General features: G+C 42.7%; 2 protein-coding genes across 2 annotated transcripts in view; one reads left to right on the forward strand and one right to left on the reverse strand.

The window, feature by feature from the left end:
- C1QL4 (complement C1q like 4) overlaps positions 1-7,586 on the forward strand; it is a 33,472-nt gene extending 25,886 nt beyond the window's left edge. Inside the window, exon 2 of the mRNA XM_015822794.1 lies at positions 7,407-7,586. Coding sequence (XP_015678280.1) covers positions 7,407-7,586 — 180 coding nt within the window. The remainder of the gene's footprint in view (positions 1-7,406) is intronic.
- Positions 7,587-31,127: 23,541 nt separating this feature from the next.
- TROAP (trophinin associated protein) lies at positions 31,128-56,109 on the reverse strand. The gene is made up of 17 exons (XM_029285435.1): positions 55,935-56,109; positions 53,285-53,447; positions 51,464-51,621; positions 48,094-48,175; positions 47,801-47,889; positions 44,027-44,142; positions 43,065-43,108; positions 41,079-41,236; positions 40,879-41,013; positions 39,858-39,951; positions 39,647-39,759; positions 38,263-38,322; positions 37,221-37,295; positions 35,560-35,658; positions 34,573-34,888; positions 33,134-33,306; positions 31,128-31,327 (listed from the first exon to the last, which is right to left on the reverse strand). Exons 1-17 carry the CDS (start codon positions 56,106-56,108, stop codon positions 31,283-31,285), a joined length of 2,094 nt encoding a protein of 697 aa, XP_029141268.1. The 5' UTR covers position 56,109; the 3' UTR covers positions 31,128-31,282.
- Between the last annotated feature and the right edge of the window lie 12,141 nt (positions 56,110-68,250).

Below are 68,250 nucleotides of genomic sequence, written 5' to 3' on the forward strand. Positions count from 1 at the left end.
TGACTCTGAAGAGTATTATTCAGTTGTGATGCAGACAATCACAGATTGATACAAAACTGCTCCTGAGCATTTAAAACAGCGGTGTACAGTGGTGGGATTCAAATATGTGAACAACCGGTTCTCTGTGTGGATGCCACTTCCGGAAGTCCATTCTGGGCCTGGGCAACAAAAAATTAGCTACCGGTTCTGCCAAACTGGTGCGAACCAGCTGAATTCCACCACTGGCGGTACAGAAGTGTTCCTTGGATGAAGGATAGCATCGCTCAAAGCAACTGTTTTCCCTAACAGAAGCTGAAAGTGATGGGTCTATTATTCCAATCAGATGTCTATAATTCCTGTCATCTTGCATATAAAACAGGGGGAAATATATTTATCTATGAGCAACAAAAGAATAATTTGAAGATGAAATCATCCCAGCATTTGTAAATTTCTGTCATTTTTCAAAACATGAGTCATTCTACCTAACCTGAGCATTTTCACTCAAGCAAACCTTGCGATCCGTCTATTTATATATTTGTTTGTAAGGCAAGAACAATATTAACAACGGAGGTTCAGAAACAGCGAGTGAACTGCAAGAATAGGCATATTCATAGAAAACTCTTGTGATGGTCAGCTCTGGCTTCCTTACTAAATTTCAAGTGCAGAATATTCTGCGGTAGGAAAATATCTTACCATCCTGGGATTATTCATTATTCAGCTCCCTTAGATACGCCTCGACTCCCTGCAACTAAATTGCACATTCAGAAAGAGGTATTGTGGCCCCCTGGATACAACTCCAGGATTGCTTGCAAAACAGGCTTTTATTGTATAGTAACATGCTTCATTCATGGAATTTTTAAAAGGGAAGGAGAGGAAGTTGGACTGCACATCCCCTTATAACCCCTTGTGCTTTCCTCTAGTTCTTCCATTTTTTCTCCCTTCATAGAATATGTGCTAACAGAGGTTGGAAAAAGAATAATGTGTCATCCTTTTTTGACTGATAACACTAGAAGTTATTTATCCAGAAGCACCCAAGCATCCAATAGGATTAACTGGTAATTAATATCTCCCAGATTTGAACCACACACACAAATTCACACACACAAATTCACACACAAATTCACACACACAAATTCACACACAAATTCTGTTAAAGTGTGTTAAGTAGGACTTCCATTTTTTTCCATACCAGGCAGGAGCACAAATGCCAAAGTCTTACTCGAGGCAGAAGACGGAAGAATATTATTTGATTTGGCATCCCTCTACCCTCTTATTTACCCACTCACTCATATCTTAATCCAGTCCTGGGCTGTGATGGAGGACAACATAACAACACTAAAAACCTCCTAGAGAGGGTTCACAATACTGTACGTGCTCAGCCATAATGCAGTTTCTTTGGTTTCAATTCTGCATGTTGTGCCAACCCAATCAATCATGCTCTATTCAAGAAACCAAGTTTAACAAAATCACGACAGCGTAATCTGTAAACCCAGCCTTGTCATTTGAAGACAGTGATTAGATAGGAGCTATTTCACAAAACTGTCAGATATCTGATCTTTCATGGGATTTAACAGTAGAAGATAGAATTATTGCTCTGGCCTAATCCTTTTGTCTCGCTTACTTTGAGGACTCCTAAACAATTCAATTTTTATTCAAAGGAAAGCTTCCTGGCTGTTGCAAATGTTACGGTTTTGTTTTTTTTCCTTTGGGCATTCTCATCTGCATTCTATAATTTGTATTTTCTCTATAGCTCTCAGAATCTAGTGAGCTGATTCACAGAGTGAAGGCACTCAGCTCAAACACTTCTTCTCCTGAAGAAAATCTGCATTTGAGGAGGCAGCAGCCACTCTTGTAGCTACTCAATAAAAGTAGGGACACCTTCGGATTAGGCTCAGTTCCTGGTGACTACAAAGCCATGTCCAGATGGTTTTCATAACAACAAAATAGAAGTTTTTAGGAGCACCTATAGTCAACTAGTATAACAGGAGTACCAGAATGACAGAGTTGGAGGGGAGCTTGGAGATCTCCTAGTCCACGGGTCGGCAACCTGCAGCTCCAGAGCCGCATGTGGCTCTTTGAGCCTTCTACTGCGGCTCCCAGTCCTCCTCTGCCATTTGCAGAGAGAGAGACAGAGACAGAGAGAGGCACTTGCGCTTTCCTTCTCTCTCTCTCTCTCTCTCTCTCTCTCTCTCTCTCTCTCTCTCTCTCTCTCTCCCATCTTCTGCCTCACGCGGTTCTCCAACAAGCTGACAAACTTATTGGACAGGGCTCCTGCCTTTGCTGCGTCTCCGCAGGAAGCAGGAAGCAGCAGGAAGCAGCAGAAAGCAGCAGCTCTCTCTCTCACACACACACACACATACACACACAAACACACACTTTTACTTACTTAGTGGGGGAAGAGGACCGGCAGACCAAGGGCAGGAGAGAGCTAGCCCAATAAAAATGTGTGTCAGCTTGTCGGAGAACAGTGTGAAGCCAGCTTGCCAGGTGAGCAGAAGATCGGAGAGGGGGGGGAGAGAGAGAGGGAGGGAGAGAGAAAGACAGAGAGAGAGAGAGAGAACTCATGCACAGCAGCCTCTATTTCTTTTTAATTAAACTCTTCAATCAAGCCCCCCTTCCTGCGTGCGCGCACACTTGCGAGTTTTGCGGCTCCCAGTGTTTTCTTTTCTGTAGAAACAGGTCCAAGTGGCTCTTTGAGTGTTTAAGGTTGCCGGCCCCTGTCCTAGCCCAACCCCCTGCTCAGGCAGGAAAACCTATGTCAGGGGTGTCAAACTCGCAACGTCACGTGATGTGTCTTGACATATCACTTTTTTTCCATTGCCAGCAATGGGGTGGGCACGGTTTCGGCATGACACATCCGGCCCGTGGGCTGGCAGTTTGACACCGCTGCCCTATGCCATTTCAGACAAATGGTTGTCCAGTCTTTTCTTAAAAGCTTCCAGTGTTGGAGCATTCACAATTTCTGGAGGCAAATTGCTCCACTGATTAATTGTTCTGTCAGGAAATTTCTCCTTAGTTTTAGGTTGCTTCTCTCCTTGATTAGTTTCCACCCTTTGCTTCTTGTCCTGCCTTCAGGTGTTTTGGAGAATAGGTTGACTCTCTTTTCTTTGTGGCAACCCCTGAGATACTGGAACACTGCTATCATGTCATCTCCAGTCCTTGTTTTCATTAAACTAGACATACCCAATTCCAGCAACTATTCTTCAAATATTTTAGCCTCCAGTCCCTAATCATCTTTGTTGCTCTTCTCTGCACTCTTTCTAGAGTCTCAACATCTTTTTTACATTGTGGCATCCAAAACTGGAGGCAGTATTCCAAGTGTGGTCTTATCAAGGCATTATAAAGTGGTATCAGCACTTCATGTGATCTTGATTCTGTCCCTCTGTTAATGCAGCCTAGCACTGTGTTGGCTTTTTTGGCAGCTGCAGCACACTGCTGGCTCATATTTAAGTGATTGTCCACTAGGACTTCAAGATCCCTCTCACAATTATTAATTTTGAGTCAGGTACCCCCTATACTATACCTGGGTGTTTGGTTTTTTTCTTGCCTAAACAAGACATAACAATCAAGACATCATAAAATGTTATGTGGAAAGGGGAAAAAAGTGGCAAGGCACAAGCCAGCCTCAGGTATTCAACATCTTTACCAAATATGCCTTCTGGACAATCAGAATAAATCCCAGGAAGCTATTTTCACTTAGCAACACAAGAAAGTTTATCTTTTTATCAGCACCAAAGGAATTACCTGAACAGGCAGACAAGCTACTGCTCATAAATCAATGGGACTTATTTTTAAATGCACAGGCTCAGACATCTATTCACATTGCAATAGTTCATGTGTAAATCAGTTAATGGGCAGATATTCCAAAAATGATGCTGTCTGGAATGAAAGAGCTAGTTTGGTCTAGTGCAGGGGTAGGCAACCTTGGCTCTTTTATGACTCGTGGACTTCAACTCCCAGAATTCCTGAGCCAGCATGGCTCAGGCTTGGAAACCTCTCCCTTTCCCCTCAGCATGGCTGGCTCAGGAATTCTGGGAGTTGAAGTCCACGAGTCATAAAAGAGCCAAGGTTGCCTACCCCTGATGTAGTGGTTAAAGTACCAGGCTAAAAATTAGGAACGACTGAGTTTTTCCCACCTTAGCTATGAAAGCCAGCTGGGTAATCTTGGGCCAGTCCTTCTCTCTCAGCTCAACTCGCCTCACAGGGTTGTTATTGTGGGGAAAATAGGAGAAAGAAGGACCATTAGATATGTTCACTGTCTTGAGTTGTTTATGAAAATGATAAAAGTGGAATATAAATAAAAAAATTAAAAAAATGTCCCTTAGCACACAAAGGAAACTGCAGAAATTATACCTCTTAGAAACAGTGCCTTCATGCCTAGTTAGGATGTATAAGAGCAACTCTGGCCCCAGTTGTCCTCTGTGAGCTGCAGCTGCCATCCATTGTCAAGCTACACTTATTGAGTGCTCCTCAAAGATTAATCACTGTTTGGTATGCTCTGAGCCACATTTGTCACCTGGCTCTATGACAGTGGTTCTCAACCTTTTTAATGCCGCGACCCCAACCGGTCGTAAGTCGAGGACTAAACCGGTCGTAAGTCGAGGACTAAACCGGTCGTAAGTCGAGGACTAAACCGGTTGTAAGTCGAGGACTACCCAACCGGTCGTAAGTCGGGGACTTTCCCTGCCCGGGAGCACCGCGCATGCGTGGTTCCGCCCCCTGCGCCGGCAAAGGCATAGCTGGCAAGCGGCAGAGACGGAGCAGGCTGACCACCAGCTGGCCCAGCCCAAGGGAGGTAAGGCACCCGCCGGAAAAGGGGAAAAAAATGGCGGACAAAAAAAATGGCAGACAAAAAAAATGACAGACAAAAAAAATGGCGGACAGCCTTGCTTGGCGACCCCCGTGAAATGGTCGATCGACCCCAAATGGGGTCCCGACCCACAGGTTGAGAACCACTGCTCTATGATCACATTGCGCATGTGCAGAATTTGACATCTTCCTGAGCATTAATTCAGTTTTCAGGATCCAGAGTACAGGTAGTCCTTGACTTACAAGCACAGTTGAGCCCAAATTTTCCATTGTTAAGCGAGGTAGTTGTTTAACTGAATTGTGCCACTTTTTTTGCCACAGTTGCTAAGTGAATCACTGCAGTTGTTAAGTGAATCACATGGCTAAGGGAATGTGGATTCCCTCATTGACTTGGCTTGTCAGAAGCTGGCTGTAAAGGTCATATACGGTGATCACATGAACCCAGAACAGTGCAACGGTCATAAATACATGCCAGTTGCCAAGCGCCCGAATTTTCATCATGTGACCATAGGATGCTGCAGTAGTTGTAAGTGTGGAAACAGGTCATAAGTCACTTTTTTCCAGTGCTGTTGTAACTTTGAATGGTCACTAAATGAGCGGTTGTAAGTTGTAGCTGTGCCCAAGTAGTCCTTGGGTTTACAGCTTCCTGAGTTTACAGCTCCTATACAGAACAGAATAACGTGTCTTGTATAGGTAACCCTCTTTCTTTAGAGCAGTCTTCTCCAGATGGGGATGGGAGTTTCAGCTGCCAGAAGTGTCAAAAGCATTGGCTGTGCTGCTAGGGAAATCTGGGAATTCTAACTCCAACCTGTTTGGAGGGTCTCCATGTGGGATACTGTAGACTACTTGTTTGGGGCTCAGAGCCATCCTTTTTTTTTTTTTTTTTTTTTAGCCCTCAAGCAAAGCTGCAGCAAAAAAAGCAGGAAGGGCAGAAGTTGTCTGAGCAGATGCAAGAATAAGGAAAATGACCTTGATGAAAATATGCAGTATTGGTAACACTTAACTAGGCAACCATGTTGAAACAAAAACTTAAAACCTGAGAAACTAGATAACATTTAGAAGCAGCTTAGGAAAAGACCTCCCTACTTCACTGAGTATATATAAGAAGGGGGAAGAGGTACAGCACAATCAGACAATTCTGTCATTGTAGCCAATTAAAAGCAATTCTAGTTTTTCTATGTAGTTGGTTTCCTAATCTGGTTTACCTACTTGGGCTGACAGCAAGGCCAGGCATTTGATTCAATTTAAAAAGAACAGAATGAAATTTCTTCACAGTTTAAAAATTAGTTTGGTGGCAACATAGGGCAGGATTTGCTATACTGAAGGGTTTTTTTTTTTTGCGGGGGCAGCCACCTATGGTCTTGGAGACACTCCTGATAAAAATTATATTACGTTGGCTTCAGGATAAGGGTGCCGATCATTCTCAAAGAGTAGGTGCCTGATGTATATATTTTCACCATTCAAGATGAATATATATGTATATGTATGTGTATGTGTATGTATATGTATGTATATGTATACGTGTGTATAAGCATAAATGTATATATACGTGTGTGTGTATGTATATGTATATGTATATGTTCAAAATTTGTGGCTGGCAAAGAGTTAATGGGAGACTAGTATAATATTTTATATATATATATATATATATATATATATATATATATATATATATATATATATATATATATATATATATATATATATATATATATATATATAATCAGAACAGACTGATTTATATTTGGTTGACCAGGTGCCTCACCCAACAGATAAGATATATATGTATGTGTATGTGTATGTGTATGTGTATGTGTATGTGTATGTGTATGTGTGTGTGTGTGTATAAAACAAAAGAAAATTGGGGATCAAACTAAATGCAAGTGAAGGACTACTTATATTAAATAAATTTACCCTGTACATCTTCTTTTGATGAACAGCCTTACAGGTTTTCATATCCACTTCAAAACGTATTGATATATGCATTCATATCTGAGCACAATGATACCAACATGGAAAAAAAACCCATATGTTGTGAGTCACAGTGCAAACTCTACCCTTTCACACAACAGAGCTTGCATCATAAGACCACATACAAGTAGTCCTTGACTTATAACCGCTCATTTAGTGATTGTTCAAAGTTACAAAGGCACGGAAAAAAAGTGACTTATGACCATTTTTCATAATTAAGGACCTGTGCAGCATTGCCATGGTCATGTGATCAAAATTTGGGCATGCATTTAAGATAGTTGCAGTGTCATGTGATCACCTTTTGTGACCGTCTGACAGGCAAAGTCAATGGGGAAGCCAGATTCCCTTAACATCTGTGTTACTAACTTAAAAGTTGCAGTGATTCACTTAACAACTGTGGCAAGAAAGGTTGTAAAATGGAGCAAAACTCACTTAACAGCTGTCTTGTTTAGCAACCGAAATTTTGAAAAACTCAATTGTGGTCCTGAATAGAGGACTGACTCCCTGTACACATTTTGTCACTTGCCTTTTGTCATTCATCCCACCTCACCTGGGGAGGTAAGACTGGAGATTCTATCTACTTGTTGGATTCTGTTTGTTTGTGAAAGCAGAAGAGGCAGAACCTCTGTTGTTGTTTCTTTAACTAGGTCCGTGCCAGCGCGATTGCGCAAGATGCTGACCAGAACTATGACTACGCCAGCAACAGTGTGATCCTGCACCTGGATGTAGGCGATGAAGTCTTCATCAAGCTCGACGGCGGGAAGGTTCATGGTGGAAACACCAACAAGTACAGCACATTCTCCGGATTCATCATCTACCCAGACTGAGCTTTCCTTGCTCCAGTTTTTCCCTCCCTGTTTTCCCTCCCCAAATCCTTTCCCTGTGAGTCAGCTTTTATTCTTCTTGCCTTTACCATCTCTGTGGATTCCCAGAGGCTCCTTCTGTAAGCTCTGGTCAATCGAGGATGAATCAGAAAAACTTGGAGACACGGTGATTCTACCCTCCCCATCCGGTCCCTCCCATGGAAGGAGGGTGGGTGATAAGGGACTTTCTCTGCATGGGGAAAATCAGGGAGGGGGTGGAAACAGGGTAAACTATTATTATATTATGGTTGGTGGCCCAATCAACCAGAGGTTTAGATTGGATTTGTCATTTTTATTTTTATTTTTATATTATTATTATTATTTATTATTATTATTATTATTATTATTATTATTATTATTATTATTATTATTATTATTATTATTATTATTATTCGCACAGTCAGCCAGATGTTCAGACTGGACCTGACATTTTTGTCTACCTATCAAGTCCTTACCAAGGACCTGGGATAAGCAGATGTGGATGTTTGAATCGATGGTATTACAGATATCGTCCCAGGATGGAAGCAGTTCCTAGTAAGGCCACCTTTTGCAATTGACTAATGGCGAATTTGTCAATGCCAATGGTGTTCAAGGGGTGCTCAAGTTGTTTTGGGATTGCACCTAAGGCACCTATAATTATTATTATTATCATCATCATCATCATCATTAGACCTTGGTCAATAAAAGGAGTGTCCCTAAGAGAGTTAACTTTTAATTTTGGAACTTGGGTACTTTGGGGTGAAAAACACCTAATTAAATAAGGATGGAACCAAACCCCTGGCAAATTCTACAAAATTGATTCTCTCTGCATATATACAGTACTCCTTCCCGAAATAAAAGAAGGGGGAGTTTTATCAGCACTCTGTTTCATCTTTCCCCAAATAGAAGTTATTGCATTGATGCCCTTTCTTTCCTCCAAGAAGCTCAGGATAACTTATAACCTTACAAGTATCCTATGAGAGATTTCAGTTTCAGAGTGGCCGGTTTAAGATCACCCAGCCAGCGTTGTGGCTAAATGGGAATTTAATTTGGGTGTCTTAACTGAGAGCAGTATCATTTCATGGAGCTACGCTGGCTCTAGATGCTACAGATATTTTCAATCTTCAATCCTGCCTTCTTTAAAATTATATTGATTAGAGTGAGCTGCTTTTTTTGTGTGTGAAGGGGTTACATTTCTACAAGAATAATCTGTTGCAGAGTTGCATTGAAAGCCAATGGTGGGCAGGGCTGAAGAAATGACGGGCAGGGCCAAAGCTAAAAATGTATGGGACCATCCACCTCTCTTTATCCAACACCCCAATAATATTTTTTGTCTGACCCTTCCCCTTTCTGTCTCACACATACGTACTGTCCTCCTCACCCATCCCACCTACATGTTCAAGTGCTGGTGAAGAGACGCATAATCCTCATTAAGGATCTCAGCTGATGACTAGCAAAAATAGACCATGATTTTCCAGGTAGAATAGCCAATGTGAAGTTATTTGCGGGATGGAGCACTTCAAGCAAGTTTTAGTTTCTGCAGTCCTATTGTCCACAGAAATGTGTGTTGGCCTCCATAGAATCTGAAATATATCTGCATGAGAAAACATTCAGATAAAACTATGCATATGAGGCCGACATTTTCCAAAAGGAGATTGTTCTGTTGAAAGCAATGGGAAAAAATCCTTTTCCATTCATCAACCCTGCCTCCTACCTTGCTTTTCAACAGACATTAGACAGTTCAACCTCAATTCCTATCTAGCTTTGTACACTTATTCACGGATTGTGGAGGCAGCTGCTCCAGGGGACAATCTTTGCATGAAGATATATAAATAATTTGAAAATAGACTTTAGACGTCAAAAAGTTGGAGTCTGTTCCACTTTCCCCATAGTCCTTTTGAACTCAGAAATGAAACTTATACTATCCTGAATCACAGATCTTCACATCAAATGATGACTCTACTACAGAACAAGAGCAGCAAATGATCTCTTTGGCTGCCCTCCTGGAATCAGCCAAAGGGCTGATGGATGGTTTTTGTCATGTTCTTCAGAAACAGCACAGCCAGCCCAACAGGCATCAATAGAAGCTCCAGATGTCTCATTCTGACCTCACTTTCTCCTTGACCTATCCGCCAAAGACTACATCGCTCTTACCTTACTTCGGGTATGTACACTTGCCAGTAAGACATCCATAGCAACATCTGCACATTCGTTCTAGCATTTGACTCCTTCATTTGCAGATCTATGGAATCCTATTCCAACTACATCCCCAACACAGGTCAGTACGTACCAGAACAACTTCTAGATGCAAACAAAGTCATGCTACATCCATAGACTTTAATAAGGATAGAACAGATTGAAGCAACGAAGCAACTGGCTTCAAGTAGCACAGCGGGGGGGGGGGATGAGATGGAAGAAAGCAAGAGAACTGGTACCTTAATGAAGTGACAAACTGGTGGAGGACACATCTTATTGGCTGTTCTTCAGACAGAACATCTCTTAGCTTGACATTGCAATTCTGACCTAAGTCCAACAGGGCCTTATCAATTAAAACTGCATTCCCATCAAGCCAAAACCATGCCATCATTCCAGACTATTTCCCCCCCAGTCCACTGGCATGCCTATAATAATTCCTGAGCTTCTATATCCACATGCATGCCGCCTTTACATTGCTTTGGCATCTAGAACTTCGATCAAGGCAAGGAGACAAGATAGTCAATGCTCTAAGTTGGCTTCACCCTGGGCTCCTCCTCCTCTTCTTCTCACAACAAACATGTTCTTCATTCCACACGCCTCTACATGGCAGACAGCAAGGCCGACAACTCTTTCTAGGTGTGATATCTGCACTGAAATATGAAATGTGTGCACTTGCACTTGTATATTTTGACATCTTTGTAGCTCTCACATGTTGTCCAAAAGTTGTTCAGATGACCCCATAAATAGCATAGCTGCTCATGCATGTGCCAAATTATAAATGGAAATTGTAAATATACTGTATATTTATGTTTATGTACGGGGCTATTTATGCAAAATTTGAAGGGAGGGGGAAGAGAAATTCAATAGCCTCAGAGCCAAAAAATAAAAATCAGAATTAGCCGGACTGACTGCTGAAGCACTGTTACATTTTCAAGTACCAAAAGTGAAAACGATCTTGAGAGTTCTCAGGCTGCTTTGAGATATATAGAGCCCAGTGAATATATGTCCTTGTGCCTACTTGTGGTAGTGCACAGAAATGCAGGCATCTTTCCACTGTATCTACAGGACATCCGTCGCTTTCATGCATTTATGGATGATTATTTGAGGATGAACGTGGTGGCCTAGGTTGGAAGACTAGAAAGAAAGCTACGAAAGGGAATTCATGCATATGCACACACCAACTGCACATCCAAAGTTGTAGGTGGCAAACGGTCTACAATTGTGAGAGGCACAGCCACGTCACGGTTGCTTAAAGAATGCACATCCACCCACACTTATTCTAGTACACACCTGTGAGTGCATCTATTATTATTCAGCCATAGGCATGTCTTGCAGATTAAGGATCACCATTTCAGTTTCCTCTCAGCTATCAAGGCCCTTTCTGCTTTCGCCTCTGAGCCTTCTCGTTCCTCATCTTTTGGGGGACCGAGAAAGAGCTATCTGCCCCCCCAAGGGCTGCAGTTTTCAGTGCAGCCCTGTTATTGGGCCAGACCTGCCCTGCATGTCTGCTCTTTCATTTCCAGACCTAGGGAGAATTCGGAGGGTACTCAGTATGTGCTCTAGGATAGTGTTTCTCAACCACACATGCTGGTTGGAGAATTCTGGGAATTGATGTCCACACATCTTTTAGGGACCAAGGTTGAGAAACACTGCCTGGGTAGAAGAAACCTGACAGAAGGTCTCCAGGGCATAGTATAACCTCAGTATCAGCCCAGCTTTGCAGCCAAGAATATACTGTAAATCCATTGGGCCCAATCAGCTCTATGTCATTGAATTATCAGAATCTGTGTTTTATCAGTTAATAAAGATATTTTGTTTTTGACTCATGCCTTGTCTTTAGCACCTTCATTTGCATGGGGATGGGTGATCCCAGAAGCATCTACATGGTTTATAGGGTCGCACCCACACAAGCTAAGCCCTGTGTAGAAGACACACATGTTTGAAACACACACATTTGTTTTCCCATGCCACACCTGATAACTCTTTTAAAGAAACATCTACAAACCACTTTTCAGCAGCATCAGAACACCTTCTCGCTCTTGAAAATTAAGCTCAGGAAAGAATTTCACTTCTTGATAATCTCAGCTGTCTCTTTTTGAAAAGTTTGGCATTTTCTTTTTAAGAAAGCCATATCAACAAACACACACACACATATATATATACAGGGAGAGAGAGAGAATTATTTATTTATATATAAGTGTGTGTGTGTGTGTGTTCCTATACTTCCTTTTCTTTTCCTCAATGCAATACATATTTAATACATACACAAATATACCCCCAGGAAACAAGATGGCAGGATGATAACAATTAATGCTGTAATGAGGATACTATTTTTAAAGAAAAAAGAAGCTACAATAGCACTAAACATATCCAAACAGGCAGGTCTTTAAATGGTGAGTACAAGCCCACAGGAAGCTATAATCTAGCTGCTGTGCATGATTCCATCCTACCTCCAACCTCCAGTGATGGCAGAAGCAGACCCTGGTTGAATAGTTTTGGGTAACAAGAAGGAAGGAAAAATGGAACTCAGGATTGATAGGATCTGTTAGGGCAGAGGTCCCCAATCCTCGGTCTGTGGATCAGTACCAGGCCACAGCATGCCAGCAACCAGGACGCACAAACAAGGAAAGCCCCATCCATGGGATGCAGGCAGCACACAAAACCACGCCCCCTCCGGTCCACGGAAAAACCTCTCTCCACGCAACCGGTCCCTGGTGCCCAAAAGGTTGGGGGCCTCTGTGTTAGGGGGTTGCTATAATCAACCAGATCTCAGCATTGACTGTACAAAGACAACATTCATCATGGGAGAAACTGGCTGAACTTCCCTATCTATCTATCTATCTATCTATCTATCTATCTATCTATCTATCTATCTATCTATCATCTATCTATCTATCTATCTATCTATCTATCTATCTATCTATCTATCTATCTATCTATCTATCTATCTCTGCTATCATCTGTCCATCCATCCATCCATCCATCCATCCATCCATCCATCCATCCATCTACTATCTATCTATCTATCTATCTATCTATCTATCTATCTATCTATCTATCTATCTATCTATCTATCTATCTATCTATCTATCTATCTATCTCTGCTATCATCTATCTATCTATCTATCTATCTATGTATCTATCTATCTATCTATCTATCTATCTATCTATCTATGTATCTATCTATCTATCTATCTATCTATCTATCTATCTATCTATCTATCTATCTATCTATCTATCTATCTATCTATCTATCCCACCCATCTCAACTAATGATTCTGAGTGGTTTTCAGTAACCACATTTAGCAACCACAATTGGGACTGGCAAAGTGGTTGTTAAGCGAAGTGGTTGCTAAATGAAACCGCAACTGTGTTTACAATCTTAATTCAGCTTTCCTTTGCTTTGCAGACCTGCAAAGGCTGTAAATGCAAGGATCTTCGTAAAAATATTTTTCATCAATGGTCACTATTCAAGGCACTTGCTAAATGAGGACCACCTGCATAGAACGGGGCTATGGTGTGCATAGGTTGTAGGCAGAGCATATCTGAATTTTGTTTTGGCTCATAGTAGCCCTTCACCCAGCCTCCTTTTAACTGACACAGGTAGGATCCCATACTGAAAATGCCTCTACAGGGCAGCGTCTTCTCTGGGCATTTTCTTCATTTCCCTGCCACTCACAGTTATTCTCCTCTCTTCAGCTCAGAAGCTGTCAGTGTTGGTAAAAGGGCTTCACAGCACGGGCTTTGTGGGATGGCGGTCACGCCTCCCCATCCAGCTTCCTCAGACTAGAAAGTCACAAGAATGGAAACACGTCAGCCCGAATTCATCACGAGAGCTTCATCATCTCAGACACCACGTTTCCCAACGTGCACCTTGTCCAACAAGCCTCTGCTCTAATGCACACCGATTCCCACGGGCAGCCTCGGGAGGGTGCAGTGGTGCCGGAGCTTTGCGTACACTTGTAGAAATATTAACCCTTGTGCATAAGCTCACACTGACAACATGTTAAGAGTGCGGGAGATGTTTGCTGAAGAACTGCTGCATGTGGAAGAAAATATACCCCCTTCATAGATGCTGAGGCCCCCTCCCATTTTTCATTTATTTATATCCAGCCTTTATTATTTTTATGAACAACTCAAGTTGGTGAACGTATCTAATACTCCTTCCTCCTCCTCCTTTTACTCACCACAACAACCCTGTGAGGTGAGCTGGGCAGAGAGAGAGGGGCTGGCCAGCTATACTTCATGTCTGAGGCAACCACAATAAATTTTGGCGCTGTGCCCTGCCCCTGTCATGGTACCAAGCTGGGATGAGAGATACTTTTGCCGCAATTAATGAGCTCTCCAGCCTGGCTGAGGTGGGAAACCAGGGATTTAAACTTCTTGACTTCTCAGGCTGGGAAAGCAGCTCTGAGAAGGAGCCGAGGGGCCGAGGACTGTGAGCGGCCTGTTGAGATGATTAAATCACCGCTTGGGAGGAAATGGGTCAAGAGCTCTCTCCAGATCTGATCCACCCACCCACCCCTCCCCTCCCGTCCCTCCTCTACCCCCATTCCCATGGCATGGCGAGAATCTTCATTAAGTCAAATGTAAGCGTGCGAGTTCACTACTCTGATGACAGCTTGTAAAGGGAGAGTGCACAGAGGTGAGAGCGAGGCTTTAAAGAACAGTTGTGCCTGCTGGAGCTAATCTTGGAAGTGCAAATAGGACAAGTTATAGGGGGCTGAAAAAGCAAAAGGGTGCACACATCTGAGGCAGCCACGCATGAGTGCAATAGAGGCCGGGTGAGCAAATACCAAAACAGATTCTTCTCTAGGCAAAGTGCTACGGTGTGTACCAGGTGTTGCGGTGCAAATAAGTACATAGATGCAGCTATATACAGTATAGGTTGAGAGGTCTTTTGCTGGGGCCGGTGGGTTCCCTGTCACGGTCAGCTTTTGGCCATGAAGGTTTCCAGAAGGGGCTCTGTTCATCTCCTGCAGGCGAAACAAGTGTGACACTGTAGGAAAGAGGAAAAAACCTGGAATAGCATAGCAGAAGATTTGTGGATTACTGATCACTTCTGCAAATGCATAATTGTTTGCACCTGTTTAGAATTGCCAAATTAGGAAAGGCGAAAGGATGCTTGGCAAATCCTTGTCTCTTTGTTGAGCCCATTGCCCAAAACAAAAACATCAACTCTGTTTTGTTCCCTCAGACATTCCATTGAAAAAGTCGCTCTTGGGGAAATGTCATCCGTAGGCATGTTGTCTGACTTTCCATCAGTATCCAAGGGTGGCTGGAGAGAAAGGTCTTCAGTTCTCAGACCTGTTTGAATCCTTGTCCTATTCCTGACATGGAAGCCTCCATCAGGAAGATTTATTTTCAAGAAGTAGCCTTACAGATGAAATCAATATGTGTAACTTTTGCAATAACTATTCCAATTGAGAGCTACTGTACATTAAACTACAGGAAGTTCTTGACTTACAATCATTCATTTAGTGACCATTCAAAGTTACAACAGCACTGAAAATAGTGACTTATGGGCATTTTTCACACTTAAACTGTTGCAGCATCCCCATGATCATGTGATCAAAATCTATTCCTAGCCCCCAAAGCTTACACTGATACAAACTGTGGCCCTCAAGACCCCAAGTTGTTGCCCATCCCAATACAGAAGACTGCTGCACAGTGTGCTTGTGAACAGGCAACCTTCATAATGTAAATGCCGCTATTTGGGAATATCAGAAAATGTCATAAAATATCGTATTCCTAGTTTGCAAAAACTTATTTACAAACACTGAAAGCCAAATGAGTATAGCCATGTGGTCAACTATCCCTAATTTTTTCTACCTTCAGCAGAAGAAAAGATGCTATCAGAGGACTTGGCTTTGGGCTCTTTAGCCCATCTTTATCTGCTTCAGAGCTGATGAGACCTCTGCCACAGAGTCAAAAAAAAGTCAAGATGGTGGCTGCAACTGTACATTGTCCTACTTTTTTATGTGTTGTGTATGCAACTCACATTTAGAGAGGTGGGGATTCCACTGCAAGGTTGGGCTCTTTTCTTATTTTTTTTACACACACAAAACCAACTTGGCAAATGCTATCCCCTCCCCGCAAACTGAACTCTGGGGTTAAACCCCAACCCTTTGCATAAAAAATTGCAACTTTACCGCCTGTAATTCATGACTGCTGTCAATCGCTTGCCTTGCCTAACCAGCTGCCCTTACAATATTTTGAACTACTACATTCACAATTCTCATGCTATGAAGAATAAAGATAACTACCATATAGCTCACACAGCTGGAGAGCACCAGGTTGGGTTGGCTGACCCAATTATAAAGCTGAAAAGGCTTTCCAGAACATTAACTTTGCTATAGCCTATATGCGTACAACAGTTTATGCCGAGCTAATAAAATAAGATCAAGGAGTATGCAGCCTTAGTTTTTAAATCGTATAAGGTGTGTTATCTCAGTGTAGGTTTGCTACTCACTTGTAAAAAACATAGCTACTTAACAGATAAAATACTATGTTTTCTGTCACACTTTCTCAGATCCGTCTTCTTGGGCTGGCAGAAAAGACACTACCATATTAAATGGGTTTCGGTGAGAACGAATTTTCTAAAAAAAAAACCAGCCAATGATCTTGGTTATATCATTTAGGATTAAAAGTTCACCTGAAAGTCTACCTAAATCCCATCACTAGGAAGGAGAAAGCGACTGATGCCAGAGAGATTTAAAGCAAACTATTAACACTTCAGGCTCAACAATGAAGAACCATCACAAATTCTTTATTAGACAGGTAAGTATGTCTTGTAAATAGTAACTTTAAACAAGAAGCATGGTTTGAGGTCACATACTCTATGATGAACCAATAAGATCCTATTCAGTGTATGGGACAATTGGATTTAACTAAGAAAGCTCCATTACAGTACATCTGGTTAAAGCTGCTTCCTCCACTAAGCAATTTAGGTCCCATCTCGCAGACCAAAAGATAAGATGTCATGTTAAATGTATTCTTTTTTCTTTTATTTAAGAGTGAATAGTCTTAGAATGTCTTGAGATAAACAGGAGTCTTCTGCGACACACTATTTTTGAAACTCCTCTTTGTTAAGCACACAACAGAGAGGGAGAGACCCCCATTTAAGGTATATAATATATTTAATAACTTTTGCCCATTGGGAGCTACACTATCTAGATGGTTTTCTTTCCTTGGATTGAGGCATGAGGGTCTATAAAGAACAATTGCACAATCAAATTTAATTTAATTCAGCTATACTGGATCAAGGCTACAAGAGAGCAAGTAAAGCAGTTTTGAGGCATGTATGTTTACATGCAGAGTGAGAAAACACTCTGAGAAAAAGAATTGAAATAAATGCAACTCAGTTGTAGGATAGCATTAATTACATTAATTAACACTGATACTGCTTGTTCTGTGAAAGTTAAAGTAATTGTATTACCAAATTCCCAATCTATATTCAACACTTGTTTCACACAAGTTGGTCTCTTATCAGAATATAAAGGAGTCTAGAGTATGTCTGCGAATTATTTCTCCATTCAACACAAATTATTATCGCCAAATACTACATTTCCTTTGTCACTGTACACCCAACCCTTGCCTTCTTGCCAAATTTTCAGGGTCTAATTTACATTCTATTAATTAAAACAAACTTTTAAAGTTGGAATAGTTCCAGAGGCTGATAAATAAGCTCATTTAAGTGTATCACTTCTGGTTAAGGTGGCAATTCTATTCTTAAAAATATATTAATAAATTGATCAAATAAAATAATCTGTGTTACTTAAATTAATTCTCAGGTTTAAAACCCTGCTTGCAGCCAATTCCTTCCTCATCAGACTACTTAAAAGCAAACAGAAAACTTGAAATTCAACTTATCTGAAGAGCAACAGGTTGGGCAATGGTGAATTATATCTACAGCTGCAATCCGATTAATTTTTACATATGAATAAGTCCCATTGAAGTAAAAAGTTCTTACTTCTAAGTAAACAGAGTTAGGGATTACTGTCTGAGTAATTCTCCAGAGAGATTGTTTCAGTCAAGGATCTCTCACAACCAACTGCTAATTCTTTGATGTAATTACTTACATTAACATTAATTTTAATTGAAGACTGGAATGAACCTTTACCAAGGTTTTAGCATTATTTTAATTATAATACCTCACTACACTGGCCATGCAGGTAAATTTATTATGCAATTGTGCAGGAAATTATGGCTCGTTATGGGAATGGTCTACAAAAAGTTTGCCTTGATATACTCTTAATCTCCCTTTTCTACTTTTCCCAACTCCACCTCTGTTGGGATTATAGTTCAACTCCCAGAACAGCCAATGAGAATGATTGTTAGGCATCGTAATTAAAATCAGGAACTGGTTGCTGGAATTGGGTATATCTAGTTTAATGAAGAGAAGGAGGAGGGGTGACATGATAGCAGTGTTCCACTATCTCAGGGATTGCCAGAAAGAAGAGGGAGTCAAGCTATTCTCCAAAGCACCTGAAGGCAGGACAAGAAGCAACGGATGGAAACTAACCAGAGAGAAGCAACCTAGAAGTAAAAAGAAACAGTTAAACAATTAACCAGTGGAACAACTTGCCTCCAGAAGCTGTGAATGCTCCAACACTGGAAGTTTTTAAGAAGAGACTGGACAGCCATTTGTCTGAAATGGTATAGGCCAGTGGTGGCGAACCTATGGCACATGTGCCAGGGGTGGCACTCAGAGCCCTCTCTGTGAGCACGTGCGCCATGCCCCGGAGATGGCAACCGTCCCTCTTCAACCAGCCACCTGCATCCCAGCACCCATGCACTCACTGGCCTCTGTGTGTGGGGGCCAATGGTGTCAGGCAGCAGCCGCCCCCGCCCCTGCCTCACCTTGTCCTGTGACAATGGCACCCCTGCCCTGCCTTGCCTCACCCCGCAGGACGAGCCTCTTGCCCACCGCCCCACCTGCCAGAGACCCCCTGGATCTCCCCCAACCCTGCCCGGCCCCCACAGGCGTCCCTCTCCACGAGCAACATCGAGGTGATCACACCCACCTTGGCCACACCTACCCAATCTGCCATGACCACCACAACCACGCCCACCCAGTGGGCCATGCCCACCTGGCACCTGGCGATAAAAGTGGATTTTGGCTTGCAATTTGGGCACTCGGTCTCTAAAAGGTTCGCCATCACTGGTATAGGGTTTCCTGCCTGAGCAGGGGGTTGGACTAGATGACCTCCAAGGTCCCTTCAGTTGTTTTGGGATTGCACCTAAGGCACTTATTACTATTATTATTACTGTTGTTGTTGTTATAAATCCAGGGGCATCCAATTGAGATAGAGTGTTTATTCAATTTTATATATTTGGAGGAATCAGCATAAATATTATATATTTAATTGCTCATTCATTCTTGGCGTTTGGGAAGGCCTAAAGAAGAAAATTCAATGCCCTCAAATAGATTTAGTGAAAGAGCTAAAGAATAATGCCAGATCTTAGTTACAATCATTGAATTTGACATAAGCTCACTTGGGATTTGTTACCTTGCAGCTGAAGCAAGGATCTTGGCCAGGGAGCCCTGCAAGGGTTAAAAGTTATGGTGCAATGAACCACACATGGAGCTTAATTTCAGCCAAGATTCAGAATTAGATGTTTTTAATACCTATCTCAAATTCAAGGCTGGAACATGTAACAAGAATTGCCCCTAATTAAGTGAGAAAAGTGTCTTTTCCCTGGGTCTTTGCAATTTAGAAACACCATAGGAATGTCAAAAAGTAGCAGAAACTTTTTCTTTACAAAAAGTTTGAAATAAACTATATTTACACAAAAAAAGGCTAGCAGCAGCAAAGACGTATAGACAGTCCTCAGCTTCAAACTCGTCGCTCAACAACTGTTCAAAGTTACAGCAGACTCAAAAAAAAAGTTATTTATGATCCATCCTCAAAGTTATACCTACTGCACTATTCCCATGGTCATGTGATTACATTTTGGGCACTTGACAACTGGTTTGCATTTAGAATTGGTTGCAGCATCCTGCACCAGTTGATCGTATTTTGTGATTTCCCCCACCCCTATTTTCCAGCAACATAAATTCTGGGCTCAATTGTAGTCGTAAGTCGAGGACTACCTGCATTCTTCCCCCATACCAGATACACCGGCAGAATGCCCTGAAAACATCCAGTAGGGCTACCAGCTTTGAGCTACAAACTTGGGAGAGAACCTCTAGATATCCCCAAGATACAGAAAGTATTAACCATGAGCTGCCATCTAGTGACCAGCCAGAAATCTAGTGGTTGTGGTTGATTGCTGCCCAGTCTACATCAATTAATGTCAACCCTGTGGTCGGCTGTATGATCTTCAAAAATCTTTCTCTTCATGGTGTGACAAAATATGAAAGGCCTAGTCTTGTCACCTGAGCTTCTAAGAAATACTCAGACTTCATTCTTCCACTATAGATTGATTTATTCATTGGACAGTCCACGGTATCTGGAGTATCCTTTGCCAGAGGCCATTATTCAAAAGCACCTACTTTCTCGCACGAACCTTGTTTCTTCGTTGTCCAACTTTCTGAAAATATCACAGCTCAATAACTTGGATCTTTATACCCAGAGAAACATCTTTCCACTCTGATTTTATCTTGGTCCCACGTAGCTGTTTTTATACGGGCGGTTAGTATTTTGATTTCTGGGCTGCTTGCAGTTTCGGATTATTGATCCAAACAAATTGAAATTGTCAACTATTTTTATTTCTTCGCTGGCAGGGATTAAATTATTGATGTCACCGCTGAGAAGCTTTGCCTTGGATACATGTAGGGCATTCTAACCTAACAGTTTCTGACAGTGGTGGGATTCAAATATGTGAACAACCGATTCTCTGTGTGGATGCCACTTCCGGAAGTCCATTCTGGGCCTGGGCAACAAAAAATTAGCTACCGGTTCTGCCGAACTGGTGCGAACCGGCTGATCCCACCGCTGGTTTCTGACCCTTATTTCATGCGCAGCTACAGCAGCAGTTGGGCAGCCAGAGAGGAGATAGCTCCAATCGCATCCTAAATGCCAGGTTGATTCTGATGAGTAACCTTTGCTGCTTTCCAGTGACTTTTCGAGGGCCTTCTTCCAGCACTGTATCACATTTTGTTTTGTTATGACTATCCCTCAGATTTTCATGACAAGATACAGAAGCAGAATTATCCTGGTGGATAATTCTAGGATGGTTGCTATTTTCACAAGAATGTGATCCTCCGTTCGCAATGCTACTTCATCTTCGAGACTCATTTTTCCAAAAGCCAGAATGAGAAGAGAATGGCAACAACGGCAGCAGAAAACAGGTAATCCTTGACTTACAAACTTTCTCTTTTTTTCCCATATATTTTATTGATTTTTTTAAACATAAATCACTTAATAGTTGGTAAACAGTGTGTTTGCTGGGTTTACATTTGTAAAGAAAAATCGTTAACAATTGGTTTCTATCAGTGCTTTTTTTTAAAAAAAAAAAGGTGCCGGAACTCACACACGTCATACAACCTGCCTTGCCTACCCTATAAGGTTCCATCCCAAAAAGGTGCCGGAACTCCGTTCTGGGCGTTCTATGAGAAAAAAAGCCCTGGTTTCTATAATCCATACTCCACATAGTACATTTAGTTGATTTCCCCTTTTCCCCAAAATGTCTTCTTTGCAAACCTTGAAATAATGCAGTTCTTATTATTTTGATAAATGACAGTTACATATATGATTTCCCCCCCAATATTCCTAGAAATAATGATCACATCAATATAATATTTCTTTTCTATCTAATCATTCTGGTTGCCTCATCTTATATCCTGTTACAGTCCTTATTTAGATTTGTTTCTCCCATAAAGTTCAAAGTATTCTTGCTGGTTAAGATTTTCTCAACAGTTAATTACTTTTAAAGATTTAAATCCATTTTCCCATATAAACCATCTCAACACTTTTACATTTCTTAAAGAATAGGTAAAAACAGTAAACAAAAGGAAAAGAGAGCAAGAGTAAAAAAACATAAAAAGTAAAATACTACTTAAAATATATATTCCTCCTAAGATAATATATATTCATTCCCAAAATTTCTTATTCTTTTTAACCATAATTAAAAATATATTTAATCTTTAAATATTCCATGTAATGTGTCTAGTCATCTAATCCTTTAATTCTTATTCAAAACATTTTTTCTTTTTTATACATTATAATTTCCCTAAATTTAATTACCTAAAACATTTCCTTCATCAATTTCAACAGTATTATATTACTTATACCAAGAAATAAAATAGAAAAGGAGAAAAAAAAACATACAGTATTATTTAAGGAATTCATCCCTCTTAGAATGACATGTATTCAGAATCTTTTCTATTTCTTTAACAATATTCAAACAATATTCTATTTCTTTAACCATATTCAAACAAATGTTTTTTAAATATTCTCTCTGATAGATCCCATCATCTATTTTCTTAATTTTCACTTTGATCTTTTTTCTTTGACCAGTATCTTTCTTGATCAATGTGTTTTGCTGAATCAAAAAGTTTTTCCATATGTTCATGACTGTTGCTGTAGATATAAGAAGTAAATCTAATAAAGTGTCTTTATGTGAGGCTTCTGCTTTTCCATGTTTCTTGAAAATCTTTTTCTTTTTCTCCTTCTTTGCTTCTCTTATCACTTCCTTTCTCTCTGATGTTTTCAACATCTCTACATTCCATTTTATCTAATCTGTTTTTTTGTCCTCATATTTATTTTGTAATCTTAAGGGATGAGTTGTTTTTTCCATTTCTTGTAATTTTTTTCCCACTAGGATTAAATCATGTTTTCTTGCTTTGTTAAGTTCCGTCTTTGAGTCTCTATTTTCAATCTTATGTCCACATTTGTTTTGTCTGCTCCTTCTCTGTTGTTTCCTGGAAGTTTTTTTGTTGTACAGTTAACTTAGAAATAGATTGATTTATATTTTCAAAGTTATTTTGGATTTCTTTGTGATTTGAACTCAGTGTTATTTGAATTAATTGCAGTATACTATATATCTCCTCCTGAGAGGTATTTATGTTTTCTTGGTGTGTTCTTTCTACATGTCTCTGATCCATGATGGCCAAAAGTTAAAGTTTTCCTTCTTATCTGCAAATAGCTTTAGAGTCCCGGTTAAATAAATATTTGTAATCCAAAGAGTTCAAAAACTATTTTTTTCTAAAGTTTATAGTTCTCTTTGACTGTAGCCCAGATTGTTGTCTCATTTTTTGTCATAGCTGTTCTTTGTTATTAAAACTTTGGAAGTCACAAATACAGATTAGCTTTTCCCACGTTTTGGCAAGTTCTCTATGGAAATCATAACTGTCATAATCTTCATCCACCACTAGGTGTCAGCATCTATTTAGTTTTCAATATGAACAATGGTCTTTAAAATGAGAGTCTTAACCATTCAACAATTTTAAACTTGTCCAAAGTTAAATTTTAGCTTTCAAGTTTATAAATTTATTTCACTACCATATATTTTGATCCTCCATGGAAATTTTAATTCGTCGCTTCCGTTAGTGTAAGGGTGGGGGCGGAAGTCCCCCTCCTTCACTTTTGGAGGTATTTTGCTTCTTGGGGATCTTTTCCAGGAAATTAAGTATAGAATAGAAAAGGGAAAATCAGATTCCTCACCCAGTTTCAAGCACGCTGTTTACTGTTGTGCTGGTTAGTTCTTTTGGACTTCGGTTGCATGTAGCTTGGGCTGATCGGTGAAATACAACCTTTCTCCTGTCAGGTTAGAAGGCTTTTCCCAAGATGAACGGAGCAACCGCTGTCATTTCAGAGTTGCCGGGGCACCCTTCTTTCTTCACTGCCTCTCCGGGGTGGCTTGGACCCATTAGGGTCCCCAGGCAGGACGAAAATTAGCCACGGGGGTGTGGCGGTACGCAAGCCCACGACCAGTCGCTACTGCACAGGGCCGGAAATTCCCAACTTACAAACTTTCACTTAATGACCAAAGTTACAAAGGAACTGAGAAAAGTGACTTTTTTTCTTTTTATTTTATTCAAATACAAATAATACAAACATAATACATATGTCTAAAAAAAATATATTTTTAAAAATACAAATATTACAGAGCACACCCCCGCCCATTTTATTACCTATATTTCTTCCCATATAACAACTAACAATATACAATATATTTCAACTGTGCCCTTATCCCCTCCAAAACAGCATATATTCCTGAGGTTTAATTCCCTTTGCCTTCCACCAACATTGTTTTTATAAAATCCTTCCAAATTTCATTATTTAAATAAGGAATTTTATTAAAATAGTAATAAAAATTCTAGAATGTTGGCTAGAGCCACACAAGTTAAAAAGGAAAAAAGCCTGATTGGAGTAATAAAGAATGATAAGGGAGAAAGATGTAACATGATGAGAGAAAATTGTTGATATTTCAGAAGTTCTTTGAAAAGTTATATAAGGGAAATGAAATAAATGTGAATGAAAGTCAGGCATATATAAAAAAAAGAATTTAAACTGTAAAATTCAAGAATATGATGAAGAAATAATGGAATCGCAAATAGAAGAGGAGGAGATACTGGAAGTTATTAATACATTGAAAAAAAGAAAAGTGACTTATGATCATTTTTCACATTTATGACCGCTGCACCATCCCCATGGTCAGGTGATAAAATTCAGACACTTGACATCTGGTTCATATTTATGACGGTTGCAGTGTTCCAGAGCCATGTGACCCCTTTGTTGAAGGAAAAATCTTCATCATGGTTCAGTCCAAGGCAGGAATAAACAACATGGCGACTGCTTTAGAAAGAAGGTTGCAGTTTATTGAAGAGGAGAGCTAGACAGAAAGATGGCTCTGGAAGAAAAGAGAGTGAGCACATGTAGGGAGTGGGTTTTTATACCCTCTGGGGCTCTTGAGGTTGTTTCCTGTTCCTGTTTGAGGCTTTGTATTTCCTGTGTCATGTATTTTGACCTGTGTTCCTTTGGCATCTGTGGGTTAATCCTATTATGTCCTGTCTTAGAGTTTGGGTAGGGTATGTAGATTTTAGGTGTCTTTGTCTTCTTAATCTTCTAGCTGGGGGCCTTCAACCTTCCTGGATTATTTACATCTGCATTTCTATAGAGCTGGTTTCTGCTTGGGGGAGGGAGACTTGGGGCTATTAAGAAAAACTGGGCATCCTTTTCTGCCTCTTTAAAATCCTCTGAAGAATTATATTTTTCTGACCTTTTAATATTTCCTTCTCTGGGGGGCTGACTTCCCACACCTTTTTGTGACCTTCTGACAAAGCCAAGGGGGAAGCCAGATTCACTTAATAAATGTGCGACTAACTTAATAACCGCATTGATTCACTTGTGGCAAGAAAGGTCATAAAATGGGGCAAAACCCACTTAACAACTGTCTCACTTAGCAACAGAAATTTTGGGCTCAGCTGTGGTTGTGAGTCAAGAATTATCTATAAGCAGTTAATAAGGTACTTGCTTTTTCTTCCCTACCGCCGCTTGCATTCCCTAATTTAAAAAGTTCATTGAATTAAATATCTTTAATCCAAGCCAAAATCAGGTAGACTTTTAGAAGTACATAATTATTAATTGATAAATATATAAACATTCATAACATGTATCCCTCATTTGCGTCATTTCTTTCCAGGTAGAAGAAAAGGCTGAGCGTTCTCGGAGAGTTCAGGTATGAGATTCAGGATCAGCACAACTTAGCCCAGTTCTTAGCCTCTTCCTGGCTAATATGCCTCTTATTTATTCCTAGTTTATTTTTTAGATGGGTGTCCCTGCTCTTCTCCACAGCGGATACTCCAGACAGAATGTGAAAAAAGTATTCACAGCGACCATTTTTTAAAAAATGGGATAGATGCAAAATGCAACTACCAAAATGATAGTTCGGATGCGGCTGCCATCTAGTGGCCAAATACCAATATGATCCCCTCTTTGTTCTTTCAGAATTGAACAGTCCTCTTTTTTTAAGGCAGGAGCTAATTTCAGAGAAAAGATTATGTATTCCTATCTCGCAATTCCATAAAAGCTAATCTAAAATGTAATTCAAGATAAAAGTAATTAAAATACCATGGTAAACCACCAGGAAGGTCCAGCCAGGTTACAATTAGCATTAAAAAAGAAATATAGAAAGAGATGAGGATCAACTTTTGACGGAAAGGTGCAGCCATCAGAGTTTGCTGCAAAAAGAGAGGAGGTGGGGCAGAGATCAAGGTGTAGGGTGTAAGTTCCTCCAGGCCTAAGTTCCTTTATCATCTAGGTCAGGGGTAAGCAACCTTAGCTCTTTTATGACTCGTGGACTTCATCTCCCAGAATTCCTGAGCCAGCATGGTCGTAATGGGGCCATATGGGCCGTAGCTGCCCACCCCTGATCTAGGGAATGAATGAATGGGAAATGGAGAGAGCGTTATAATGGAAATTTTGAGCTCAGCTGTGGTTGTAAATCGAGGAGGTATGGAGTGCAGGGGTGCTGTTGGGGAGTAGGGGAGCAGTGGAGACTACAGGCAGATCTGAGAAGGCCAGCAGAAGGTGTGGATAAAAAGATTGGGTGCTGCCGGCTGGAGAAGAAGCCACAGGAGCAATTTACCAAAGCAAGTTGCAATCTTTTCTGCTGGCGTCCCCATTGACTTTGTTTGTGGTCAACTGGCAGTGAAAGTCATAAATGGTGATGATGCGACCACACCTCCCTGCGATGTCATAATTGCAAGTCGGGCCCCTGAATGGCTGACTCACAGTCACATGACTGTGGGAATGTGCAGTGACTGGAAGTTTGAGGACCGGGTCGTACTTCAATCTTTTTCGGTGCTGCTGTAACTTTGGTCGCTAAATGAATGGACATAATCTGAGGACTGCCTATATTCCTGACCCTCCCTTCTCTCTTCTTTTACAGTGGGCAACCTCCCCGTCACATCCCTCCCCCAAAACCTAACTATATTTTGCCCTCCTCTCCAGTGTCATCATTTTCTGAGCTGTGGCTTCCGTGACTCCATCCCTACCGCAGTTTGGACCCCTCCTTAGCTACTATCTTCACTCAGCTTCTTTTTCAGTTTATCAAGGATTTTTATTCACAGACTCTCTTAATGATTTTTTTCCCCTCATTTTTCTGTCTTACTGGGATTGTTTGTACCTATAATTTCAGGATCATATTTTTTAGGCTTTCTCATACGAGTCGAGCTTGTCTTTTAGGATTTTGATGTGCTGCTCGCCATCAGGGCCTTAAAAATCTGCCTTCCTGACCTCCAAATTATTAATGCCCTTATTTGGCTCTTCTGAACCTCAGTGGGAGGCCATTGCTCTTTCCCAGGAGACAATACAGAAATGGTCTGCCGTGGTCTTTTTTCAACTATGGGTTCTGGGATTTTCTGGTGGTCGCCTATCCAAATACTAACCCGGTCTGACTCTATTTAGCTTCTCAATTTTAACTCAGGTCAGTCAGGTGCTGCCATCTGCTGTGGCAAAGAAAGAGATACAAGAAATCTCATTTTCTACATCCATTTTTTCCCCCTCCCTGCACAATATAAGTTCTATCTCCAACCTCTCCGTGTTGCAGGCTGCCCCTTTAAATACTGGCCAGCACAAAGCACTTGATGAAGTAATGTTATGTTTAGTCATTTCTGTGGGCAAACTTGCTTTTGGTTTAGTTCTAGGCTTCCTGCAGTAGGGTTGCCAGGTGTCCACTATTTGAGTTGACAGTCCACTTTTTTCACATTATGTTCACTATCTTTTTCATAAAATAGTGGATATTTTTTTTATTCAAAAGCTTTATGATGAAATGGTATGTAATCTAAAGCTGTACAGTCTACTTTTTTTACTACTTAACCCCCCCTCCCGCTTGTCCGCTATTTTTTGGAAGCAGACCTGGCAACCCTATCCTGGAATGGTATATTCTCCTGCAGTGGTCCGCACATTGCAGGCTCCTTAAAGTCTGCCTCTATTTCAGAAAGCAGCTACCCCTGTGCGCTGAGCCCTCCTCAGACGGCCCTCTTGCCCTTGTCAGGGCAAAGAGAAATGTTTCCCCCTGCTACTCCAGCGAGCTGAAAGCCTGCCTGGGAAGGCTGTGGTTAAAGCTTGATATCTTTGCAAGGCCTACTACAGGAAAGAGCAAGCACATCCATTTGTTCTCATTTAGCTCAGATGAAATAGGATGGGAGTAGCTGAATGAAGCAGAGACTGCTGGGTCATCCATCACTGCCCATTGGGCATGACAGGGGCAATAGAAACAAATCAGATAAAAAACTACTTTACCTAGAGCTTAGGTGCAGCTGTGCTTGGTGAAAAATTAACCCTTTTGCCTGACAAGAGCAAGGTTTTTCCCTGGTTCAACCATTTTTATTTTTTTTTGCATCTTACCTTTAACGTCACTTCAGCAGTCTCTCCACATGATAGCAGTAATTGAGATGCTCCAGCCTTCCTTACCACCACTTTAAAAGAGATGGTGTCAGACCCCCAAACCCCTCGCCTATTCCCTTTTGCCTTCTATTCTTTTGGGGCCTGCCATTCTGTTGGGGGAACGGGGTGCATGGGGGACTGTGTTGGTAACTTTCGGCTTTCCTCTTTCTTTGTCTAGCCTCCTCCTTTTGAGTGTGGAGTGTGTCTCCTTATCTAGGAGACAGTTGCAAGGAAAGGAAAGCTGGAGAAGACCTTGAGATGCCTACCATACCGGTCAGCCGCCCATCAAGCCACCTGTGGATTGGCTGGAGTTCAAACGGACACTATGACTTTGGTGGGAGGGGCCTTATTGCTTGCTTTAATTATATCATTCACGCGGGCTTTTCTTCAGATCTCGCCTTACGTTCCCTGCTATCACTCGTCCCTAATAAAAGTTTCCTTCTGAGACAATGCCTGTTTCAAGAGTTCTGCTTCCTTGGGTGATTAGTTGAAGTGGGTCCTGACAGATATTGTAGTTTGTGTTCACACATTGTATTAAGCCATCTGAAGGTTTGCTTGAGTTCGTGCATCACAATGAGTCAAAATTAATCCATTTGGGTTTTTCAAAAAGAAACTAAACTATGGTTTAAACAAACCAAAACCAAGTGTGAACTAATCATTTGGCAACTTTATGTTTGGGAAATTTGTGGCTTTTAAGATAATCCTCCAGTGATCTTTCAGACAGTGCCATTGAGTGCTTTGTTGCCAACTGGCAGTGGAGGCAATAGGCAATTGATGGCTTAATATAGTTGTTCTCAAACAACCTCTACTGACCAAGCCAATGAAGTCGCTCGGATTGCCAATCTCATGACTCCTCATGACTGGGATCAAAGACTAGGTCTGCATCTTACCAAGTTATCAGGGAGTCTCTTTGATCCATGGAAGCTAAAGAATAGGGTGTTTTCCGAGAGGGCCTCAACCGTGGTTCTCCTGTTCCTTAAGCAGGCGAGGTGGTGTGGGTGGGCAGGGCATGAAAAGCTGAATCTTGGAGTTTATCAATGCCTCACTAGGGGAGAGGGCAGTTACTCCCACGTTGCAAGTAGTCCTTGACTTATGACAATTGAACCCAAAATTTCTGTTGCTAAGTGGGACAGTTAAGTGAATTTTGCCGTTTTATGAATTTTCTTTGCCATAGTTGTTAAGGGATTCACTGCAGCTGTTAAATTATAACACAGTTAAGTGAATCTGGATTTCCCCATTGACTATACTTGTCAAAAGGTTGCAAAAAGTGATCACATGACACTGCAACCATCATAAATACAGATCAATCACCCAAATTTTGACCAAGTGACTTTAGGGATGTTGCAACAGTTGTGTGAAGAATAGTCATGTCACTTTTTTCAGTGGCTTAACTTCAAACTGTCATTAAATGAACTGTTGTAAGTCAAGGACTACCTGTATATGCTGCCCTGAACAGATCATTCCTGGAACCAGCAATTTGTGACAACTATTGTCTGGTGTCCAGCCTCCTTTCGTAGAAAGCATAGGGAATGGCCTTGAAGGTCAGGAGTAATAGTTGCTACCAAGTTTAACAACCCAAAACCTTTGCTTGAGCCCATTCCAAGAAACTAATTTGAGTAAGCATCTCCGACAGCCCCTCCCTAACTCACACAGAACTAAAGTGAGAGAAGGGGGACAACACACTCAGACTTGTAAGATTCTGTTACTGTAGCTGTTGCAATAAAAGTAGTTCTTAACCTATAATGGCATCAGTTTCTTAACCTGGTCAACCTTATAGAACTGGCATCGCTAGGAACACCCTGGAGGAAGAGGTTTATCTGGATTATTTTCAGACATGGTTCACACCTACTCATGTTAGATTTCTCAGCAGTCTTTTATATCAGCAGGGCAGCAGGGACCAGTTCCATGTAGAGAGGTTTTTTTCGCGGACCGAAGGGTGCGTGATTTTGCGTGCTGCCTGCATTGCACGGACCAGTTGCTGGCATGCTGCAGACCGGTGCCGGTCCACGGATCAGGGGTTGGGACCCGTTTTATATCATTTATCACAGTATCTTCCTGGACCGTTTGTAGGAATTGGGAATTGGAGACACAGTGCCTCCACACTTCCTTTAGAGGATGATTCCAATTGGTGGAAGAAAGCAGTGATGTCAGCGCAAGACCTACTGGTACCTCCCTACGGGTCTTTTCTTTTCAGAGCTGTTACGTACCATTTGTACTTAATATTTACCTGAAGCTGCTGGGAGAAGTCATCTACCGAGCCAGACTATGATACCGTATCATCACTATCCTAGCCACATAAATGCCTTCCTTTTGTTGAGCACTTGGAGCTTGGATGAGACAAACGGATGAATGATGAAGTTGCCATTTGTTGAAAGGGGTTTCTTGACTCGGCTCCCACGAGGGACCAGATCCATGAACTGAGGATCCTCATGCCTTTACAGCTAGGACTGGAAGAGCAGGTGGAAACCATTGCCCAGCTTTGGCTGGTGGATGATGGCAGCCAGACTCTGAGAAGGATTTTGCAACAACAATATTGTGCCCTTGTCACCATGCAATTGGACTACAGGTGGTCCTCACTTACCAACTGTTTCAGTCAGCGACTGTTCAAAAGTATGACCGTGCTGAAAAAAATAACTTTACAACCAATGAGGAAGAAAAAATGGAGGCAGAAAGATTGGCTATTGGCCCTTTACTTTTCTATTTCAGTACTAGTATTAGTCCACAAAATGTGCAAATCAAATTTTTACTCCCTTCATGCAGCAGTTACCTGTGATAGGTTCCCTCCCCTCACAAACACAGTAAGAGGCATGTGAATAAAAAGCACCTGTAATAAAATCTGGCAAGGCTATTTCACAGGAATGTAAATTTGGAACAAATTCCGTGCTTTCTTCTCGTACCGTTTTTTTTTTTGGGGGGGGGGGGGAAACCAGGGCAACTCTTTTACAGTTAGTTTATTTAAAAAAACTGTTTATATATTATTTACATAAAAAAACCCTGTTTATATAGTATTAGTGTATCCTTGACAGAATGGCTTTTGCAGCTGTTTCTCTTCCCTTTTCACAACTGCCAAGTGCTTCTGTCTCCATCCACCAACCCCAAAACAGTGGCATGGCTCCTTTTTTTCAGGAGAGTGGAGTCCTTTCTTCCTCAAGGTGGGGAAAGAAGTGCAGTTGCAGAGATGGGTGTAAAGTGCTGATTAAAAAGAGAGAGAGCAAAAGTATTAACAAAGATATATATATTCATTGGCCATTATCAAGCTTCTAACAACATCTGATCAAGAACATCTCCTGAAGTGGGATAACAGTTGCTTCATCTCTAAGAACTAAGTTTATTCCTTAGCCCAGGGGTGTCAAACTCGCAATGTCACGTGACGTGTCGTGACGTATCGCAACTGTTTTTCCATTGCCGGCAATAAGGTGGGCGCGGTTTCGGCATGACGCATCCGGCCCGCGAGCCGGCAGTTTGACACCCCTGCCTTAGCCTCAGGGGAAAAGTAGATAACTTCTTGAAAGCGCTATATTACCAAAAATTACATATAAGTGGTAATTACTATGGCATACAAAAGTATTTCTAAAAATTATAAAAGGAAAAATCCACAAGTGTGTCTCATGGAAAAAAAACTGTTAGAAAATTCAACCCGCCTTTATTATTTTTACTCAAAGCGGTGAACAACATATCTCATTCTCATATTTTTCCCACAACAACCACCTTGTGAAGTGAGTTGGCCTGAGAAAGAGTGACAGGCCCAAGATCCCCCAGCCAGCTTTCATGCCTAAGGCAAGACTTGAACTCATGGTCCCTTGCTTTCTAGCCTGGTGCTCTAACCACTAGGCCAAACTGGCTCTCTTTCTTGCCCCCTGTCCAAAAAACCCCCGAACTAATTCTGAATAAATAAGACACGGCACCAAATCAGCTACAGATTTCAGACACTTAACACAACCTACACGAACAGCCCACTCAATGCCTTGATAAGCTTCAAATAAAGGGGATACAGAGAAGAAAAAGATGGACAATCTTGACCAACAGCAAGCTGAACAACAATGCCAGTGGCCACCATTTCAGTCAGGCAAACACAGCAATTAAAATGTCAGCAGTTTAATAGCAATCCGGCCTAAGTAGAAAAGAGCAAGCCTATAGCCTTTTGTTTGAAGAATGAGCCCGTCTTCAAATAAAGGTTAATATGAAGTTATTGGTGGCCACAGAAAACATCTCAGAACATGCCTTCCCCATCCATGCCAAGGATGTTCTGGTATGCACTTGCTCTGCCCTCTGCACACACACCTGTACGTTTTGGAGACCCTAATTCTGCAAAACAGACATACTTTTGGCATCTCACTTTTTCTCAGAAATAGATCCTTTTCACACTAAAAAACTATTATTATATTTCATTAAATTTATGTGACACAGTTAAGTGACTCTGGACGGCTTACAATCCTTATAAAAAAGCAAAGGTGCAAAACAATAAAACAAATATTAAATAAGCAGTGATTAAACAAGTTTTAAAAAAATATTACAGGGTGCAGTGGGGATCTTCTTCCTAATCCAATGATCGCCTCCAACATGGAGCATTCCCATTAGGCAGAGCCAGGTTTTGAGGCCCTCACAATAGGCCAAGAAAGGGGAGGGGGGAAATCTCATCTCATGAGTAAAATACCTCAGGTTAAGCAGCACATTCAATCCAAAATTGTGGGAACATGCATAAAAAGTTCAGCCCTTTTTGTATAGGCATCCCATATACAAATCCTCTGAATTTGAGCACTGGAGGGCCAACAAACAGACTCACACATTGGAAAAATGGCAGCGTAGCCCATAATACACAAATGCACGAAGGGGAGAGATCGGCATTCCTTGAGCTACAGCATACTTTCAAAGAAGGGTCCAACATGGAGCCTTCTCTCAACCGAATATTTTGTGTGAACATCAGTAGCTGCTTTTGGCTTACGTAACTTTGCCTTGCCACCCGCCCAGCGCACATCAACAAAGCTAACTCCATCTTACCATGGTATCGTGAGCGTTCAGCATTTTTGCCACCGGCTCTTGGCACCGATGCGCCGAGGGCCGAGTCAGGGAGGCAAGGCGAGAAGTGTAGAAGGCACATTCGTCATTTAGGCAGGCTTCATGGAAACGAAGGGGGGCAGTACGGAGGTGATCCAACCGTTGTTTTGCAAGACCTACAGGGGCAAAACAGAAAGAGGCATGAACCCAGGCTGATTATAGATAGTTTTTGGGTCCTTCCTAACTTTTTTATGCTCCTGGTAAATTGCAGGTTCCTGGATTACTGTTCTTCAGGCTACTTTCTGGTCTGTCATTTCTCTCTCATGGGGATCCATTTAAAAGCCCCCCCCCCCAGCAGATTAGATTTGTAAGACACTTTCCCAATACATCCTTCCCGGTTCTCATAAGGAACAAAATATCCCTTGCCAGGAATCCATTTCAGGAAAAACATCCCATTTTCAAGCAACCCTGTTGTCATTGCATGCATAACTACAGTTGCTCACTTCCAGAATTTTGTCCTCTTTTCCTGGGCCAGGTCTTTTGAGAAAATCACCTTCTGTGCCCTCAATTCCTTCATAACGCTTCAGAGTCCCTTGCAGTGATTTCGAGGATCTTTCTGGCCCTGTCATTTGTTCCCACAGGGAGCCGTGGAGAAAGGATCCCTGTCAGAAGGCTTAAAAACTGTAAGGGAGCCCTTCTGTCGTACTGCCAAATATATGCCTCAGAAGGCAGCCTGCTCTTCCTGACAGACGGCCCAGACGGCACTGCTTCAGTACTCTCAGCTGGTTTCTCCAGTCACCAGTGGAAAGGGGGTGCTCGGTTGGCAATCTGTAATCTTTAGTTTAAACTTTGTTTTTAACCTATGGACCTGGCTCTAATAATCTCTGGCCAATCCCACTTGTCCTGAAAGTAGACCTTAAGATGTAAATTGAAGACCTAAGGCCGGGGTAGGCAACCTTGGCTCTTTTATGACTCGTGGACTTCAACTCCCAGAATTCCTGAGTCAGCATGGCTCAGCTTGGAAATCTCTCCCTTTCCCCTCAGCATGGCTGGCTCAGGAATTCTGGGAGTTGGAGTCCACAAGTCATAAAAGGACCAAGGTTGCCTATCCCTGACCTATGGCCTATCTGCAGAGGTTTTGCTGTCCATGGACCATGATCAAGTCAGGACATTTCTTAAATAGCATGTCTCAGACATTGAAAAGTGCTATGAGCTGAATTTCAACAAGAAGCTCTAGAGCAGAGGTCTCCGAACTTGGAAACCTGAAGACTTATGGACTTCAACTCCCAGAATTCCTCTACCAGCCATTTTGGAGAACCCTGCTCTAGAGCTTCTTGTTGTGGCAGATGAAAGTCTGGAGCCACCAAATATCTCCCTTCCTGAAAAGTGCCTAACCACCACTGCCCACAGAGCCTTTTTTCAAGCTGTCTTTCCTGCCTCACCTGTACTCGTTGCACCGGATGAGGGGCAGCTAACTTCTTGCAGGGAGGGGCTGGGGCAGACGTGCAGCTGGCTGGAAGTGGTGTGGGTGGAGGTAGGTGTAGAGGTAACAGTCACAGTTAAGTCTGGAGCCTCTTCAGACAAGCTTGGCTTAGGATCCTGGGGAGGCGTAGGAGATAGTTCGGGCTTGGAAGCCGCCAGGGTTGGTGAGCCGTGAACTGTCAAGCACTTGTGCAATTTCTTTAGTGAAGGGGCCTCCTCATAATCAATGTGACCGTCCATCTCCTGCTGCAAGAGCTGGGCAAGGTACTCAACACGCTGGAGGGAGAAGAGCGCAAAGAATTGTGAGGAAAAAGTTGAATTATACGGAAAAATTAATAAAAAATTTACACAAAAAAAAAGAATTGTGAGGAAAAAGTTGAATTATATGGAAAAAAATAAAAAATTTACAAAAAAAAAAAAAAAAAAAAGAATTGTGAGGAAAAAGGTAGCCCCGGTCAGAATCCACAGGAGACATCGGCTCAGCTAGCAAGCAACATGGCTCCACCTCATCCACACTGGACTCACTTCTCTGTCTCAGAGACAGACGAGCTGCAGTTCTCTACAGAGGACCTCTAGAGCATGATACTATACCAGGGGTAGGCAACCTTGGCTCTTTTATGATTCGTGGACTTCAACTCCCAGAATTCCTGAGCGTGCCTGGCTGAGGAATTCTGGGCGTTGAAGTCCACAAGTCATAAAAGGGCCAAGTTTGAAGAATCCTGAGCTACAACATAACCACTGAGCATCACTTTGGGGAGCCGTTCTGCGGGCCTGGGGTCCAAGCCTTTGGAGAAAGGCCACAGCTTTACAGCCTCCAGGAGCCACTTCTGTCATCTCAGACTTTACTTGCAATCGCCACACAGCACACTCCCCATTTAAGACTCCTTCCTACAAAAAAAAAACAACCCAACAACCACACTCCCCACTCTTAAGACTCCTTTGCCTACCTGAAGCTTTTCCATTTCTTTGGTAATCGCAGGAACAGTTGGCACTTTCTTCAACGATGCTGCCATTTCCTCATCAAAAAGGCGCACAGCTATTTTCCCCTGTGTGTGTGTGGATAGGGAAATGTCACATCACTTCCTCTGAAACACATCCCCACCAAAAGGCTGTCAAGAACAGGCAGAAACATGAGGAAGATTTTCTGTCTGGTCCATTTTCCGCCTGGGCAATGATTTCCCAGCCCCAGCAAGCATCCTAGCACAGCTGCTACACTTTTGCCAGGCCTGCCAAAAGAACCGGTTCTGTTTATATTATTTCTGGTTTTACAAAAATGCAGTTTTTAGGAACACAATCTTTCTTTTTAAGCCAGAAAGGTCTTCAAAATAAATTATTGTAGAGGCACATTTAGCTTATAAAAAGGTGCATACTGAGCAAATTTACAGGCTAAAATTCTACATTTAACAAGTTTTAGTTTTCTAGGAGAAATTCAGAAATCGTGTTTACCAAGAATGTCATAACTTGCAACACCAGTAAAGTGGAAAGAATAAACAACAGATGATGTACCACAAAACACAAGCAATGCTGTACTGGCCCTCCTAGCATATCTGACAGCTCTAGATTAATCACATGATTATTTCTAAGTAAAATGAACTAATTAACTAACCCTAATCAAGAGTTATCTGGTTGGGCTTTCAGCAAAGCATAAATGAACATCTATGTATCTCGTATCCGTGACATATTCTATAATAATAAAGCTGTGCAGGTAGTCCTCGACTTATGACCACAATTAAGCCCACCATTTCTGTTGTTAAGTGAGCTTTGCCCCATTTTATGATTTTTCCTGCCACGGTTGTTAAGTGAATCACTGCCGTTGATAAGCTAATAACACAGCTGTTCAGTGAATCGGGCTTCCCCATTGACTCTGCTTGTCAGAAGGTTGCAAAAGATGACACAGCAATGGTCGTAAATATGAACCAGTTGCCAAGCCTCTGAATTTTGATCACATGACCGTGGGGATGCGCCGCAAAGGTCGTAACTGTGAGGAACGGTCACAAGTCACATTTTTAATGCCACTGTAACTTTGAACCGTCACTAAACGAACTGTTGTAAGTCGAGGACTACCTGTACTTGCGGCAGATACAAGTAAGAAAAATTGTTGAACTGTTCAAGGAACTTTGGGCCGTGTGGTAGGAGGATTGGATGCCCTGGGACCTGAGAAACCCAAGCCCTCATTATAGGCATGTTTTCCACTTGTGCAACACCATTATTTGCCATAGGTCAGGGGTGGCGAACCTATGGCACACGCACCAGAGGCGGCACTCAGAGGCCTCTCTGTTGGCACACACACCACCACCAGCAGCAGCAGGTCCATCAGGCCACCACCACCACCGCCCGGAGCAGGAGCCTCACCAACCATACAGTGTCGTGTATCTGCACCCCGCGGCACGGCAGCGGCCATTTTGGGGCCTTGCAAAACGGTGACCCATTTTTGCGCCCCCGCTTTTTGCGTGCCAGAGGCAGCATTCAGAGGCGCCTCCCTGTCCCCCCGAGGGCACCACAGTGCTGATGCAGCCCTGGCACTTTGCGATAAATAAGTGGGTTTTGGGTTGCGGTTTGGGCACTCGGTCTCTAAAAGGTTCGTCATCACTGCCATAGGTACACTTACCCAGGGCACAGGGGCATCTTCCTCTTTGGAACCAACAGCTCCCGTCGGTCCAGTGACTCTGTCTAAAAATTTGACCTGAAAAGAACAAATTCAAGGGCAGAAATGAATGGCTCATTACAACCAGTTCTTAGTGAAAACTTACTAAAATATCTTTAAAACCAAAATTTTGAAAGCACATTCATAGTCGGAATGCTTACATTTGCCAAAAGGTGAAGCGCCCAAATAGGAAATAGATGCAGAGTGATTTTATTAACTCTGAACCAGGCAACAGTAACAAGAATCAAATTTTGGAAGCAATTCTTTGATGTGGAAAATATATAGAGGCAGATAATTATTGATTTGATCAAGCTTGTGGGTTTTTTTTTTTAAACTTGTGAGACAACCAGAGTCACTGGAAATAGTCTGGCATACAAATTTAAATTACAAATTTAAGTAATAAAAATGCTACTTCCCCAAAGAACAAAACACTAATTTTTCTTACAGAAACATGTACCAGCTGATACAATATACTGCCACAAGATCATGCATACCAACACATGAGCATTCATCCATAGGTATCTGCCAGGGTACAAATGACATATATATCTGACAATACACATCAGAAAAGTGATGTAGCTTATACATTTGTATCAAACATTATGGTGCAAGTTGGTAATTGCAAAATTTATATGATGATGTCATGATGCACCTTCATTTTGATACTGTGGCATGTAATGGACACCCCATTCAGAAAAAATGCTAAACTATGTTTTGTGAGGTCAAGATTAATCTAAGGTTTGCCTCCTCTCTAACATATGGAATAGAGCAAGGGTGTCAAACTGGCGGCCCACGGGCCAGATGCGTCACGTGCAGGCCACGCTTACCCCGGCTCCGCAAAGGCAAAAAACACCACGATACATCATGTGACACGATCAAGTTTGGCACCCATGGAATAGAGGAAGCTGGATCAGCTTGTGAGCCAGTCTCCCTGGCTATAAGAAGCAGAATCAGACAGTTGCCTAGTTTTCCATTGCTATGTCTTTTTTAAGTGACGGGTACCCACCCTTTTGTCCGTCGTACGGGAAGAAACAGGTGTACGGTGGCGTATCCAGGGTGAGCAACGCTGATCCAATACAAGAGAAAAGTATTCAGAGACTGATTGAATGGAATCACAGAGAACTGCAAGACAATACTTCAAAAGGGGCAGATCTAACAAGGGTGGCGGGTCATTATTCAATGATAACAGCACATTGAGCATGCATCCAATTATGGCACTGCAGAAATGCAGTTCTGAGCCACGCAGACCATCTTACTGTAGGATAGCTTGATATGTTTTAGTCTCTTCTGCCTTTCCCTTTAGAGATGATAGCTTCAACAGTAAAAGATATGGCATATCACTTTCCAGTGATTTACAGGTAATCTTTGACCTAAAATCACAATCTGGACTGGAATTTCTGTTGCAAGTCGAGTCAGATCTAATTTTATGACATTGCCATGACAACTGTGAAGCTAATCATGTGGTCGTAAACCAAATCCAGAAATCATTAAGCAAACCCAGCTTCTCCAGTGGGCATTTTTTGCCAGAAATTGGCAAAAAAAGAGTTGCAAATCATGACCTAACGACCCCAGGACACTGCAACCAATCGTAAATGCGAGTCTGTTGCCAACAGATCATGTGATTGTGGGAGTGGTGCAACAGTCGTAAGGGCGAGTACAGATGGTAAGTCACTTTTTCCAAGTTCATTGTAACTTTGAACCATCATTAATTTGGACGGTCATAAATGGGGGTGTGAGCTGTACACAGCTAATGGAAAATATTATAGACTTTCTCATGAAGAAACTGAAATACTTGGGCCTGTCACTAAAAGCAGCGGTGGTAGCTTAGTATCACTGAGCAAGTGACATAACTAGAACGTCACCATCTGCCACCTTCTGACACCTGCACACCTTTTAAAGGCAAGTGTAAATGAAGGAGAACCCAAAGATAATTCTGCAGATAAGCCTATACAGAATGGGGCAATGCATACATGGGATGTGAACTACAAATCCCAGCAGTTTCACTCAGCATAGTAAGTAATAAGGGATGGTGGGACTTACAGTTCAGCAAACTCTAATGGGCCACACGTTCCCACCCACAATAGAGAAAAAGGCAAACATATTTAGTTTCAAGAGAAAGAAGCTTTATGGATTAAAAGCCATCAACGTTGAATTGTACCTGAACTAACAAAAAGCCAGCAAACATTGTTTTAGCCTTCATAAAATATGGGCCGGGAGTGGAGATGCACATCTTACATATGAACCAAAGTAATAAAGGATATCTTAGCCTCCAAGATCCCAACAGTGCTAAATATATCTGGATTTATCAAGCATCAAGATATTATCAAGAACCGGCTAGATTTTAGGGATACAGTTCAGATATTCTCAAGTGCATTGCCTCAAGTACAAACCAAGGATTGAGAGCTAGTAATAGGAATTCTTCTGGCTAGTCCATAAGGTGTACATTCAGCATTGGAACACCTCTTAAGCGTTGTGGTAGTTTGCTGAGCTCCAGAAGCTAGACCTGCAAAACAGGCAAAGAGAGAAGTGAGAAATCAGAGAGACGTAGTCACGAAAAGCTCCAAAATTGAAATGAAGTTCCCACTCCTCTGTAAATGGTACCTTTAGGGCCTGGAGTAGTACGGCAGAGCACACGGCCGTACTTCCCTGCTGACATCACACTCGTGCGGGGCTGGGACAGAGAGGGACCTTCCCCCTAGGGACAGGAAACAAAGTCAGTGCCCAACAGCCACCACAGATTAAAGCCCCTCCTCATAGGTGGAAACCTACTTAGCAACCTATCAACAATTACAGGTATTCCTTGATTTACGACCATAACTGAGCCCAAAATTTCCATTGTTAAACGAGATATTTGTTATGTGAGCTTTGCCCCATTTTACAACCTTTCTTGCCACGGCTGTTAAGTGGATCGCTGCAGTTGTTAAGTTAGTAATACAGTTGTAAAGTGAATCTGGCTTCCCCCATTGGCTTTGCTGGTCAGAAGGTCAAAAAAGGTGATCACACATGACCCTCAAGGACTCTGCAATCGTCATAACTATCAGTTGTCAAGCGTCTGAATTTTGATCACGTGACCATGGGGAGACTGTAATGGTCGTAAGTGGGAAAAATGGTCGTTAGTCAATAGTCACTTTTTTCCGTGCCATTGTTAACTTTGAATAGTCACTAAATGAACTATTGTAAAGCGAAGATTACCTGTAGACAACAGGATTAGGAGAAGGTGAAGGTGTACGTATGCAAGACAGGTGACCTACTGCATCTGTGGGCACACCTGCCATCGCCCCAGCCCCGCCTCCCCCCCGTGGCCCCCTCCTCACCAGCAGCCCCCCCCCGGAGAATCGCTCCCGGGCACGGCCTGCGCAGAGCAGCACAGCCAAAGACATCGCAGCCAGGCAGCAGGGACAAGACTCTGTCCTTGCGCCCCGTCGCGCGCAGATGATGCTGCGGGGCGTGGGCAGAGGGCGTGGCCATGGCGCTGAAGGGCCACCTGCGGGCCGTGGAGGCGGTAGGTGGCCCTGCGGGAGGGCGGGGGGGCAGGGTGGTTTTTGGGCACTTGGTGTCTAAAAGGTTCACCATCACTGATCTAGGATTACCAAGGGAAGCCAAGAAATCTGATGTCGCTCACCTGCATATTGTCACACATTACTGACAGTTTCCGAGCATCCTTCAACGGTACCCGCTGGGCCAGGCTCATTTTGCCCATGGCTCCATGGGCAGACTGGCTCAAGCCTATGTTCAAAAGNTTTTGGGCACTTGGTGTCTAAAAGGTTCACCATCACTGATCTAGGATTACCAAGGGAAGCCAAGAAATCTGATGTCGCTCACCTGCATATTGTCACACATTACTGACAGTTTCCGAGCATCCTTCAACGGTACCCGCTGGGCCAGGCTCATTTTGCCCATGGCTCCATGGGCAGACTGGCTCAAGCCTATGTTCAAAAGGATGCTTGCTTTCGCTGCTGGGTCTGGCGTGAACACTTCCTCTGTAAGGATAGAAGATAAGGGGTGCCCTCAAATCAGCTTGAGCTGAACTACAGATCTTCCTTGGACCATGACCTAATTTGTACCCCTTGCTAAGCAAAGTGGTCATTAAGTAAAACATTATGTGGCTCCACTTTTTTTAGTGACGGCATTCCTGGCAGCCCCAGCTGTGATTGTTAGGCAAGGACAGGGGTAGGCAACCTTGGCTCTTTTATGACTTGTGGACTTCAACTCCCAGAATTCCTGAGCCAGCCATGCTGAGGGGAAAGGGAGAGGTTTCCAAGCTGAGCCATGCTGGCTCAGGAATTCTGGGAGTTGAAGTCCACAAGTCATAAAAGAGCCAAGGTTGCCTACCCCTGGGCAAGGACCTCAGGCTTCTCTCATCCCCTGCAGAGATGGACAGGGAAACAGGCAGATGGGGGAGTTGAAATGAAGGCAACTGGTGCAGTGCAGGAGAATGTGACCAAAGGACGCTGCAATGGTTGGGTGCAGGCCAAGCACCCACATTTTGATCACATGACCATAAAGACACGGCAATGGCTCCAAGTTTAAGGACCCAGCATAAGTCCTTTTTTCTCAGCACCACTGTAACTTTGAATGGTTGATGAATGACTAGACATAACCTGAGGACTACCTATAGTCCTATTTTATACCAGGTTTCCCTAAACAGGTACCATGGGAATCAAGGCCCCGCTGGAGGGAAATTAAAGGAGCTAAACTCCAATGCGTCTGAGTGGTACCAGGTTGGGAAAAGCTGGTCTCCATCAAGAAGCAGCAAATATCGTCTGAAACATCAATAAAGGTAGTCCTCGACTTATGAAACGTTGTTAAGCGGGTTTCGCTCCATTTTACAATCTTTCTGGCCACGGGTGTTAAGTGAAACACTGGAAGTTTTTAATTTAGTAACACGGTTGTTAACTGAATCTTGACTTCCTCACTGACTTTGTCAGAAAGTTGCAAAAGATGATCACATGACCCTTGGATACTGCAACTGTCATAAATATGAATCAATCGCCAGGTGTCTGGATTTCGATCACACAACCATGGGATGCTGCAAGGTCGTAAGTGTGAAAAATTGCCGTGTCACTTTTCTCACTGCCATTGTACAGTAACTCTGGACGGTCACTAAATGAATTATTGTAAGTCAAGGGGCAGGCAACCTTGGCTCTTTTATGACTGGTGGACTTCAACTCCCAGAATTCCTGAGCCAGCATGGCTCAGCTTGGAAACCTCTCCCTTTCCCCTCAGCATGGCTGGCTCAGGAATTCTGGGAGTTGAAGTCCACCAGTCATAAAAGAGCCAAGGTTGCCTACCCCTGACCTATACCATCTTTATCTAATTTTGAAGAATGTTATTCCGTACGAATGCTTTGTGCGTTGAGCAGGACGGGTTTTTTTTAATATGGAGACCAAATGGGCCATAAAACAAGTGTCAGATGGAGGCAAGAACTGGGTCAAACCCACTGTTGCTGAAAGATAAACAAACCATACTGTTTGATCTACACTAACGGATTGATTTGCGCTATCTCACTGGTATTGGCAGACATAGAGGGCACATCTAGCTATACTCCAAAACAAAAAAAAGACAAGAGACTCTTCCCCATGGCTCTAGATTAGAGGTCCCCAACCTTTTGGGCACCAGGGACCAGTTACATGGCGAGAGGTTTTTCCGTGGACCGGAGGGTGCGTGGTTTTATGTGCTGCCTGCATCCCGTGGATGGGGTTTTGTTTGTGCGGACCGGTTGCTGGCATGCCACGGCCCGGTACCGGTCCACGGACCGGGGGTTGGGGACCCCTGCTCTAGATCATAGAGAAGAAAGCAGTCACTCACCTTTCCCAGAGGTTCCTGTGATTTCCTTCCTCCCAGCCGAGCTGCTGTTTAAGAGCAAAAGCAACAGAGAGTTACAAGCATCGGAGCTACTGTGGATTTACCTGGCAATTCATAACGCGAGGAAGGAGGAGGCAGAGGTAGGAATTTAAAAACCCTTTTTTCCTCTTTACTGAAAAGGTGAAAATACCTTCCTCCTCTCTGGGGAGCAAAAAAACCCTCATTTAAAAACCTGGAGTGAAAAATCATGTAATTCAGAATAAATTATTCAATACTCAAGGTTAAATTAAGCCAGGCTGCACCCTGTGTGGTAATTCAGTCACCGAGAAACCATCTAGGTATCCCTCGACTTGGAATTTATTTATTTATTTTATTGATTGATTGATTTTATATACCGCCCTATCTCCCTTACGGGACTCAGGGCGGTGAACAGGCGATAATAAAAACCACGATAAATATACACAAATTTCTGTTCTAAAATCAAATTAAATAACAGGCCTGCTCTAAAAATACCCCATACAAATCACAACTGGGACCAAAATTTCAGATGTAAGTTGTGATAGACGTTACGTCAAGGCACTCACGGGACCAGACCTGATTTTACAATACTTTTTATAGCAATCGTTAAGCGGATGACACAGTTGTTAAGTCTGAATCCATTCTCCTGACATCACAACCACTCAAAAATGTGAGCCGGTTGCCAAGTGCCCAAAATGTGGTCATGTGACTGGATGAGGAGTACACAGCATGTCATTTTTAGGATAGCCAGAAGTACTTTACGAGCTGTAAAGTACAATGGCTGAGGCCACGGTAACTGCGAACGGATAACGAACGGACAAAACTCGAGGACTATCTGTAGCAAGCAGAACTACCAAGATTTTATTTATTATAAATCATAATCCACCTACCCAAACCCCAACAAATGGCAAGGGAACAGCTTCCAGTGCAATTGGCTCTTTTCTCACCTTTGCGTTGACAGATTGCCCCCAGCAACGTTGCTCGGATGTTTTGCCTCCAGACTGGATGTTGAATTGTCCCCTTTCACGGTCTTTGTGGGTTGGTTGGCCTTTGCCATCTCCACCTGACACAAATAACAAAGGCTAGAGCCACATGGCAACAACTCCTCAACGCTACTCCGTTAGGTCGTACGAAGCCCAACGCAGACAAGAAAATGAGCAAGTAGATCAAGACCACACACTGCAGATAGACAGAACATGGCAGTTCCCATAATAATGTCCAGAACAAACACATGGTATATTTGTCTGTGCCCACACAGGGTTTGTTTACACAAACACAAAGTATACATTGGAATGTGTGCAGGTGCATACACATATAGGTAATCCTTGCTTAATGACTGACTATTTGTTTCGTGATCTTTTGAAGTTATGACAGCTCTGTGAAAAAGTGACTTACAAGTAGTCCTCACATTTATGACCAATGCAGCTTCCCCATTGTCATATGATTGCGATCTGGGCATATGGCAGTTGGCTTGCACAAAGAAGAGCGACTAAGATGATTAAAGCCTGGAGACTAAAACATATGAAGAACGGTTGTGGGATTGGGGTTTGGCTAGTCTAAAGAAAAGGACTAGGAGAGACATGATAGCCGTATTTCAGTATTTGAGGGGCTGCCACAAAGAAGAGGGGGGTCGAATTATTTTCCAAAGCACCAGAGGGCAATATAAGAAGCAATGGATGGAAACTAATCAAGGAGAGAAGCGACCTGGAATTAAGGAGAAACTTCCTAACAGGGAGGACAATTAACCAGTGGTTGTCGAACGAGGTATGTCACGTCCAGTAAGTAGTGACCTCCAAAAATTCTTTTCTGACCTGTCAGTGAACAGACTTTACCATATCTTAGAGGACGAACTCGTCCCCCGACCTGATCTTCCGGAGGTTCCAGGGAAGGTCAAGACAAGACTAGAGAGACAAGCTACAATAGTAGCAATCACTAGAAAGTCGGTCAAGGCGTAGCAAAACCAATGGGGAAGCTGGCAGGAGGTCGCATTTCAGTCATATGATGTCTGGCTTAGCAACTGTGGGTGCTTTGCTCAACTGTGGCAGAAAAAGATTGTAATATCGGGGGCAGTCAAGCGGCACCTCACTTAGCAAAGCCAAATATAATCAGATGCAGATCAACCACAAATACCTTCTGAACAGCTGGCTTTATCAGAAGATGCCAAAAGTGCACCAGATGAATAGAAAGGAGAGCACAACAGAGGAAATCTATGAGGTCTCTTGCCAGGCAACTGGATAAACTTTCTGACTAGCAATAGTTTGCTGCAGAGACTTGGGTCACCTCTGTTCTCTTTGCTGGAAACAATGTCTGGCTTGTGTGGGATTCCTTGTGTATGAATTTAATTCTTGAACTTTAGACCCTTGAAATGGCTGACAACCTTGACCCAGCTCTTCAATCCTGGACCAGCTTTGACCAGCTCTTCTGTATGCTCCTCTTTGGAAACACATTTTGCAGGCAAATCTTTGCCTCTTTTGACATTCCTGGCTACACGGCTCACTCTGTTGCCTGAAAACAAAACTGATAATTTCGGCCTGAGGCTGAACCCTAAAGGACAGTGGGTATATATGGTATATACTGTATGTATAGGTCAGTGGTGGCGAACCTATGGCACGCGTGCCAGAGGCGGCACTTGGAGCCCTCTCTGTGGGCGCGCGTCCTGTCACCCCAGCCCTGCCTCCCCCTGCGGCTCCCTCACCAGCAGCCCCCCCGGAGGAGAGTCAAGCCCAGGCATGGCCCACACGGAGTAGCGCAGCCAAAGACATGGCAGGCGGGCAGCAGGGACAAGACTAACCCTAACCCTTGCACCCCGTTGCGCGCAGATGATGTTGCGGGGTGCAGGCACAGGGTGTGGCTGCCATGGCGCTGCAGGGCCGCCTGGGCCATGAAGGCGATGGGTGGCCCTGCAGGCGGGCAGGGCAGGGGTGGAGCAGGCAGGGCGGGAGGTGGAGCGGGGACAGGGGGGCAGGTTTGGGGCACTTGGTCTCTAAAAGGTTCACCATCACTGGTATAGGTTATGTGTGTATGTGTGTACATAGAGATGGACAAATATACGCACATATAGTTCCCAAGCATCCCCTATTGATGGACCCTGTGGCATCACCGAGGTTTGAAGAGCTGGGAGGAGGTTATATAGAAAGGTTTCTGTTTGTAAGCTGGCCTGAGTTGCTGAGAGTAAGTGGGCAGTCATAAAATAATAAACTAAACTAAACTAAACTAAACTAAACTAAACTAAACTAAACTAAACTAAACTAAACTAAACTAAAATAAAATAAAATAATAAAATAAAATAAAATAAAAAATAAAATAAAAAAATAAAATAAAATAAAAAATAAAATAATAAAATAAAATAAAATATAAAATAAAATAAAATAAAATAAATAAAATAAAATAATAAAATAATAAAATAAAATAATAAAATAAAATAAATAAAATAAAATAATAAAATAATAAAAAATAAAATAATAAAATAAAATAAAAAATAAAATGAAATAAAAAATTAAATTAAATTAAAATTTAAAAATTGTAAGTAAGACTTTAAAGCCAAAAGAAAGCTTATATAGGTAGTCCTTGACTTACGACCAGTCACTTAATGACTCTTCAAATTTATAAAGTTATTTATGACCCAAACTTGAAGTTACGACTGCCATATCACCTCTGCAGTCATGTGACTGTATTCTGGGCACTTAGCAACTGGCTTGCATCTACGACCCTTTGCAACATCCCAGAATCATGTGATCACGTTTTGTGAATTTTTTTTGTTTTTCAAAACAAAATAAAACAAAAAGGCCCATTAGATAAGCTGGACTCAGAATTACTTGATTTGCTGAACCATCAAATTATTCACTTAACTATAGCAACTTGCTTAATGACTCTCATAAAAGCAGTCATAAAATAGAAATCTGTCACCAGTCACAAGTCTGGTCACAACGCCTTATAACAGTGGTGGCGAACCTATGGCACGGGTGCCAGAGGCGGCACTCGGAGCTCTCTCTGTGGGCACACGTGCTGTTGCCCCAGCCTCGCCTCCCCCCGTGACCCCCTCACCACCACCAGTCGCCCCTGAGTGTGGCCCATGCGGAGCAGTGCAGCCAAGGACATGGCAGCCAGGCAGTGTAGACAAGACTCTGCCCTCAGACCCCATCGCGCACAGCTGATGCTGCGGGGCGCGGGCAGAGAACGTGGCTGCCATGGCGCTGCTGGGCGATCTGTGGCGGGCCCTGGAGGCGATGAGTGGCCCTGTGGGCAGGTGGGGTGGAGGTGGAGCAGGGGCAGGGCAGGGGGTGGAGTGGGGCGAGGCCAGTTTTTGGGCACTCGGTCTTATAACAAACCTCCGAGCCCAACAGTGATAATAAATCAAGGACTCCCTGTACACCGTTTTTCATTCTTCTGGGGCCAAACAATAACGGAAAGCCTTACCTCCGATTATCCCTTTGTTTCTTCACAGTCTGCAACTAACTTATAGCAATACTCTTCTTGAAAACTGCCTGAACCAGCCCATCTCTGATATCATGGGCCAGAGATTTAGATGCAGAGAAAATACAGAACTTTATAATACTATATCCAACACCGACAAGAAAACTGCTGGGTTAGTCTTACTAAATGAAAGCTCTGTTAGTTGTACTATAGAGACTGACGCTGACCATGCAACTTCCTTACTTTAAAGGGTTGTGGGGGTTTTTTTGGCTGATGTTTCCACGCGGAAAAGAAAATCAACTACCCACCCCAGGCTTCCAGTTCTTGAGTGTAGTTGACAACGTTTTAAGTTGTTGGGTATCCAAGGCAAGGCGCAAAGACTGTGGGCGATCTATATCTGTGAGGGGACAAGAAAAAAAACAACCAAATGGATAACACAGCATCAGGGGTTTCAGATCGATTTTCCAAGGCCTGTAAGCATGGTCTTCAAATATTTCGAAGTCCCAGTTAATTGTATCACGAGAACTCCGTGAATAAATCTTAAGACATTGTTCGACGAAAGACTGTTTTCCCCAAAAGGGAAATCCAAAATAAGTCATACCTGCTGAAGCAGACATGGAGATATGGGACGTGCGAGAAGGGTTCACTGTAGGAGCCTCTGTATCCAGGGAGGTATGGGCCTTCTACAGAGAGAGAACACACACCCAAATTCAATTTTTAAAAGACAGTGCTTGGATGCCAGGTACCTCTAATATTTATTTATTAAACAAATGTATACATGCAGTCCTCAACATACAACCATTCATTGAGCAACTGTTCAAAGTTGCAACACTGAAAACAGTGACTTACCACCGGTCCTCACACTCACAACCATTGCAGCATTCCCCAGGTCACATGATCAGAATTTGAGTGCTTGGGCAATTGGTGTGTGTGTTGGAGGACAGAGGCAGCCTCCTGGGGTTATGTGATCGCCCTTTGCAACTTTCTCAGCTGGCTTCTGACAAACAAAGTCAACGGGGAAAGCCATACTCATTTAATGACCTCATGATTCACTTAAAAACTGCAACGGCTCATTTAACAACCCTGGGCCAAAGGAGGTTGCAAAGCTGGATGTGACTCATTTAACAACCACCTTGCTTAACCACAGAAATTCTGGTCTCAATTGTGGTCATAAAGTGAGGACGGGCTGCATTAACACGGCGACTCTGAACAGCTTACAAAATTAAAAGTCCACAGTACAGAAACCCATAATGCACTCCCCCACAGTGGCAACAAACACAATTGAACCAGCCACTCGACTGGCTCCGGTATCAGTACGGGGTCCTGAAGAATCACTTGTTCTAGCCCTTCCAGAAAAGTAAAAGGTGGGGGCCAATCTTATCTCCAGAGGAATAGTCCATAGGAAGGGAGAGCCACCAGTGAAAAGGCTGAGGACTGAGGATTTTATTTATGTAGTTAAATCTACTTTTCCTCTGTTCTAACCACAATTTTTTTTTTCTAGGTTTAGGAAAACGGCAAGCAGAATCCACAAAGAAAACAAAGTGTGCACGCAGTCTGGATGGGCGAAGCTTGGATGGGCTGAATCCTTCCCCAGTAAACAGAATACTTATCTATTAATCTCATTTGGCTGTCCACTCACTCTAGTAGACTCTGGGAGGCTTACTAAATCCAATTACACAGCTGAAATATTTTAAAGCATCAAAAACATAAAAAAGGCAACCCAGACAAACATAACCTTTTGCGAGATGAGTAGCTACATAAATCAATTTAATAAATCAAATGAATAAAATTCCAGCCTGAGAACAAAGCCAGGTTTTAAAAGCCTTCTTCCTGAAGCCTGGCAGAGTGACTCCATTCATCTCTCTGCAGAATGCTGTTCTAGAGGGCAGGGACTGCGGCACAGAAGGCATATTTCCTCGGTCCCATAAAGAGGCAACGTTGAATAAAGGGGACCTGACGTGTACCCAGTCTGCGTGAAAATTCTAGGCAGGCAAAATACCAGACAAACAATTGGAGACAGACATAAGCCTAAGATTGAAAATCAGGCTTGTCAGATGCTATATTTGTTCTATCCTGCTCTATGGAGTAGAGAGTTGGTCTCTGACAGAAGGCCACCTGAAGAGACTAGAAGCATTTGAAATGTGGATTTACAGGCGGCTGTTACGTATAAGCTGGGTTGACAAGATCAGAAACGAGGAGGTGATAAGCCACCTGGGAAAGCCAAGGGAAATCATCAAAACAATTAAAAAAGGAAAGTTAGAATATTTCGGACATGTGATGCGACACCCAGAAAAATACGGCATATTCCATTTAATCCTCCAGGGAAAGATTGAAGGCAAACGAGGTCAAGGCAGAAGAACATCGTGGCTTCAAAATCTAAGGGACTGGTTTGGACAAAATTCAGCAGCCCTTTTTCGTGCGGCTGCTGATAAAAACAGGATTGCCAACATGATCGCCAATGTCCGATAACGGATATGGCACAAGAAGAAGTCCCTCAGATAGCCAGGCTGGATGTCACGAAAGGCTGTATAGGTAATAAACAATGCCTTGAATTGCACCTAAAAGCCAACGAGGAAGAATAGTGAGAAGTGCTTCTTACTGCTCATATCGCTCCATTTTGAACCAGCAAATTCTTCAAGGGTAGCCCTGAGTACAACGCATTAGAATACTTCAATCACAAGGTGAGCAAGGCTGGCGCATTGGTGAATGTGCTGAACTAGAAAGCCGGCGACGATGAGTTCTAGTCCCTCTTTAGGTGTGAAAGCCCACTGGGTGACCAGCCCAACTCACTTCACAGGGTTATTGTGGGGAAAATAGGAGGAAAAAGAATATTAGATATGTTCGCTGCCTTGAGTTACTGATAAAGTAATAAAGCCAGGATAAAAAAATAAATTTAGAAAAAAAAATCAATGGCTGTTCTAAGGGGCCTCCAACTTGAAGAAAGGATCCAACCAGTGCACACGATAAACCTGTGAAAAGGTCCTCCTGGTTACAGATCCTGCTCTTTGAGTGGTAGCTACAAGTCCAGGAATACTTCCAAACTGTGCAACAGTCTTGAATGGGGAAGTGCTGTCCCATCTAAAATCACTGATGAAAACACCCCCAATTGGGGAGGGGGGGAGGGCAAACAGTCATAGCCATTCCATCTTTTCAGGATTGAGCTAAAGTCAATCCTTCTCCATCCAGATCTAAACAACCTCCGGACAGAACATCGACAGCTTCAGTTGGGCAATCCAGGGTTGAAATATAACCCCGGAGGTGGGGGAGGGGGGTGTTGATGTGTTAATTCTAGAGTTGTGCATGCATAACTGGGTTCACACACCATGCTTTATTAAAATAAAATTTGTCTGGCTTTAGCATTACGTGTTATGAAAAACCAAGCTGATGGTTTATCAATAATCATGACAATGTTATGAACCTAGTTAGGAATTCTTGCATATGTACGCCATTCCCAACTGATATTTTGCTGGAACTAGAACTTTTATAAACATCCCACACAATAAACCCAAAGGGGGGAGAGAAAAAAGAATAGTTAAGGTAATATATCTTCAGACGCTCGTCCCAAAAGTGCTTTTTCAAAAGGCAACTGGACATTTGTTTTTCCTTGAAGATGTTTCGCTTCTCATCCAAGAAACTTCTTCAGTTCTGAAGTCTTCTGAAGTCAGAACTGAAGAAGCTTCTTGGATGAGAAGTGAAGAAGTCTTCAATGAAAAACAAAACCTAGTTGCCTTTTGAAAAAGCACCTTGGGAACAACCATGACCTGGATGACTGAGAATCTCCATGGACATCTCCAGATGATGATTATCATATTTTCCGTTGAACCATAACAGCAATTAAGGGCCACCATTAATTTTGAAATACTACAAGAGGTGCCTGGCTGGATATCTGCACTGCTCCATTTTAACTCAGTAGACCAGAACACAGAAGACAAAGGAGCCCAGCAGAATTCTTGCCCGTGATGGAGACTTACCCCAATGCTGGTAAACCGTGCTCTCTTCCCTTTCAGAGGAACTCGCTGGGCTAGGCTGGGCTTGTGGGCTGCACTCACCGTCTGGTGAGTCAGCCCTGTGTTGGATAGTATGCTGGCAAGAGCTTCTGGATCAGACACAAACTCGGCTGTGTTCACTTCTGCAAGGAAAATTGGGATTTGCATTAGCCACACAGTTACGGTATTGTGTTTCGGGGGGGAGGGGGGAAAGGCCTCTAGTAATTAATTATACCAGATATCAAGAAAAGAGTCCCTAGAAATCTGCACCATTTTTCCCAAGCTGGACTTAAATGCAGAGTGAGAAAGAACTAATTTTTTTAAAAAAATATTTCATCTCCAATTGAAAACAGGCTCCACATGAACCACACAGCCTACTATAAGAGCTACATAATCCAAGTATGTTCTGTCACAACAGAAGGGAATCAAATCAAATCAAATCAAACCTTTATTATGGTTAAAGAGCAGAAAAGGAGATAATTTATCCATGCAAAAAAAACACCTAGTTTCAAGACTGATCTGGATAATTTAAAGCAGTTGACACACAGCAGCAGTGGATTCATCCATAACAACAAGCCATATGTGAAGTTACCATTATCACTTAGTGTTAATTACAAACCAGTCCTCATTAAAAAAAATCTTAGTACTGCATTATATGCTGTTGATTCAAATTATTACCACCTGTCATTATTATGATTAACCACAATTCCAGACAACCCAACAAGCCATGGATTACCAAGCACAGGAACAAAGATCCTGAGACCTTTGTTCTATATTCAGGCATGGTTTGGCACTGCAGGAGGACATCTGCGACTCACAAAACTTTGCTGAGGACATAACTTCCATAATTCCCAGCCATTAGCAACACCGCCTGTATCAGTGGGAGCTGAAATTTAACAATACCATCCCCTAAATTAAAGTTACTAATCCATCACATCCAAAGTTAGCTGCCTGCAATGCCTAAACAGACAGCCAGAATTCTATCAAGTGACGGCTCATTCAATCAAGTTAAAATGGTGTACAAAAACTGATCCATTTCAATCTATATCAGGGGTGGTCAACCTTGGCTCTTTTATGACTCGTGGACTTCAACTCCCAGAATTCCTGAGCCAGCTATGCTATGCTGGCTCAGGAATTCTGGGAGTTGAAGTCCACGAGTCATAAAAGAGCCAAGGTTGACTACCCCTGATCTATATAAATAAAAATGTAAATGTTTGTTTGTTCAAAATCTTAAATCTCTGAAAGTTCTTCACTGATTGCTTTGAAATTTTGACACAACGTTGCATTTGAATACGCGCGTGTTTTTATATACCTACTATTATATAGATGTCACACCTGTGACAGGTAAAAACATGCTTTTTTTGAAAAACAGCACCATCTGTTGGACGTAAAAGCATACCCACAAGCATTGTGAAATTAAACATTTTACAAACGTGCGCTTTCTCTTTTCTTTCTTTTCCATTTAACCAGACTGAGCCACAGCAACGCGTGGCCGGGTACAGCTAGTAAATAAATAAATAGACTTGTTTGCCACTCATCTCACCTAGAGCCAGCTCCAGGTGGCTTACAAACATTAAAAGCCAATAAAACATTGCAGCGATAAACAATGAGAGTAATAATTTACAATTAAACGATGGGGAGGAAGGGAGCAGGGTGCACATGAGGGTGAGGTGGAATCTTGTCTTAACCCATTAGCCACCTCCAGCATGATGCACTTCCGTTGCGGCTCACGACAACTGGCTGTGCCAGATCTTCATGCCATTATAGGAGGCCAGGAGGATGGGTGCGGAACAATAATCTTTATACCTTTGCCATGAGACACATCACCTTCATTCCTACAACCGGGGGTGGTTAACTGCATCTCTGATAAGGGTTCTCTGGTAGGGGTCTTGGGGGCTAACCCAACTGCCAATTCCAGAACTGGATTGGAATGAGACATCTCGTAAGTCCTCGCTTTGAAAGAACATGGCTGCGAAGAAAACAAGAGGATTAAAAAACTCAGGCTACTGCTGTCTTCCTATAAAAACGTGCCCTAGTGGTAGCCCTAGTTGGAGAAGAGCAGAATCAGCCTAAAGCCAGGTTTCCCGCTCCTATATTGGTGGCTCTTCTACTCTGACCACATTATTCTTCAGTGAACAACTGGGGCCTGAAACAGAACCCCAAAGGACAGTGTCCCAAGCAACATTTATTTGTTTTACTACCTTTATAGCCACCCCATTCACAGCGGATTCTCATTCCTCTATAACAGACATGTTAAACACAAGGCCCGCGGGCCGGATGTGGCCTGCGAAGTGGTTTCATGTGGCCCGTGAAGCCATCCTGGAAACAGTGAGGGAGTGGCCCCCTCTGCCTTGGCCCTGGCTCAGGCCAGCTGGGAGCCAATGTACAATTTTGTGGTGGCCATCTATGCTGAAACGCATTCAGTCTTAGCTCCATAAGCCCCCCCCCTGGCATGGCCTGAGAGGAACAGTGAGGCTCCTCCAGTGGGCCATGCCTTGGCACTTGCCCTGGTCCCACCCCCTTCTGCCAGAGACCCTCAGATCTATCCCACTCCTGCCCAGGCCCCCACAGGCACCCTTGACGTGAACGATGTAGAGCTGGCTACACCCATCCAGTAGGCCACACCCACTCCATCCATGCCCACCCAGTAGGCTGCACCCACCCTGGCCACACCCACCCGGCCCCCTGAGTGCAACCACAATGCTGATGTGGCCCTCAATGAAATTGAGTTTGACACCCCTGCTCTATAACTATAAAGTAAATATGTGTGTGTGTACACGCAAATTAAATTATGTTGTATAAATTACTCAGCTGGAAAAAAATATATCCAAAACCATTAGCAATGTACAGTAACACTGAAGATGTACAAAGCAGCATTATTTTGCTTAACACAGTCACCCCATTCTAAATGTTGTACAGAAACAGCACCACAATATTGAAAGAAAAGCACTCTGCATGAAGGCCATTGAGCAAGCCATCAAGGCCGGCCATTTGCTTCATAGAAATATCACTGGTACATGCTTCCCTTCGGGGAGCCACAAGCTCAGTTGAAGAAAGGCACCCCTTCATAGCTTCACATCAGTTCTGACAGACAGGGAGAGATATGGTGGAAAACTGGGCCAGACTATTCATAAGGAAAGTTGAGCTGTTATTTGAAACCAATCAAGCCTGGGCCCAGCATTCAAACTGGTAGATAACCATGGTATTGGATTGATTGCTTTTATGTGATCGCTCTTGGGGTTCCCTGAATTTCTAAGAAGCTCCAGGGAATGAAATGACAAGACACACCTAGAGAACCACTGAAGAAAAATGAAGTAAAAACAAGGGTAAGAGCCCATATTAGGGCTCCATGCAAACTGACTGAGGCACCAGTCTGTCCTGTTTACTTGGATGTTTCATCCAGTAATTCCTGAAGAAAGTAACAGGATTCTTCAGACTGTTAACTCATCTACCTGGCATTTAGATCAATGCCTCTCCTGATAAGGGTGTCTGGAAGGTGGTGCGCAATCAGGTCCATGAGATAGTGAAAGAACCTTTGAGTGAGATGGTAATTAACTGCTACCTCCTCAAGAAGCCATCTCTGACCCAATGATGATAGACGTGCAACTTCCAGGTGCAATTCAAGGTATTCATTTTGATCTATAAATACCTTCAAGGCACACAGCCTAGCTGAGGAATTGCCTTTCTCCAACTCTTTCTGCTCCATTTTAAAATCAGTTCCATCATGATATGCCCTCTCTATCGTTGAACCTGCTCAATAGAATAGCATGCCCCTGAAAGTTTGAGCCTCAACTCTGCTGTCTTGAAGACCTGGCTTTTTATCCAGACCTTGGGTTAAAACGATATGTGTTTTCTGGAAGAACTGTGTTACTCAACTCACCAGGAATCAAGAGAGACTCGAACGATCAAAAGAACGTCTGTAAATATCTATTTGATACGTTTTCTGTGATTTCGTGGAGGGACGGTCGTTAGTCGTGGGTCTACTCATATCTAATTGAGGTTGTAAATAGTCTGGTTGTTAGTTCATTTGTTATGGGGTTAGTTCCTTGACGGTTTGTTAGGTTGTATATAAACAGCACAAACCCCCACTAAGACCACCCCCCCATCAACACTGACAGGGCAAGCCACTAGATTATAAAGTGAGAACAAAGCCCACTCCTTACTATGGTAGCACTGATCATGTTATCTAATTTGGGGTTCAAAATGTCTGCAAGAAAACTACTAACGATCCTTCATTTCAGCTACAAATATTCTCCTTTATTGTGTATTAGTTTCTGGGTTATCACTTTTTTAAACTATGTCAGTTTATAATATGTACAATTCCCAGAATTGTTTTGAACAGGACAGCCTCATAGAATTAATTCATAAAGAAACATACAGCCAAGTACCAAAACAAACATAAGCAGAAACTCAAAACCACACAGGCCTAAGTCAAAAGTGATTCCATCATGTTCACCTGTGGCTGGGATTGTCTCCACTCTGGAGGGTGTCTGCTTTTGGAAAGCACCGGGATCTTACTGCTACTCGAAGTGCCTGCAGCCAGCAAAGTGTTTTCCTTCCAACCTGGTTTGTCAAGGGTCTTTGGAAAGGGCAAAGGTACTTGCTGGTTTTCCTTTCCTACTGGAGCCATTTAGGATCCCGTCTGCCTGGGTTTGCACCTACATCAAAAGCAAGCAAGCACTGTAGCAATTACCAGGGTGGAATACAACGCGACTTGTCCAATATGCTTTTTCCCCACAATCGTGATTTCTCATTTATTCGTTGTGCATTTCTGTTTACATCCACTGTCATTAGCAGTTGATGGTCAATTACACTTCCCCCCCCCCCAATTCCAGCACTTTTACGCTGAGTCCGCATAATAGACTAAACCAGGGGTAGTCAACCTTGGCTCTTTTATGACTCGTGGACTTCAACTCCCAGAATTCCTGAGCCAGCTGTGCTGGCTCAGGAATTCTGGGAGTTGAAGTCCACGAGTCATAAAAGAGCCAAGGTTGACTACCCCTGGACTAAACTAAAAGAACCCGATTCGTTTAGAGCTCGATGATGTTACAGTAACCGATACTTCAGAGGGAATACGGGGAACTGGGTTAACTCAGTTAATGCCTTGTGGGAATAACCCACAAACCCGACGTGGCGTTTATATGAAAAGGCATAATCCTCGTTACCCCGACAGATAAATCCACCTCCTTGCCCCACTCTGGCCAACACCGAGTGACCGACGTTCAGTTGACCCGTTTGCAGCTAAAAGGTGTCAGCGTAACGTTTGAAAACGGCGCAACGGTCTCCCGAGCGACCGTCGTTGGTAGCTCCCGTTCATAAGACGGCCCGCCTTCGGCTCAACACCGTTTCCCGAGAGAGGGAGGCCTTCTCCGGTAAGCTCTGCTTATGCTTCGTCATCACCCCGGTCAGTTTCGGCCGGACTGGCCAGCACTCGACCCCTGTTGCTCACCTGCTCCGGACCATCCCCTCCGCTAGCAAGGCAAGCGAGTCGCAGTTCATAAAGAAGCAGAAGGCGCCGATTGGCCTTTCCCAGCGATCACGTGGTCTGCCAGGAGGCGAGGCTAGAATGCCGAGGGGGAGTTCTGGAGCGGAAGAGGACAAAGGGAGGCGTTCGGCGTGCCTTGATTGGCTAGAATTGCGCCCCGGGGAAAGGGGTGGGGCGATCCTCAGTACTGGAGTTGAGATAGGATTAGCCGGGCTTGCTGAGCGTGTGACTTGTTCGTTGGTGACATTTTGCTTGCTTTCCTTCAAGGACTGCCGGCTGCTATTTGGACAAGTCCCTGCAGTTTTCTTGGCAAGATTTCAGAAGTAGTTTGCCGTTGTCTGCTCCTTTCTGGAGTAGAGAGAGAGAGAGAGAGAGAGAGACTACCAGTGTTTCTCAACCTTGACAATTTTAAGGCATGTGGACTTCAACTCCCAGAATTCCACAGCCAGCATTGCTGGCTGTGGAATTCTGGGAGTTGAAGTCCACATGTCTTAAAATTGTCAAGGTTGAGAAACACTGAGCTAGCCCAAGGTAGGCCAGCTGGCTTTGGGCCTAAGGCAGGACTACAACTCCTGATCCTCCCTGTTTATAGGCTGGTGCCTTAGCCACCATACGAGGCTGGCTGGGTTTTTGTTTTTTGTTTTTTTGGATGGTGATATGAAACCTAGCAAATAGCAGCTCAGTGACTTGTGTGAACCTAACCAGTTTGGATGTAAAACCCCAAAAGTCAGAAGGATTGCTCATGGTCTATTTCTACTGAAATCAAGATCAAGCAAGTTTTTGCCCTTGTGCTCCAATGATGGTTTCTGTCCTTCCTCAGCTTGTCTTAGAACACTTGCCTTACAAGTTTGATAGGCATACCTTCCCAAACTCTCCATCTGATCCTGTTCTTGGAGCAGATTGTGCTCAGCCAGTGCCAGGCTCTTGAATCCGGAAGCAAGAGCCGTTGGGTCTTGCCCCACCCCACGCCACCCCACCCCAGATAAGTGAAAAAACAGTGAGTGAACAGTCCCAACACTTGGTGAATTCTGCTTCACAATGATAGGAAGAGTGAACATCAAAGGCTGCTACAAGCCAGTTAGTGTGGTAACTTTTTGAACATCTGCTTAACCCAAAAGTCAGAAGACTCTTTTCTCTAAACCCTTGTAGAAAGAAAAGTCTTCATCCTGATTCATCCAAGCCTGGAATAAATAAGCAACATGGTGACTGCTTTGGGAAGAAGGTTACAGTTTATTGAAGAGGCAGGAAAGAGCAGAGGGAAGAAGGGCTGAGCACATGGGTAGTAGGTTTTTATACCCTTTTGTTTGGAATAGTTTCCTGTTCCTGTGGCATGAACTTTGAGGCTATTTCTGAGTGCTTTTCTAGGCCTTGATATCTGTGGTTTAATCCTATTATCATATCCTGCTTCCCTGGTGATGGGGCTGATGACACCTAGAGTTTGGGTGGGGTATGCAGATTTTAAGTCTCTTTGTCTTGACAAACTTTCTGATGGTTTTACATTTGCATTTGTGTAGGGCTGGCTCCTGTTTGGGATAGTTGGCTTGGGGGCAAAGTTGGTTTCTGCTTTTAAAAATCCTTTTGAGGAAAAATATATTTTTCTGCCCTTTTAATATTTCCTTCTCTGGGGCTCTGACTTCCTACACCCTCATTAACTGACCCTTGGTTTAGCTTCTTAAATCTGCTTTCCCTTTTTTTCCCTACCAATCTGTGTTTCTGTCATTGGTTGCTGACTCAGAGGAGGGTGAGCTGGAACCAGGGCCATCAAACACAGGGATCCAGGGTCCCAGGAACACTCAGAAAGCCTGGGGGTAGAGGAGGATGCATCCCAGATCCATCAGGCATGATCAACAGGATGGACAACTACCCACTCAACAAGAGAAAGGAGAGGCATGGCTGCCACTGACATTAATAACAGGCTGCCTCTGATGATAAACAGTTGCTACACACACAACGCACACACACCTGATCCTGACAACCTGAAGAGCTGAAAGATGAGAAGCTCAAAAGAGGTCAGAGAGAGGATGCTCTTCGCAAAGAAATGGGAAGCTCAGAGAAGGTCAGGGTGGCTGTTCGTGAGGAAACAGCCTTGCTCCTCCTAATCAGGAACACCAGGTTGTGGATTACTTAGTACACAGGCAGGAGGGCGTGGTTGGTGAAGACCGCCATTAGTTTTCCTGAGTGTTGTCTTTGGCTCTGTGCTTCCTCTATCCTGATTTTGCACGGTGATCCTTGGGTTTATCTTTTTTGGGACCAGGACTTGGATTTGCATCTGGATTTGGTCTTGCCTCAGGGAGGTTTTCTTGTGGGGGACATTTACCTGCTTTAATTGCTTTAATTTCCTGTGTGTGTGCTTGGACTTACTCACTAAACCGCTTGGGAGGGGGAGTTTGTAACCTGGGAGATATTGCTATAACAAATGTGCAATAGACATACTCTACTTTCACCTATTGCTGTGCATGTGGTTTGAATCAGAACATTTTCTTTTAGATGCACCTTATGGTTAATAAGTGGGAATAAAATCAGGGCTTCTAAGAGGTTATACCTGAGGACCAAGTTCATACTAATGATCACTTTTCACTAGGTTTTGGCTGCTTATCAAATGTGCTTTAAGAGTTTTTGCCAAGCAAAAGTAGCAATGACACATAATCCAGCAGCTGGACCACTGAGCCCAACCCTTGCTTCATATAAAACTGTTAAAAAGGTCATCACATTTTCTTCAGGTGGGCTTCAATCTCTGCAGGCTTTGAATCAGATGCATGTTGACATTTTTTTCATCCTCATTAGATGAGGATGAAATTCTGGTATCTTGTCTAAAGCACAGGATAAAGCCAAAGCTTTTATACTTTCATTGTTTTTGCATAATTCATATGTTTGATTTTTTAATTGTTACACTTTTGATGCTTTTGGAGCTTTATAGGCCACAGTCAACTTTTGCTAACTCAGTGTTTACAGAAAGTAGTTTAGCTAGTATTTAATAATAGAATTAAACCAACTTATTGGATTGGCTGCCTTGGGGCCTTATGTGCTGCTCAAGGTCTTTTTTGTGCAACTATTGAACTGAAAGACAGTTCTTCACTATTATGTCAAGCCATGTTTTTTTAATTACAGTTTATTAACTAAAATGCAGTTGGTTGGGTTCACATGTGCAACCATTAGAAGCTAGGACCTAGTACAGGAGTCTTCAAACTTGGCCCTTTTATGACTTGTGGACTTAGGCCAAGTTTGAAGACCTCTGGCTTAGTACAATGCATGAATGAGGTCACAGAAAAGTTTTAAATGGTAGAGAAAATTAATGTCCTTGCTTGACAAATCTAAGCAAAGCTAGTAGAGGTTTTCAGCAGCCTCCTGGCTTTAACAAAATCAAACAGGAGCAGAGCTTGGAATTCTCTGGGGAAGTTTCTGTTGACATTCAAAGCACACACACACACACACACACACACACACACACACACACACACACACACATAAAATATGCAGCAGGACACTCTTCACATTAAATTTATTGGCTGGTTCAAAGCATACGTGGCCTATTCCACACACTGACCATGGGCATCACAAAACCAAGATTATTCAGCGGAGATCAGGAAGCACCAGGAACAGAATGACTGCCACCACTCCCAGTCTTCACATAGCCTGTTTCTTCACTGGAGTATGTACTATAATAGGTTGAGTTGTTACCTGGGCAAACTACATCATCTTTCCCCAAGCTAGATATTTAATAAAGCAAGCCTAATTGCAAGGAAAGGTGTTCTGGAGAGCCAATTGATGTGGATATCCAAGGGCAGGAATTGGGATCGACAGAATTAGCATAGCATAGCAGGAGAGATGCAGAGATCCATTGGCATGGGAAGAGTTAGCACCAGGAATCTCTACTAGCTCTGCAAAGAACATGGAAACAGAGAGCTATCAAAAGCAGTAACCAGTGCCCAAAGCCCATTAAGGATAAGCCCCGGAGGTTTTCAAACCTATCATTCTTTTTTTGGGGGGGGGGATAAAGGGGAGAAGGTGCAATGTATCAGAATTCCAAACTGGAGTTCTGAAATGTGCCAGAGCCATTTATAAGGGACTGATCACAGGAAATATTATTTAGGCCCCTCCACCCTGTAGAGAAATCTCTACAAGGGAATGCACGCTGGGAGGCCAAGAAGTAAAGCTGAGTAAAACGTGGCAAAGTCAAAGTTTGTTGAAGCTCTGACACTGTTCCCACCTTGCCAGAAATCTCAAACTTTGGAACACATCCTGACAGCACGGAATAGCCACGTTCAAGCTTAAGTGTTTTAAAGCTGGCAAGATTTTCGCATCTGTGTAAGGAAACAATGCTGTTTTCTCAACGTTTTTAAGCCATCTTGCTTACTACCAAAGGATGCTTTTATTTTCCTAGTTAAATTTGCAGGATTAGCCTGGCTAGGAAAAGGGGAAAACGCTGTGGTCTCCATGGGGAAAATTTCTTGTATTTTACAGTGAAGGCCAAATTCAATAATGGTATAAAATTTAAACAGTATATAATAAATATTTTTCAAATTACGTGCTCACCAAAAAATTAAAATGCTAAACGATCTGCTATGAAAAGCAAAAGTTGGAAGGACAAAATGCGAGTGAAGTTCTGCCTGGACATAGCTTGATGATCCAGACTTCTTGTGGGAAGGTCCATTAGATAGCATGACATTGTGTACTTCCTGTGTCATCAACTTGTTCCTTTCCTACTCTGGTGTACTGTAGCTACTGAGACTATAAAATTGTTCCTCAATTGGGAAGGAGAAGTATAGGTAAAAAGATAAAATAGCCAGAAAGGTAGTGCTCTAGTTTCCCACAGAATCATTAAGTTGGGTTTGGCAGTTGGCAACTCTATGACTGGAAACATTTGTGCCTTAAGTCAGCTAGAAATTACTGATCCTGAAAGTGTGCAGCAGGTGGCATATTTGAAGTAAGTTGTTACTGAACTTGTTGCAAAATGGGATCAGAGAAACACAATCTTGAATCTTACAAGCAAACTTGAATAGTAGCGTAATTGGGTGTCAGATCAATTTCTGATTTTAACAACAGAAGGCCAAAAAATTTTACAAAATTGGCAGAAAGAAAAAAGTGACAAAGGATCTTGAAGACTGGAAATAAAAGCCTCTGGAATAATATGGAAGACAACAGGAAAAGCTATCTCAATAGCATTGAGGTTCTCAACTATTATTGGGCAAATATTGTGAAGGCTTGTGAACCTGTTAACATTTTTTGCAAAGCTGCATACTTTACTGCCTCTAGCTCAAACATGAGGAGCAAGATGCATGAAAGTATGTATAATTACTAACAATAATATAGATGTTTATAAGAGGACTAGTCATGATTTTGGTTGATAGAAAGGACAGGATAGGACAGCCATGAAGTAAAATGATTTAAAGCACTATGCCAATACTCTAATCCTTCAAGTTATAAATAATAATGAGGTCATTGTGCTAGAAAAAGTTCTCAAATCAAGGTAAACAAAATCAATTGTATAATGAAACAGTAATAGAGGCATAAAAATTGGTATTACTGGACTGAGGATAAAAACTATGATCTTATTTCCATACAGTATGTACAATTTTTGGTGCTCAATTGGGCATTCTTTTCAGGAACACAGATGCGCTTGCTTCCCCTTTCAATTATGAATAACCTACTTCAAGATTTAAATTAAGGTTGGCTGATTCAATGTTTGGCTGATTCTAACACACAGCTATTGCCAGTTAAACCTCCTGCATCTTAATTTTTGCATATTAAGCATTAGTTAGAAGCACGCACTGAAGATCAATAGAAGTTAGCAACTCTAAGTGGTATTGATTAGCAAGATCCCAAATGGAGATTAATTCTGTAAATTCATTCTAAATCAGAAGCAGATACGTCCTGGAAATCAAGATACCAGTTTTCCAAGTAGCTGTCCTGCATTATTTAGCTCTTGCATGGACTTTCATGGGAATAATGCAAATAAAACCAGAGGAAATAATCCTACTTAAGAACTAGGTGAAGATGCAGCTATCACCATCAGTTTGATGCCTCGGTCGTGGTGAAATTAATAGGAAAGGTACAATCTTAAATGCATTAACAAACATCCTTTGGGTTAATGTCACTCATTGTGTTAAGGAACCTCAACTGAAAGGTACAAGCATCTCTTTTTGGTTCAGGTGAACTTCTATATGCAAACTCATAGAAGAAACTAAGTGGAAATGGAATCCCTCACAACGTCTCTTCTGAGCCACCATATATTACTGATGTCTCCATTTAAGTCTTTGATACTTGGTCTGCTATACAGCACTTTCTCTCACAAGCTCCAAGTCCTTTGGCGAATCTTCACCTTTCATATGAATTATTCTAAGAATTACTAAGTGGATTTGGAAGTATGATTTATGAGGTGGAGTGTTCTATATTGTATTTGAAAACCTTATTCACACCCCATTGACTTCCATTTAACATAATGTATTCTGCATTCATCATGTGCAGAAGGACTGAGAACTCACCGGAGGTCTCAACAAATCAGTTGAGAAGAGATTCCAGCCAAGTCTTCCCCTGCTCTCTCCCGCTTGTTCCCTTCCTTAAGAGTGCCCGGTCCCAGTAACTGTAGCAATATTTTAAGAAACCGGTATATTCATGAGAAGTAACGTGTAAGGAAATCTGGCAACTCTAAAGATAGCAAGAAAGCAAAGCAGCAGCAAAACAAAAGAATGTGGCAAGCAACAGGGAAAGGATGATCTAGTACAGGGGTCTCCAAACTTGGCCCCTTCATGACTTGTGGACTTCAACTCCCAGAATTCCTCAGCCATGGCTGAGGAATTCTGGGAGTTGAAGTCCACAAGTCTTAAAGTTGCCAAGGTTGGGGATCTCTGATCTAGTATACCAGTCACCTTTTGGCTCTGATTGTAAGGGGAAATAGAGGAGGAGGTGTGGGTTGGGGTCTGGTCTGAAGTAATCTGGAATAACCAGTCAAGATATTGACATACAGACTGGCACCTGCAGGTGTAAAGAGCTCTTTACCCACAGTATAGAGCTACACATAGGCCAAGGTACACAGACCACAAGCAAACACAATAGATAGAAGTAGAAAACTCACATGCAGCTCCTCTGCATTTCAAATCTGTCTTGATTCAGACAAATGTAAGAGTTTTTATCAGAGGTGGGTAACCCTTTGGCCACCAAGGGGCAGCACCCAATGTTCCTTTGCATCAGGGGAAGTTGGGGGGGGTGTGTGTCTTTTTTTCCCAATAAGCTTATTTTGAAAATTTCCCTGGTCTTTTAAATATCTCGAAATGGTGGGAAACTGGACTGTCCACTGTAAGCAACCATGATCAGAAATGCTTCTATGTGGCAGAGGTCACCTAACCTCAACTAAGCAATTAAAGCTGATATTAAAGCAACTTTTATTAGAGCCAGATTTCAAGAATTTCGGTAGCTATTGCTTTGATTGATTTTCAAGGAAAGAAGTAATATCCCTATTGGACCATTAATGAGGAGTAAGAAATAAAGAATAAATAACAGTGATGGGGGGGGATCACAAGAGAAACCACAATCATAGAGACTACTTCAGCTGCTAACTCACTTAAAAAGTCATCAAGGTTAAGTGACATTTACTGTTTCAGAAATTCCTATCTCCAAAGACAAGTATAATCACTCCATCCTATGGTCCATGTGTAGATTATAAGCAGCTCAAGTACCATTTTATAACCCCCTTGCACCGTTTGATTTGGTAGCAACTCAGACCAAGCAAAGATGGCACTTTGAGCCAAAATAATGCCTTCAAAAATCGGTTTCATCCATTCTATAACTGCCCTGCATTCCCTGTCCCTTAAAATAAAAATAAGCATCAGCCCCAGCCATTAAAAAGTTGGCTGGCTTTGGTCTGAGAGAATGGAAGGATGAACCAAACATCCATGGAGAAACATCTCCCTGAAGTTTATTTCTTTCTGGAATGAATCTGGAGAAATGAGAAGACAAGACTTCTCGCTTATCAAGATGACTCCTGAGTTTAAGGTAGAAAGCCTCTATGGTAGCTTTCCTTCTTCCAGCAAGATAGGGAATGTACAGAAATATGAAAATAAAACTTGAAAAAGAAAAGCAAGAATAGTTGAGTAAACATCAACTTGTTTACTTAAAGATGAAAGATGAGGAGGTGAGGGGGAAAAAACCCAGGCCCATGTAGATTCCCTTTGGTGCAAGAGAAGCAGAGGTAAAAAAAAATCTGTCAGTCTTTCAAGAATCTGTTAATATAACTTAGTAACGTTCCTGTAGTCTTGGTGGGCCCTGCTTCCTGCCCTGGCTTATCTTCAGGGGCTGACAAGAATGGAATTAGTAGCAGAAACGCAATGGTGGTTACCATATTCTATCTGAAAGGTACATCAAGGGCAAAAATGAGAGGAAAGAAAAGACGAGTCCTCAGATTGTTGGATAGAAAAGAAAATGTGTGAAAGAAGATGTCCATCTGAGAAAAAGAAAGCTGGATTTGATTAAAAAATGGACAGACTGGAAATAAGAGGTTGGTGCTACTTCTTATGAGAAGTTACAGATCCCATGAAGGAATGAAGAGGCAGCAGTTTGAGGGCCACAAGAAGACAAGGATATGACATTATGACAACAGGGTGTCATAAATATAATCCCATTTGGGATTATATTTAAAAAAATCAAATTGAAGACATACTACTCCCATTTTGGCCATTTGGCACCTAACTGAGGTTGCATTCACAGTCGCTGGGGTTCTCAAGACCATAGACAAGGGATTCAGGAGCTTCACTGAGATCTTGGTGACCACTTCTGCTAAACAGGAGCCTTGGATGCCTTTCACACATGATGGAATCGCTGCTTATTAAGGCTGTGAATCAGCACCACTGGTATTAGGCATTTTTTGCTTTTTTTTTTTGTTCTGCAGTTTGTTTGACCCTGTGAATTAAAGGCAATTGTTTGGAGTTTTTCAAAATTCTAGAAGTGCTCATCTGCTTTCTTTACCTTCACAACACTTAATTATATGCCATGCAGATGAAGGGGAATTCCATGATGGTCTCAACCTGATCCTTTCTTCTATAAAGGGAGCAGAAAAAAGTTGGGGTTTTTTTGACAGAGGAGCATTAAAGAGCTGAACAGGAAAATATTCTCTTCTCTGTGACTCACAATTTCAAGTGTAAGGCAGCTTTCTAGCTTCACTTTTGCCTTAGAAGGCAAAGCTGACATCATTTTTAGAAGTGCAGTAAAAATCATATTTGAATGAAAGGAAGTCAAATAGTTAAGAAAGAATTGAGGCTTCTGAGTAAACATCTACTGCAGGGGTCCCCAACCCCTGGTCCATGGACCAGTACCAGGCTGCGGCATGCCAGCAACCAATCCGCACAAGCAAGCAAAGCCCCATCCGTGAGATGCAGGCAGCCCACAAAACCACGCACCCTCCGGTCCATGGAAAAACCTCTGTCCATGGTACCGGTCCCTGATGCTCAAAAGGTTGGGGACCTCTGATCTACTGGATCAGTTTTTTAAAATTACCACTAAGCACCCTTCAGTATTGGGAAACGATGCACTAATGGTCAAAAGGCTTATTTTAGAGGGGTTTTTTTACAGATTCCCTTACAAAATTTGCTGTAAAAAGTAAAAGACAATAATCTGTTGTATACGCGTTCATTTGGGAGCTTGTTTGAGAAGATCTGACGTAGTATTCTCCACTTGCACTCCCTTGATGCATTAAATTAATTCTCACAACCCCAGCCAGTATCATGCTGCTTAGGAATTATGAGAATTGGAGTCAACACATCTGGAGACCACCAGATTGGGGCTTGACAACTGAGGAAATTAACACTTGTTACTATTTAATATTTAAAATGCTTTTGTTGCATTACCTTGTCAACCTTAAAGCAGCCCTATAAAGTTGGCCAGTGCTATTCTCCCTTTCAGTACAGATGACGTGAAACTAGCTATGCACCTTCTCAAAGTAAGTTCACAGAAGTGAGAACTAGTTGGGAAGCCAAACCTATTGCATCTTGACAAAGCAAGTTTCTGTCATGATTCTCTTGAGAATCTTTGTAAACCATGGGAGGTGTCTTGGTCAGCACATAGAATTGCTTAGATTCAACAAGAGCTGTAAAATAAGGTTATGAGCAAGCTTCGAGCCTTCTTTGGTGCTTCCAAGTTGGTGTGCTTAGTGGCCCTTGCAAGTTGTCAGAGCTTGCCAATCTGCAGCCATCTAAGTGTCTGGCAGTGGTAGGGAACCTGGAACCTTCCACCTATTGCTGAACTACAAGTCCCAGCAGCACTCTGTATGACTTGGGAGGCTGGGAGTTTTAATTCCACAACAGCTGGAAAGCCACAGCCTTTAGACTCCATCTAAACATCCATGGCAAATTGGTTCCTAGGGTGGCCTGGCTTTGTGAGTGGTACTTTACAGGAAGGCAGCTTGGTTTTGGGGGTAGTGGCTGGAGAAGGGTTCTTTGCGGGGAGGAATGAGAAGGAATGTGGTACGAAGAGGTAGGAGGCGGTGGAAGAAAAGAGCAGGGTGAAGCCATCTCCACTCCCAAGACCATTGGTGGTTACTGTTGGGACTGCCACCAGGCTGTGAACAGAGTACAGTCCGAAGGGCAGAGAGGGCTGTCTTAGGGAGCCCGGAACAGTGTGGGAAGGCTGCCAGTGGTAAGAGGTATCATCAACATCACCATCGTAAATAAGGCCAGTGTGGCTTAGTGAGGGAAAAGGGGGATCTGCGACTGGGACGTTTGCAAAGAGGTGAGCTTAGTGCCTCTCTCGGTGGCCCAGGGGACCCTGCTGGGGTGGCCAGCCTCACTTCTCTATCTCAGCTCTCTGCTCCTTCCTTGATTCGGTCACCACCTGCAGGAAGAGAAAAGGCCAAGCCGTGAGAGCAGCAGAGGGCAATCCTTCCCCAACCTGGCGCCCCTTGGGACTTTTATGAAGTCAGGTTTCCTTTGGTTGACTGAAATAACAGCAAAACCCTAATTAGGCCTCTGGAGTTCTTTGCTGTGCCCTAGGCTTAGGTCCAATCTCCACAACTTAAAAATCACACCTCTGCCCCGAGTTCCTCTTTCACAGAAATCTCCAGTATGAACAGCTCATTGAGTTACCTCTCCATCCTGGGTTTCAATGGTTTTGATCAGCACCGTCTTCCGGGTGTGGCTCTCTGCACTTGGATCTGGCTCTGAAACTAAGGAGGAGGGAGGTTTGAGGGAGAAAAGGCTCAGCATTCAAGGCCCCTTACTTCACCCCATCCAGGGTCATGCAGGGGACTGAGGATTACAGCTCCCAAACACCCAGCAGCTCAGCTATCTTCTTTCACTCATAC

Source organism: Protobothrops mucrosquamatus, unplaced genomic scaffold (genome assembly GCF_001527695.2).
Source record: "Protobothrops mucrosquamatus isolate PMUCROS unplaced genomic scaffold, P.Mucros_1.0 scaffold1677, whole genome shotgun sequence".
In the NCBI taxonomy this organism is placed as follows: domain Eukaryota; kingdom Metazoa; phylum Chordata; class Lepidosauria; order Squamata; family Viperidae; genus Protobothrops; species Protobothrops mucrosquamatus.